Source organism: Malus sylvestris, chromosome 6 (assembly GCF_916048215.2).
Source record: "Malus sylvestris chromosome 6, drMalSylv7.2, whole genome shotgun sequence".
NCBI lineage: Eukaryota > Viridiplantae > Streptophyta > Magnoliopsida > Rosales > Rosaceae > Malus > Malus sylvestris.
This window is the reverse complement of record NC_062265.1, coordinates 4,172,518-4,244,606: the sequence shown is the minus strand read 5'-3', so window position 1 is coordinate 4,244,606 and position 72,089 is coordinate 4,172,518. Positions and strand designations below refer to the sequence as shown.

Genomic DNA, 72,089 nt, shown 5'->3' with positions numbered 1-72,089 from the left:
AGCAGCTAACATGAGGTTATTAGTTGCTAATAACTCATGTAAATTTAATAGTATATTTATACATTTACACATAATTGTGGCAAATTGAAATAATGAGTCAAAAACATTGAATAACAGGTTGTTGATTCTTTTGTGCAACCTTTATCGTTTTTCGTAAATTTTCATCTTTCTCTCCTTTATCTTTTTTCTCCATCTCTTTTACTCGACCTTATGATGTGCAACAAGTACTTGATAGAAAGTGTCACTTAATAGTACATGACAAAAATTGAAAAAACACGGCATAACTCGATATGTACACACTAAAAGTTCGATGAAATGATAGATTGAAGTTTTTTTTCTCGAGAACTTTAACGAAAAATTTTCGGTACTATTCACTTTAACAAAAACTTATATTTTTTACACTAAAAAAATCAATCATAATACTTTTTAATTTACCTTTTATTTTATCCTTATTATTAAAACCCAAAATTTTCAAATTACTTTCATTAGTTTTCTTTTTATTTCTTACCAAAATTGTGATCCGTTGTTAAAAAGGCTCTGCCGCTGATTGAACTTGACATGGGATTCCTTAGTTCGGAGAATTTAATATTATTTGGGTGGTGTTGGAGCTTGCGTGGTTCCCTCGTTGGGAAAGTAAACGTCCATCTCATTCCACAGGTAATCCAGCAAAGCAAACCCATTCCTTTTTGTAGTGTTTATCGTCCCCTCCCCTCTCACAAATTCTATTTAAAATTAAAATCGATATGGAAAACCCGATTGGCCATTGCAACTGATGAAAGGATCAAATTATTTGATAAGATTTTTTAGTATAACTGAAACACGAAATGATATATTATGTTTTATTATATAAATAAATGATGAGATATGTGTATTAAAAAAATTAATAATTTAAAAAATATTTTTTTTATTATTGATATAAAAACACATTATAAATATCCGTATTCTAACTACATTAAAAAATTTCTCATTCATATATTCACCAAAACAAGACATGAAGAATCCATCATCAAACCTCCCACTAGCCACGTTTCCCCACGACTTCTTGCTCCCTTCCTTTTTATTTGATTAATCTATTCTTCCCACTTTGGGTTTTGTTGTTCTTGTTTTATTCCTCTTTAGAGAACTAATATGTAAAAGAGTTGGCTAGCTATCAAGGCTCCTATTTGATTGGTGCAATTGTTTAGGTTATTTCCCATTTTTTAAGTTTTAAGAATCTTGTGCAAAATTATAAAAAGGCTATTTTTTAAGATTTCTCAAAAAGTATATAATGATGTATTGATGTTAAAAAATTATAACTTAAATTAAAATAAACTTTAAAATTCACTGATGGTAAATTTACTAATGTCATTGATAACAATTAAAATGAGCTACAAATATAACTTTCACTAAATAATCAAAAGTAATTCAATCTTAAACAACCAAACAAGAAAAAAGCTTCAAAAACTCTAATTTAAAGTTCCACTTAAATTTATAGCATTATTATATACTAAAATTAAAAAAAAAATCGTTTACTAGAGTGTTGTTATTGGTACTCTAAATCTATCATCGTGCACTCTAATTTTTGATATTTAGAAAGAATTATTTTTTTTACACTTATACAGCGTGCACAACAAAATTTTAAAATGCAAATAAAAATAAAGTTTTTTTTTAACAAGTAGCATTATTGCATAAAAATATTAGATGAGAAGTACTAAAGGAGACTCTCTTAAGGGTGAGAATCTCCTTTATAAAAAGAAAAAGTGGGACTCTAAGTTCTTTGTCACCTCATGTTTTTAGCACAATCTTCGTGTTAGCATTATAAAATATTGCGCTAAGGAGAGTCCTACTTTAATAGAACTCCTTAGCATTTTTCATAGGGAAGTGTTATTGGCACTTCAAAAATCTCATTCTGCACTCCTCACAAATGTATTTTTTCTTTTCAAATATAGAAAGTTTGAAGTATAAAATGAGATTTTTTGGAGTGCCGATAACAATTCATTTTTCATATTAGATGACAAATTTTTCTAAGGGCTATGGGCCCTTTGTGATTGCACGTTTCACTCACCAAAGCGGTCTATCCACACACTCCTTTTTACTTCTCACACACTATTTATTAATTTCTGTTCATTGATCTTCTTTAATTATTCGATCCGACAATTGAAAATTAAAAAGGTATGTGAGAAGTAAAAAAGAGTGTGTAGATATCACACTTCTTGTTTTTAAGAACTATTTTTGTCCTTGATTGGTGTTATATGTTCTCACCAGTTAACTATAAATTAGTTCATTAAAGCTAGGCTAAATTCCAAAAAAAAAAAAAAAAAAAAAAAGAGAAAAAAAAGGAAGAAGATAGGCTAAATGGCTTTAGAGATGAGTCGAGCCATTTGAGGCTAATGATTATGCAATAGCTGTATTGACGATAATTGTTATTTTAAAATTTTGGTATTCGAATCTTTAGCATGAATTTCCTATCTTCCTGCAGTTCGTGTCTCCAGTATTTGGAGATGGATTGTCTGCTCTTCCCTCCTTATATTCTTTTCGTGCTTTTTTGTTTTGTACGATAATAGTTAAGGCATGTCAACATTTACTTTTTATCTTATTATTTTTATAAAAAAATTAACATAAAATATTAACGTGACTTAACTGTGATCGTACAAAATAGGAATGCATATAAAGAGTATGGGAAGGGAGGGCAAACAATCCATCTCCCATCTCTCTAGTATTTTACCCAGAGAAATTGCAAGATTGTTCCCAATGAATTAAAATACCAAACAAAACCTAACTTCAAGATTTGAAAGCACGTGCAGCTCTGCAACTATTATCATTAAGCAGAGGCGGTTGATAGGCAAAGCGAACAAGTCATGCGCTTGGAGAAATATTTAGGGGGCATCCGGCATTTGTGTCAGGTAGTGCTCTCGTTAATAGAAAATTGACACTTAATCATTTTTTTTTCTTTTTAATTAATTAAATTTAGGTGTTAAATTCTCATAAATAAAAAACATCATCCGACACAAATATCGGGAACACCTAAACATTTCTCTGTGCGTTGAGGCTCACTATAGACTAGACCTCATATTTTCATTGTATTCTTGATTAGAAATCTCTTACTATCATAATTTAATATGATGTACCTTAAATTCATATTGTTGTAAAGAATGTATATTAAGATACGAGTTCGGAAGGCCTCACCTTATCTTCCTCTTAGGCCTTAATTTTGCATTAAAATGACTCTGTCATTAAGTTACATTTTATTTATAATGTCATCAGTATTGAGAGGGTGAAATTAGATGCAAGATCAGAATATAAAAATAAATGTTTTTAATCATTTGAGCTATATAATAAATAATGAAGTACTAACTAATACTACTTTCATTGCAGCTGAAAAAGGAAAACTTGAAAAAAAAAGAAAGAAGAAGGGAATAATTAAAAGACTTCGTATATATAAGATCAACAACCATTCCTTTGCAAGGAAAAAATGGAAAAAATAAAAGTAAGAAAAAGAAATAGGATTAGAGGAGCAAACTTCAAATATCCAAAAGGTGAAGAGGTTAAAGAAATAGTGAACTAGCTGCCGCCTAATGATTTCACAGATGGCCAATTGGAAGAGATTTTTGTTCTTGCCATTTTTGCTAGATTTTTCATCCTTATCCTATTCCTTTTCCTAATTAGTTGCTGCTGCTGAGTAGGACAGGTACTTGAGGGTTTCTGTCTTGGGTGCTCTCTATCAGGCATTTTCGTGCATGCAATGCAAACAGGCCAAACATTATTCCAAGGTCCCATTTCCACTTAATAAATTCTACACTGGATAGAACTGAAAGAAGTCAAAAAGAAGTGGAATGCATATAGATTGAGGTAGATTAACTGAAACAAAAGTGAAATTTTATATATAAGAGAATACTTTGATGCGACCAAAGAATGCTTCAATCGTGAATATTGACCAAAAAATGGATTCCGAGTCTTAGATCTGGTAAATGGGTTGTGTTTGTCATGTTTATATTGTTTTTGTGTCATATATGTTATCATAATTGGCCGTATTGTGTCAAACCTATATCTTAACGGGTCATTTATAGGTGTCTTGATAATGACCCAGTTCATTAATGGGTCGTATCGTTTCGTGTCGGGCTAACAAGTTATGCAAGAAATTGTCATACCTAATGCCTAGACCTAACAAATGGATCATGTTCATGTTGTTTTTGTATCATACGCGTTATCTAATGGATGATTCGATAATGACCCGACTCGTTAACAAGTTACCACAAAACCTGTTATTTTTGTGTCAGATTAACGGGTCATATAAAAAATTATCAAACCTAATTTCAACAAGGTTTTATGGAATATATAGGGTTTAGGATTTGCACAATATAATATTGGGTAAATTTTATAAAAATACCTCAACTATTAGACCAGTAACAATTTCATACCTTATCTTTAAATAATGTCAATGTCATATCTCATCTTTGAATTTGTTACAATTTCATACCCTTCGTTAGTTTTGTTGGGTTTTACGGCTCAAAATTAGGATGATGCAAAAAATTAGGTTTGTGTTACCTATTTGGTTTTGGTGTCCTATTTGAGTTTGGATTTTGACTTCTTAGTTAGTTTCCTTGATGGAGAGATTTTGTTAATTACCTATTTGATTAGAATTTGGATTTATTTCCTATTAGGATTCTTATTGTAACCTAAGTCCTATGCACTATAAATAGGACCTTAGGGTTATTGTATTTTGTGTGCCTCACCATGGCTTAGAGAGTTTTCTCTAATTGGGTTTTGGGGTGGAGGTCACCGTTTGGAGTCATGAGTGTGTGGCAAATTCATGGCTCATTCATTTGGCAAATTTGGTGAGAGTCAATTTATGAGTTTGTGAGTTAGAGAGCAATTTGGGAAAATCTTCTCCGTTTGTTTTGAGTTCTCTACTCGTTTGGTTTAGGGTTTGTAATTTGTGGGATTTGGGTTGTGAGAGTTTAAATACGCTTTTGTAATCTCTGTTTGTATAGTGAAATTCCTCGCAGTGCTTTGCCCATGGACATAGGCTTTACGCCGAACCATGTAAATCTCTTGTGTTAGTTTGAGATTGTTTGTTTTAGCTTTTACCTACGACGTTGATATTGGTACTTTGTTAGAATTCGCTTCCGTTTGCGCATAAAAGTACAAGAAGTTTGTCTGTCACTTCTGCTGTTAAATAGTGACGTGGCTTGAAACGGGACCCACTATTTATTAAAAAATTAATTCAATATTAAAAACTTATAAAAAATTCATTTGATATATATATATATATATATATATATATATATTTTTTTTTTTTTTTTTTTTGCATTGGGACCACCCCTTATCCTCCTCCCCCTTCTTCCCCAATCCCCCTGCTCCTGTCTTTCCCCCAATCCCCTCTTCTTCCTCCTCCTCCCTCCCCCATAAACCCACCTTCAACCACATTCCCCTCCCGTCCCCCTTAAACCCTAACCCTAATATCCTCCCCCCCCTCCCGCCTCCATCGCCGCCGCCGCCAATGACCCGAATCCCTCAAATGCATAGCCTCCTCATTCTCTGAGCGCCACCCCACCAATCAACCCAAATCAGGCGACGTCGTTGAGCTCCCCATTTTCCCCTTGCCCCTTGTCCTTTTCCCGGGCGCCATCCTCCCCCTCCAGATATTCGAGTTCTACTATGATGCACTCCCTCCTCCAGACCGATCTCCGCTTTGGGGTAATATACAACGACGCCATCTCGGGTACTGCAGATGTCGATGACTGGTTCTTCCTCATCTACAAGGGCCAGGATCGGTTCTTCCTAAATCCGCAATTTGTTTCCACAACCACTCACACATCGATAAATCAAAATATTCATAGCAATGAACAAAAACATATGTAATTAAGCTCGCAATCCTCGAATCCGAATCTGAGATCCAATGCAACAAACCAAAGCCAATTGAAAGACACAAAATTTAAATAGTAGGAGAGCAGCGATTTGTTTGGCACCAGAGAAAATCAAAGAAAAAATTGAAAACAGATTCAGAGAATTGAAGAACAAGTAAAGATTGGATATTTGGAGAATTATATGAAAAAAGATGGAAACTTTACTTTGACAGAGAGGGGAGAAGGCGTCGCGGTGGCGGAGCAAGCTATGCGGCGGAGACGACGATGGCTTATAGCAAAAGAGGAGTTATGAATATTAATATGATAAAGAGAATAAGAAGAGGAAGAAGAAGAGCACGACGTTGTTGGACGGGGGGAAAGGATATTAGGATTAGGGTTTAAGGGGGACGGAAGGGGATTAGGGTTGAAGGTGGATTATGGGGAAGGGAGGAGGAGGGAGGAGATGGGATTGGGGGAAGACTGGAGTAGGGGGATTGGGGGAAGAAGGGTGAGGGGGATAAGGGGTGGGTCCCCTATGCCAAAAAAAAGAATTAAATGATATTTTATTTTTAGTTTTTAATATTTAATTTTTTTTAAATTTTTTAATAAAAAATGGGTCCCGTCTCAAGCCACGTCACTATTTAATAACAGAAGTGACAGACAAACTGACGGAAGGTATGAAATTGTAACAAATTCGAAGATGAAGTATGATATTGACATTTAAAAAAAATGAGGTACGAAGTTATGACTAGCCCAATAGTTGAGGTAATTTTATGTATAATATTATATATATTAGTAGAAACTAACTTAGTAATTACCCAACAAGAATTAATTAATGATTTGATCAACATAAAGTTAAAATCAGTATAAACAACCTCTCAGGTCACTCATCCACGATACCAACCTAACACCCATAATCAAGGAGAACAAACCCTTGCAACAAAATTTGATATCGAAGCAAATCAAGTCAACCACCAACTGCTAGTCCTAAACAAACCATTCAAAATTTGATGGAAGAAACTCAATGTTGACATCGAACCAATAGAAAACATTCCCAGAAGAAACACCTTTAGGGAAAAATATACAAAAATAACAAAAATTGGACATTTACAATAAATGGACCAATTTCATGAAAAAACATAGATTTGAAGTATTTTTCTTCGATTTCGTTGAAAAATATTACGAGTCTGATAAGAAATTAGAAGTCATCACCAAAGAAAATTGGCTTAAAGAAGACAAAACCATAGTCTCTTCTAGTCACCCTCCATAAGAAACATTTTTAATTACAATTGCAAACACATAGGTACCAGCCACCCATTTTAAACTTCCCAAAGAAGGTGCATGTGTCAAGTCAGTCATTGAACAAAACAATTTCACAAACTAGACTATACACACCATAGGAAAACAACTAGACAAAATAGAAACCAAAATAGAAACCAAAATAGATAGACTTTCACATTCCAAACCAACAATTAAGGAAAAACCCTTAGTCAACTTCCCAGAAGCCTCATCTAGCACAACAGCCTTGAAAATAATCTCCATAAGTAAAAAAATAGATGAAATGTTGCAAGAGTTAAAACAAGAAAAAACAGTCAATGTTTTACAACACCCAAATGAATCTCAACCAGAAACAACTTCTGTAATATGGGATTTAGAAGGCGACAGTGAAACAAATTCCATCAGAAAAGTAGAAGAAGTTTTTCAAAATCTTGAACTAAAACGAATCACAAACAAAAGAGTAAACCCGACAACTCTTACCAAAAATTGGTATCCAATGTCAACACCTCCAGATATTCAATTTACGGAAAGAAACATCCAAAACCAATTCTCAGTCTCGACTGATAAACTCTATGAATGGAACATAGATAAATTATCAAAACAAGAACTTTTGAACGAATTACAACACATCTCCATGGTTGTCAATAGTTATATTACCAATCATAATCTCTGTCAAACCCAAGTTGTCGACCTTTCGGTCACTGGATTTACAAAAATGCTCCATTCCTAGGGGAAAAAACATCTTATTGAACAATCCAGAAAAGAAATAAAAAATGCAGTAAAAAAAGATGAAGAAGGAACATTTATTTTCGATGAACGTATCGGAGGATGAGTGCTAGATGTGGTCAACACATTACTTTTCACTATCATAGAATATTTCATTGGAACACCTAGTAATGTCACCTCCAAGATTCATGACCAACTTAGTAATTTAAGATGTTCAACCCTAAGCGATTTTAGGTGGTACAAAAATGTTTTCATGTCTAGAGTCATGCTTAGAGAATATAGTAATCAACAATTTTGGAAAGAAAAATTCATTAATGGATTACCAAATCTATTTGCCCATAAAATATAAAAAACGTATTAGTTAATGAAGAAGGTATCATACTATATCATACCTTTACTTATGGAAATATTATTAATATTATTCAAAAAGAAGGATTGAAAATGTGTATTGATATGAAAATTACAAAACAAGTTAACAAAGACAAGTCAATAGCCAAATACGAATTAGGAGCATTTTGTGAACAATACGGATTACCTCCTATTGCTCCATCCAACAAAAAGAAAAAAAATCAGAACCCTACAATAGATACCCAAATAGGTACTCCAATAGGAAACACCCCAAACATATCAAATTCAAAAATCAGAATTTTTAAACATATAAATTTTACGAGAAACCCAAGTTCAGCAAGTTGAAGAGGAAACCCTCAGGAAAACTCCACTCTAAAAATCAAAAAACAAAAAGGGAATTACTACAAGTGTGGCAAATTCGGTCATTATGCAAATAAATGTATGGAATTGCTACAAGTGTGGCAAATTCGGTCATTATGCAAATAAATGTATAGTCAAGAAAACAATCAACCAGTTGAAAATCTCCGAAGAAGAGAAAACATAGTTAATCTAAGTCTTAGAACTCAGAGACACATACCATAGTCAATCCGAAGATGATTTAGGTTTGTCTTCTTCCAGTCAATCCTCAAGTAGTCTCTCATCCCCTGACATGAAGATAGGATGCACATATGCTTGTTGTAACAAAATTTCAGTCCTCAATAAACAAGAAGAACAAGAAGATCTTCTTATTGAATTAATTAGTAAAATCGACGACTCTGAATTAAAATCATTTTATCTCAAGAAATTAAAGAAGCTAGTCTCTCAAGAAGAAGCCAGTACTAGTCAACCCCAAGTAACCCAAAAAATCAGTCTTAATACAACCTTGGAAAGGTTCAGTAAAACTAAGAAGGAAATTACAGTCAAGGATATATAAACAGAAGTCAATAAAATCAAAGAAGAAATTAAGTTTCTAAAATCAGAAAACTCAAAAATTCGTTCACAGCTTAGTAACTTTCAACCACATGAGTTTCTTAGGAAAAACGACATCCAATCCCCATCAGACGAAGAATAAAATAATTCTTCATCCGATCAACAATCAGAACCAGAAGAAAATTCAACGCATAACTTAGTGTTAGGATTATTATAAAAAATTAGAATCCAAAAAATGGTATTCTAAAATAAAAATAATAATTGAAGACTTCTAGTTAAAAACCATTGCCTTGATCGATTCAGGTGTGAACTTGAATTGTATTCAGGAAGGACTAATCCCCACTAAATATTTTCATAAATCAACAGAAATCCTTAGTGCAACAAACCAGTCCCCAATGCAATTAAAATACGAAATCCCAAAAGCACATGTTTGCCAAAATAATGTTTGTTTCAAAACACCATTTGTTTTGATAAGAAACATTTCAGACCCAGTCATTGTAGGGCTTCCCTTCATAGGTCTCTTATATCCTTTTAGGGTTCATCATAACCACATAACCACAACAATGTTAGGTCAAAAAATCACATTTGAATTTTGCACGGAAATAGATAAAAAAATTAAAAAAATTACAAAAAGGTAGTATCTCAAAAACCATCAATCTAGTCACAAAAAAATCACAACAAATTAATTTCTTAAAAGAAGAAATTAATTACAAAGGAATTGAAGAACAATTAACAAACAATTCTTTGTTACAAAACATTGACAACTTTCAAAAGAAACTTGTTAATGAAATTTGTTTTGACATTCTCATTGCTTTTTAGCACAGAAAGCAACACATTGTTAAACTTCCTTACAATAAGGAATTTGATGAAAAGAAAATACCAACAAAAGCTAGGCCAATTCAAATGAGCCAAGAAGTCATGGAATTCTGCTAAACAGAAATTCAAGAACTTCTCAATAAAGGAATAATTAGGAAAAATGAATCACCCTGATCTTGTCCTGTTTTTTATGTCTAGAAAAACGTTGAATTAGAAAGAGGAACTCCTAGGTTAGTCATTAATTACAAACCTCTTAATGAAGTCTTAGAATGGATACGATATCCAATTCCCAACAACAGAGATTTAATTAAGAGACTTAGTCAAGCAGTAATCTTCTCAAAATTTGACATGAAGTCTGGATTTTGGCAGATTCAAATTCATGAGGAGGATAAATACAAAACAACATTTATCACTCCTTTTGGTCATTATGAATGGAATGTAATGCCATTCGGTCTTAAGAATGCACCCAATGATTTTCAAAATATCATGAATGAAATATTTAACCAGTACAGTCACTTCTCAATTGCTTATATTGACGATGTTCTGATTTATTCTAAATCGATAGATGAGCATTGGAAACACTTAAATATGTTTGCTAGGATAATTAAGTCAAATGGATTAGTTGTCCCAGCAACCAAACTTCAATTTTTCCAAACCAAAATTAGGGTTTTAGGATACAATATCCACCAGTCAACCATTCAGCCAATAGATAGAGTAATTCAGTTTGCAGATAAATTCCTAGATGAAATTACTGACAAAACCCAATTACAGAGATTTCTAGGATCTTTAAGTTATGTTGCAGAATTTTATCCACATCTTAGGCAACAATGCAAACATTTGTTTGATCGTCTAAAAGAAAATCCCTTATCATGGTCTAATATTCATACTTCCATAGTCAAACAGATCAAGTCACATGTTAAGACATTATCCTGTCTTGGCATTCCAACTCCTAATTCATTCAAGATCGTTGAAACTGATGCCTCTAGAATTGGTTACGTGAGTATTCTCAAATTGTCAATTTCTTCTAGATCTCCTAAACAAATTGTTTATTTTCATTCAAGAGTATGAAATCTACCACAAAGTAATTATTGTACTATTAAGAAAAAAAATATTATTTATAGTATTATGTATTAGTAAATTTTCAGATGATTTATTAAATCAAAAGTTTTTAGTCAGAGTCGATTATAAATCCGCAAAACATGTTTTACAAAAAGATATTCAAAACATAGCATCAAAACAGATTTTTGCACGATGACAAGCTATATTAAGTATTTTTTATTTTGAAATTAAATGCATCAAAGGTAGTCAAAATTGCATCTCTGATTTCCTAATCAGAGAATTTTTGTAGAGGAAAAATGACAGGTAGAAGACATGATCAGATGAGGCTTCTCTGATCAAAGCCAAGTAAGTGGTGATTGAGTTATCATCTTTATAATCACTACATTGCATCAAAACATATTTTTGTACGATGGCAAGCTATATTAAGTATTTTTTTATTTTGAAATCGAATACATCAAAGGTAGTTAAAATTGCATTCCTGATTTCCTAACCAGAGAATTTCTGAAGGGGAAGAATGACAGCAAGAAGACCTGATCAGAGCCAAGTAAGTGGTGATTGAGTTATCATCTTTATAATCACTACATTCTGTTCATCCTTCAGTTTTCATTTATAGTTGGTCTAATTTGTTGACCTTCTAAGTAGGATTGTTTACTCTCAACCCAAACAGTAAGGCGTGTTTCAAATAATAAGTCCAAAGGATTGGCATGAGCGGATCGCATGAGCGAAGAGAGAGTTTAGCAGAAGGTAAAGCCAATAAGATTTCTCTATATTGAAAACCTGCATTTTGAGCATTATGAGTTGATTGTTTAGATCTAATTCAATGGCCAGCACTAGCTCTAGATCCAGTTTAAGTAGAATTCCAGACATAGTAAATGAAGAACAAAAATTAGAATTTCAAACAGATGATAGTGTCGACTTTGGAGATTGGAATATCCCCAAGGTTTCTAGTAAAAACATTTACAAAAAGAAATGGTCAGTAATCTCTTTTAGAAGTGAAAATCACGTCAAAACAGTTGAAAAATCTTATGCTCTTAGTAAAAAACATGAAACTTGTCAGTTGTTCACACCAAAACAAATTAAAACCCATAGAAAAGATGGTTACAATTACATTCACATAGGTCTAGTCTAAATAGCAGTCGAGCACTTAACAAGAAGAGACTTCAATACCTCTATTTTGTTATGCCTCTGAGATGCAACATTCATTGACTTCGGTGATAGCATTCTTGGGATGATTGAGTCAAGTCTTTACAACGGACCAATTCATTTTGATTGTTTCCCAGATCTCATGATAAAGTCTTTCAGATCCCTACATGCTAAAATCATTCACATTACGCATCAAAACTTTAGGGTACCAAGTTCTTGAAGGAGTCCAACCATTAATTTTTAGAGTTTACTGCAAAGTTACAGGAATAAACATGAATTTCCAAGCCTGAGTTAAAAGTCCTAGAGACCACACACCCTTGATACAAACCCATCAAGAAAATGCCAACATCACCAAGAACTATCAAATGGTCAGATATCAGTCTACCTTAAGATTGGTGATTGATCAATGAAAGCAAACCATGAAGCATACAAAATAGCTTAGTCAACCTAGACAACATAGAATAATATTTTGACGGAACAATTAAAATCAACTTCAACCGTTTAGCCAGAAAATCTAGTGTCCACTTACACGAGTTGGCCCAGTCACACAAATCTTTAGAGCCAGATTGAAACACTTTTTCTGGATCCACATCAACCGATATGGTGGGTCGAGATCGAGATTTAATCAATTCCTCGGTCAATAAGAAATTAAAATCAGTAGAAACTAGCTCAGTAGTTACTTAACAAGAATGAATTAATGATTTGATCAACATGAAGTTAAAATCAGTAGAAACAACCTCTTAGGTCACTCATCCACGATACCAACCTAACACCCAAAATCAAGGAGAACAAACCTCTCCAACAAAATTTGATTTCGAAGCAAATCAAGTCAACCACCAACTGCTAGTCCTAAACAAACCATTCAAAATTCGATGGAAGAAACTCAATGCTGACATCGAAGCAATAGAAAACATTCCCAAAAGAAACACCTTTAGGGAAAAATATACAAAAGAACAAAAATTGGACATTACAGTAAATGGACCAATTTCATGAAAAAAACATAGATTTGAAGTATTTTTCTTCAATTTTGTTAAAAAATATTATGAGTCTGAAAAGAAATTAGAAGTTATCACCAATGAAAATTGGCTTAAAGAAGACAAAACCATAGTCTCTTCTAGTCACCCTCCACAAGAAACAATTTTAATTATAGTTGCAAACACACGTGTACCAGCCACCCCTTTCAAACTTCCCAAAGAAGATGCAGGAGTCAAGCCAATCATTGAACAAAATAATTTCACAAACCAGAGTCTACACACCATAGGAAAACAACTAGATAAAATAGAAACCAAAATAGATAGACTTTCACATTTCAAACCAACAATTAAGGAAAAACCCTTAGTCAACTTCCCAGAAGCCTCATCTAGTACAACAGCCTTGAAAACAATCTCCATAAGTCAAAAAATAGATCAAATGTTACAAGAGTTAAAACAAGAAAAAACAGTCAATGTTTTACAATACTCAGATGAATCTCAACTAGAAACAACTTTTGTAATATGGGATTCAGAAGGTGAGAGTGAAACAAATTCTATTAGAAAAGTAGAAGAAACTTTTCAAAATCTTGAACTAAAACGCATCACAAACAAAAGATTCAACCCGACAACTCTTACCAAAAATTGGTATCCAAGGCCAACACCTCAAGATATTCAATTTGAGGAAAGAAACATCCAAAACCAATTCGCAGTCTCGACTGATAAACTCTATGAATGGAACATAGATGGATTATCAGAACAAGAACTTTTGAACAAATTACAACACATCTTCATGGTTGCTAATAGTTATATTACCAATCATAACCTCTGTCAAACCCAAGTTGTCGACCTTTTGGTCACTGGATTTACAAGAATGCTTGATTCCTGGTTGGAAAAACATCTTATTGAACAATCCAGAAATGAAATAAAAAAATGCAGTCAAAAGAGATGAAGAAGGAACTCCTATTTTCGATGAACGTATTCGAAGAGGAGTCCCAGATGCGGTCAACACATTACTTTTCACTATCATAGAACATTTCATTAGGACACCTAGTAATGTCACATCGAAGATTCATGACCAACTCATTAACTTAAGATGTCTAACCCTAAACGATTTTAGGTGGTACAAAGATGATTTCGTGGCTACAGTCATACTTAGAGAAGATAGTAATCAACCATTTTGGAAGGAAAATTTCATTAATGGATTACCAAATCTATTTGCCCATAAAATCAGAAACGTTTTAGTTAATGAAGAAGGTATCATACCATATCATACCCTTAAATATGGAAATATTATTAATACTATCCAGAAAGAAGGATTGAAAATGTGTATTGATATGAAAATTACAAAACAAGTCAATAGCCAAATACAAATTAGGAACATTTTGTGAACAATACGGATTACCTCTTATTGCTCCATCCAACAAAAAGAAAAAATCAAAACCCTACAATAGATACCGAAATAGGCACTCCAGTAGGAGACACCCCAAACATAACAAATTCAAAAATAAGAATTTTGAAACAAATAAATTTTACAAGAAACCCAAGTTCAACAAGTGGAAGAGGAAACCCTCAGGAAAACTCCACTCCAAAAATCAAGAACAAAAAGAGAATTGCTACCAGTGTGGCAAATTCGGTCATTATGCAAACAAATGTAGAGTCAAGAAAACAATCAATCAGTTGAAAATCTCTGAGGAAGTGAAGACTCAGCTAATCCAAGTTTTAGAATTAAGAGACACAGACCATAGTCAATCTGAAGACGATTTAGATTTTAATTCATCCTCTTCCAGTAATTTCTCAAGTAGTCTTTCATCCCCAACATTAAGATAGGATGCACAGATGCTTGTTGTAAAAAGATTTCAGTTTTCAATAAACAAGAAGATCTTCTTATCGAGTTAATCAACAAAGTATATGACATTGAATTAAAGTCATTTTATTTAAAGAAACTTAAGAAGTTAGTCTCATCTGAAGAAGCCAGTACTAGTCAACCTTAGGTAGCCCCAAAAAATTGTCTTAGCACAACCCTGGAAAGCTTTAATAAGGCTAAAAAAAGAAATTACGGTCAAAGACCTACAAAGGGAAGTCAACAAAATTAAGGAAGAAATTAAGTCCTTAAAATCATAAAACATAGAAATCCGCTCACACCTCAGTAGTATCTAAATACAAGCATTTCTTAGCAATAATGATGAAGAACACAATAGTTCTTCCTCCGACCAAGAATCAGAATCCAAGTCCATAGAAAATCCAACAGAAAACCTAGTTTTAGGTTACTACAAAAAATTCGGATCCAGAAATGGTTTTCTAAAATAAAAATAATAATTGAAGACTTCCAGTTAGAAACAATTGCCTTAATTGACTTAGGTGCGGACTAGAATTGTATTTAAGAAGGTTTAATTCCCACTAAGTATTTTCATAAATCAACAAAAATCCTTAGTGCAACAAACCAGTCCCTAATGCAATTAAAATATGAAATTCCAAAAATTCATCTTTGTCAAAACAATGTTTGTTTTAAAACCCCATTCGTTTGAATAAAAAACATTTCAGACCCAGTCATTCTAGGGCTTCCCTTCATAGCTCTCATGTATCCTTTTAAGGTACACCATAACCATATAACTACCAGATTATTAGGACAAAAAATCACATTTGAATTTTGCACGGAAACAGATCTAAAAAAATTAAGACAATTACAAAAAGATAGTATCTCAAAAACCATCAGTCTAGTCACCAAAAAGTCACAACAAATTAATTTCTTAAAAGAAGAAATTAATTACAAAAGAATTGAAGAACAATTAACAAACAAATCTTTGTTACAAAACATTGACAACTTTCAAAAGAAACTTGTTAATGAAATTTGTTCTAACATTCCCACTGCTTTCTGGCACAGAAAGCAACACATTGTTAAACTTCCTTACAATAAGGAATTTGATGAAAAGAAAATACCAACAAAAGTCAGGCCAATTCAGAAAAGCCAAGAAGTCATGGAATTCGGCAAAACAAAAATTCAAGAACTTCTCAATAAAGGAATAATCAGGAAAAGTAAATCACCATGGTCTTATCCTGCTTTTTATGTCCAAAAAACACTAAATTAGAAAGAGGAACTCCTAGGTTAGTCATTAATTACAAACTTCTTAATGAAGTCTTGGAATGGATACGATATCCAATTCCTAACAAAAGAGATTTAATTAAAAGACTCAGTCAAGCTGTAAACTTCTCAAAGTTCGACATGAAGTCTGGATTTTGGCAGATTCAAATTCATGAGGATGATAAATACAAAACTGCATTTTTCACTCCCTTCAGTCATTATGAATGGAATGTAATGCCACTCGGCCTTAAAAACACACCTACCGAATTTCAGAACATCATGAATGAAATATTTAATCAATACAATCATTTCTCAATTGTTTATATTGACGATGTTATCATTTATTTCAAATCGATATATGAGCATTCAAAACACAAATATGTTTGCTAGGATAATTAAGTCAAATGGATTAGTTGTCTTAGCAACCAAAATTAAGTTATTCCAGACCAAAATTAGGTTTTTAGGATACAATATCCACAAGTCAACCATTCAGCCAATAGATAGAATAATTCAGTTTGCAGATAAATTCCTCGATGAAATTACTGATAAAACCCAATTACAGAGATTTCTAGGATCTTTAAATTATGTTGCAGAATTTTATCCACATCTTAGGCAACAATGCAAACTTTTGTTTGATTGTCTAAAAGAAAATCCCTTATCATGGTCTAATACTCATACTTCCATAGTCAAACAGATCAAGTCACATGTTAAGACGTTACCCTGTCTTGGCATTCCAATTCTTAATTCATTCAAGATCGTTGAAATTGATGCCTCTAAAATTGGATATGAGAGTATTCTCAAATAGTCAATTTCTTCCGGATCTCCTGAACAAATTGTTCGTTTCCATTCAGGAGTATGAAATCTAGCACAAAGTAATTATAGTACTATTAAGAAAGAAATGTTATCTATAGTATTATGTATTAGTAAATTTCAAGATAATTTATTAAATCAAAAGTTTTTAGTCAGAGTTGATTGTAAATTTGCAGAACATGTTTTACAAAAGGATGTTCAAAACATTGCATCATAACAGATTTTTGCATGATTTTTATTTTGAAATTGAAAACATCAAAGGTAGTCAAAATTGCATCCCAGATTTCCTAACCAGAGAATTTCTGCAGGGGAAGAATGACAACAAGAAGACATGATCATCGGAGGCTTCCAGCCACTCTACCACCACCACCAGTAAAACAAGACTCAAGCCTAGATTCTTCATCGACCTTAACCATTACGAACCGTTTCACTCCCTTAGGTTCCATAACAAGAAACCTTAGGCCAAATTACCAGTCACCACATCCCAATTACCAAACGACATTAGTCAGTCAATATGATCCTTATTCAACCATGACATACCAATCATCATCATCCCAACTAGTCAGTTATAATAAACATCACTGTATGTCAAGAAAACTCTTAGTGAATATCTTTTTAGCATCATTTTCAATCTCAATCAGGAACAAGCACCAAATAAATTAGCCAAAACCATCTTTCCACCTAATTTCCATTATAACCCTACAACACCACACAAAATACTGAAATATTATCAAGCCATTCTCAGCGAAACAGAGTCCATCTCTATCAAACCACTTTACAACAAAACCATGAAACAAATTTCTATACCATTCTCTTTACATTAGCCGGTTCTTAACCGAAACAGATTGGGGAATCTCCTTATACAAAACCAAACCTCTTCACACCCAATATATCCAGTTACCTAATATTCACTATAATTAATTTGATTACATTGATGCATAGACTAACATTTTCCTCCATTAGACAGAAGACTTTAGTCATTCATGGTTCATTAATTTTGACAAGAGTTTTAGGTTGAACTTTCCTGCATGGTTCCCAAAATGGTGGTCAATCCATGGCCCAACAGTCAATCTCCTATCAGAAGAACTTATGCACGTACTCTCCGCCAGTTTTCAACAAAAATTTGACAAAAGCAGATTCAACTACAGAATTACACTTCTCCTAATATCCATGGCCAAATACAAAATCCTGTGGATCTTGAAGTGGAATAATGAATTTGAAATCGGTGAAGTCAACAGAGTCAGATCAATCAAGTTGTAGGTTAAATTCAACCATCAGAAGGTCATCAATTTGGTTCTCTTTGAATTCCCATTACTTCATCTCTAGTCATCCCAGCGCAAACAGTTATGCCAGCTATTCCAACTCAATCATTATCGGACATTAGTCCATCCTCATCCCTAAAAGCAATAGTCAAGTCTCCCAAATCGTTAGGCTCAAAGAAGAATAAAGCCACTCAGCTCCAAGATTTAGCACAACAATTACTTACAGAAGCAGTAATGCTCCGCACTGAAGAAGAAGAAGAAGAAGCTTCAAACTCCGAATCTTCAGATGCGTCCTCACATCAATCAGCCAATTCGATAAGTCAAAAAACACAGTCAGCCAAGTGGGTCGACTACCAGGATTCGCAAGACCCTTTTGCATAAGGCCATGTGAACACAGTTAATTACCATGTGAAAATTTAGTCCTATTTCCAAGTCACCATGTGAAATGTTCAGACAATATTTGTATCAATAATTTCGACAAAGCATGGAATCATTCAGTCATTTGCACATACCACAGTAAAAGCATCAATTATTCCAACAAGTTCACTATTCATCAACAATAAAAGCAAATCATTATCCATCCCGTACTTCAACAGTAAAGCAATCAATCATCCAAGTCTCTTTTCCAAGTCTTTATGGAGAGGACTCAGAGAAAGAAAACATCAAGTTAATTTCTATATCTTTTCTTAGTCAAAATTTCTTTGGGTTCACATTGTATTCAAAGAAAAGCATATTGTAATCAACTTAAATTCTCAAATGTCAAGGATGCTTGCGTGCACCAATATCCTTTTCACTAGTCAATTTATTATTTGTTAACTCAATCGTCAGTAAATTAATTGTAAGTCCCAATGTAAGTTTTGCAATAAAACTTATTTTCAAATTATAATTGCATCATTATTTTCATCATCAATATTTTCATAACTACTTATTTTGAATGACATAAAATTCTTACTCACAATCAATTCATCGTGTTGATGCACAAAATCAGTGAGGACTTTGGTACAACAGAAAGTGTTAAGTTTGTGACCTTCACTAGATTGCTCCGGTCATTAGTGTGGATAAGTATGTAAATGGATAGAGATAGGGAAGCAAACACAAGATGTACGTGGTTCACCCAGATTGGCTACGTCCACAAAGTAGATGAGTTCTCATTAATTGTGAAAGGTTTACACAAGTACATAGGTTCAAACTCTCCTTTAGTGAGTACAAGTGAATGATTTAGTACAAATGACATTAGGAAATATTGTGAGAGAATGATCTTTATTTATAGAATAAAGTTTCTAGTTTCATTCTGACATTGACATGTGTCGTGTTGTGATTGGCTTCTGATGTTGACACGTGTCGTGTTATGATTGGCTTCTGATGTCGACACGTGTCGCGTTATGATTGGCCTTCTGGTTGGAGGGAAACTCTTCTGGGTCCTTGACGGTATAACGTTGACCGGTGCTCAGTAGTTTTGGGATTGGTTAAGTATGGTACAAACAGTGTTCTCCTAAGTTCCCGAGTAAGGGAAGCTCCTTAGTTGGGGACTTGCAAGATCGAAGCTATTGAGTAATCATGAAACTTCTAAGTACCGAAGTGTGGTCTCATTTTCACTTGCCTTATCTGTCTCATATGTAGATGTGACATCTTCTCTGGAAGAACTTTTCCTCCATCTAGGGGTGGTATCTTTAACCGATGAAGATGCACAAGGTAATGTATCAATTTCACTTAAAGCTTACTTGTAGTTTCAGGCTTGGCCAAGTGCTATACAAACTCTATTGTAGGAGTCCCCCAAGTCGCCGAGCTAGGAGATTTACCAAAGGAGGTAACAGACAAGGTAAGTAATCAGATTTCCAAGCAAGCAACCTAGATCGGAGGTTTGACTTCGGCTTCCAGTTGATTGTTCTCCTTCTCCTTGTGTCGTAAACAGCAACAAGGATAAGGAGAAGCAATTGGAGAAGAGATGATATGAGATACTTTTGCTTTTGAAGAAGTAACTTTCCACAAACTTATTCTTGAACTGGGCTAAAGGGTTTTCTGGTTTCCTTTAGAGTATAAGGCCAACTCAAGAATTTGAGGGTCAAAACAAGTCCATCAAATCTAGAGCACGTTCTACCCTGATGATATGGGATACTTTTGCTGTTGACAAAGTAGTGGATGTATCGGCACGTGTTCTGTTACGCTTGTCTCCACATGCTTCCTTATATCCTTCTCACTTGCCCTATCTGTTCCTCAGGTAGATGTGGTATCTTCTCTAGAAGCATAAGATGTTGAAGATGAGTACTCGAGAGCAATGCCAGGTAAGTAATCAAGCAAGGGGTTCCAGGCAGTCAGTTCCTGATTGGAAGCTTGATTCCAAGTGCTGACTGATTGCTCTCTTTTTCCTTGTCTTGCAGGTAAGAACAAGGCCAAAGGAAAAGACAAGGAAAAAGCATGATATGGGATACTCTTGCTTTTAACCCTGATGATATGAAATACTCTTGCTCTAGTGTGGCTTGTTTGCAGACGTATTATCGGGAGGAAAAGAAGCTGAGTATTTCGAGAGACTCTGCTGAGAGTGCCCTCTAGAATGTGAAGAAAAGTTGAGCATTTTTTTTATTTGCAGGTCTGCCTGGCTATGGAGGATGGAGGTCAACATATATAGGAGTCTCCCTAACAACAAGTAGTAGTGTTATTCCTTTACCCTTCTTGGTCATAGCAATGTAGTGGGAGCTGCAAGCTTCACGTGTTTTAACTTTGTCAGAGCACTTTGAAAAAGTGGTCTGTGGTATCTGGAAAGCTGATGTTACGTGTGAAGATTGCAGACAAGCTTTATCCAAGGAAATCTGGCTCTCGAAGTTCGAAGAACGGTGCCTTTTTGGTTTTTGAATAAGCAATCCTGTCAGGGATCTGGCTCTCGAGATACAGAGAATGGTGCCTCTTCGATTTTTGAGAAAGCAATCCTGTTGGGAGTCTGACTCTTGAGATTCGGAGAGCAGTGTCTCTTCGATTTTTGAGAAAGTAATCCTGTTGGGAGTCTAGCTTTCGAGATTCGAAGGGCGGTGCCTCTTTGTTTTTTGAGCACATAATCCTGTTGGGAGTCTGGCTCTCGAGATTCAGAAAGCAGTGCCTTTTGATTTTTGAGAAAGCAATTATGTTGGGAGTCTGTCTTGAGATTCAGAGAGCAGCGTCTCTTCAATTTTTGAGAAAGTAATCATGTTGGGACTGGCTCTCAAGATTCGGAAAGCAGTGTCTCTTCGATTTTTTAGAACGTAATCTTGTTTGGAGTCTGGCTCTCGAGATTCGGAGGGCGGTGCCTCTTCAATTTTTGAGCACGTAATCCTGTTGGGAGTCTGGTTTTCGAGATTCGGATAGCAGTGTCTCTTCGATTTTTGAGCAAGCAATCTTGTTGGCAGTGTTTTCTCGAATGTGAGTAAAGGTTGGGCATTTTTACCAGTCTACCTTGCCACGGAGCACGAAGGTTGACACACATTGGGACTTTCTAGTTATTAAGCAGTGGTGCTGTTCCTTTACCCTTGTGGGTAATAGTAGGGTAGCTGGACCTTCAAAATTTATGTGTCTAAACTTTGTCAGAGATTTTTGACAAAGTTATATGTGGTACCCAAGAAGCTGATGTTGCGTGTGGAAAGTGGTGCCTCTTCAATTTTTGAACAAACGGCCCTGTTGCCCTTTCTTTTACAAGGGCACCAATTGTGTGCAAGAAGTACATTCAGAGAGTTATTGCTTGTAGGAATTTTCCCCTTACTTCAGAGATTTATTGCACCTCATTTCTCCTTTATCATTTCTGAGAATGTCTAGCCCATCTGACCGTCGTTTTGACTTGAACTTTGGTGAAGAGGCAGCCATGCCTTCTCAAGACAACATATGGTGCCCATCCTTCTTATCCCCTACTGGTCCTCTTACCATTGGGGACTCTGTGATGAAGAATGATATGACCGCTGCGGTGGTGGCCAGGAACCTTCTCACTCCCAAAGATAACAGACTACTTTCCAAACGGTCTGATGAGTTAGATGTTAAGGATTCTCTGGCTCTCAGTGTTTAGTGTGCAGGTTATGTATTTAATATGGCCCAACGCTTATTTGCTCAAACCCGCCAAGTTAAATCATTGGCGGCTGAAGTGATAAGTCTCAAACAGGAAATCAGAGGGCTCAAGCATGAGATTAAACAGTTGCACAGGCTCGCACATGACTATGCTACAAACATGAAGAGGAAGCTCGACCAGCTACAGGAATTTGATGGTCAGATTTTACTTGATCATTAGAGATTTATGGGTTTGTTCCAAAGGCATTTATTGCCTTCGTCTTCTGGGGCTGTACTGCGTAATGAAGCTCCAAATGATCGACCTTCGGTGCCTCCTCATTCTGGGGAACTGCCTAGTACTGAGGCTTCGAATAATCACCCTCTGGTGCCTCCACTTTTTGGGGCTCTGCCGACTGCTGAGACTTCTCCTGAGCAACCTTTGTGAAGGCTCCCTCTTGTTTGTTTATTTTGATTCATGTATATGTACATATTTGTAACTTATTTGAGATATCAATAAACAAGCTTTGCTTCATTTCAACGTATTGTGTTAAATACACCAAGGTTTTCTTCACTAAGTTCTTTGAATTTTTCCTTTTATTGAAGCTTGTATGTTGAAGCTTTGTGAGTGAAACATGTAGGTTTAGGTAGTGCTCCCTTAATTTTCCGAGTGAGAAAAACTTCTCATTTGGAAACTTGAAAAATCCAAGTCACTGAGTGGTCGTGAGACTTCCGAGTATCAAGGTGCAGTAACATATGGTAGGAGTCCCCCAAGTTTCCGGTCGAGGGAGTTGACGAATGAGGCATTTCCTTTCTAAGTGGTAGCCCAAAAATCCTTCTTCATAAATATTTGTTATGAAAGTTGTTAGGCCTAAAGAAGAGGAGGCCTAGACAATTTTTTTTTTTCGAAATTTTTTTTTTCGAATTTTTTTTTTTTTGAATTTTGGAATTTTGGAATTTTTGAATTTTGGAATTTTGAAAAAAAAAAAAATATATATATATATATATATATTTATGTGTGTGTATATATATATATATATATATATATATTTTAAAGCTTTGTATGTGAAGCTTTGGTGTTGAAGCTTTGGAGGTGAAGCTTTGAGGTTGAAGCTTTGTTGGGTACCATGAATTGATTTTGCTTCACACTATCTTGATTAAGATAGTGTGAAGCTTTTGTAGGTGAAGCTTTTGTGTTGAAACTTTTGTGGGTGAAGCTTTTGTTGGTGAAGCTTTTCTTGGTAAAGCTTTTGTGGGTGAAGCTTTTGTGGTGGGGGAAGCTTTTGTGGTGGGGGAAGCTTTTGTGGGTGAATCTTTTGTGGTGGGGGAAGCTTTTGTGGGAAAGCTTTTGTTGGTGAAGCTTTTGTGGTGGGGGAAGCTTTTATGGGTGAAGCTTTTGTTGGTGAAGCTTTTAAGCTTTTGTGGTAGGTGAAGCTTTTGTTGGTGATGCTTTTATGGGTGAAGCTTTTGTAGGTGAAGCTTTTATGGGTGAAGCTTTTGTAGGTGAAGCTTTTATGGGTGAAGCTTTTGTAGGTGAAGCTTTAGAGTTGAAGCTTTGTAGGTGAAGCTTTGGATTTGAAGCTTTTGTTGGGTACCATGAATTGATTTTGCTTCACACTATCTTGATCAAGATAGTGTGAAGCTTTTGTAGGTGAAGCTTTTGTGGGTAAAGCTTTGGAGTTGAAGCTTTTGTTGGGTACCATGAATTGATTTTGCTTCACACTATCTTGATCAAGATAGTGTGAAGCTTTTGAGAATTTGTAGTTGTCCTCCATTGATGAAGCTTTTGTTAGCACCATAAATTGGTTTTGCTTCACATTGTCTTGATCAAGAGTGTGTGAAGCTTTTGAGAATTATCGTTAAACTCCTTTGATGAAGCTCTTGTTGGCACCATAAATTGGTTTTGCTTCACACTGTCTTGATCAAGACTGTGTGAAGCTTTTGAGAATTGTGGTTGCCCTCCATTGATGAAGCTTTTGTTGGCACCATAAATTGATTTTGCATTACACTGTCTTGATCAAGAATGTGTGAAACTTTCTACGAGTTATAGTGTTTGCATTGTTACAGAGGGGAAATGTTTGAAGCAGATGCAAGAGGGCTGAATAGCTTGATCTTCGTATCCCATGCACTGAAGTTGTTGTTGGCTTGCAATAAGACTTTATTGGTGACTATAACTCTTGTTGGGCATAAGTGCTCCCCTAGTTGAGTTGTCAAGCTTGAGGGTTTTTGATTATTTGTGAATGGAGTTCACATGTACAAGTTGTACCACTCATCTTCTGGTAGGTGGAATGAATGGTGAGTTGCTTTCATCACTTGGTTGGTGGTACGAAAGTGAGTTCCTTTATCACATTTCATCACCTGGTTGGTGGCACGATAATGAGTTTCTTCTTCACCTGGTTGGTGGCATGAATGGCAAGTTGCCAAATGATATTAGAGTACGGGTTATACATTTCATCACCTGGTTGGTGGCATGAATGAGAGTACGGGTTGTACATTTCATCACCTGGTTGGTGGCATGAGTGGCAAGTTGCCAAATGATATTAGAGTACTGGTTGTACATTTCATCACCTAGTTGGTGGCATAAAGGAGAGTACGGGTTGTACATTTCATCACCTAGTTTGTGGCATGAAGATTAGTTCCTTCTTCACCTGGTTGGTGGCATGAATGGCAAGTTGCCAAATGATATTAAAGTACGGGTTGTACATTTCATCACCTAGTTGGTAACATGAAGGAGAGTACGGGTTGTACATTTCATCACCTGGTTGATGGCACGAAGATGAGTTCCTTCTTCACCTGGTTGGTGGCATGAGTGGCAAGTTGCCAAATGATATTAGAGTACAGGTTGTACATTTCATCACCTGGTTGGTGGCATGAAAGAGAGTGCGGGTTGTACATTTCATCACTTGGTTGATGGCACGAAAATGAGTTCCTTCTTCACCTGGTTGGTGGCATGAGTGGCAAGTTGCCAAATGATATTAGAGTACGGGTTGTACATTTCATCACCTGGTTGGTGGCATGAAGGAGAGTACGGGTTGTACATTTCATCACCTGTTTGGTGGCATGAAAATGAGTTCCTTCTTCACATTTCATCACCTGGTTGGTGGCATGAAGATGAGTTCCTTCTTCACATTTCATCACCTGGTTGGTGAGAATAAGGGCAAGGTGTCGAGGCACTTTGTAGCAAGTGTCGAAGACACAAAGTATGTTGAACCCTTTCGAAGCACAGTTGGCTTATGTATGGATGTGTTAAAATGTATGATGTTTATGTATGAATGTGTTGGAATGTATAATGTTTATGTATGAATGTGTTGGAATGTTTAATGTTTATGTATGAATGTGTTGGAATGTATAATGTTTATGTTGATTAATATGAGTGATGTTTATGAATGTTTTGTTATGCATGAAGGGATCCATGCTTTTGATATGTGAACCATGTTGGTTGTAACACTTAGTATCACATACTTTGTGTCAAAGTACGCATGTTGAAGCTCTGAGTTGGAGTATAAGGGTAGGTCAGCGTAGACCAAGTGTTCTAGTGCTAGGAACGTAAAAGACTCAGAAGAAGTTATCTGAATTCCCTCTTCTTTAAATATTTGCCGAATGGCTTGTGTGATAAAAGATCTCAAGCGGTTGAGAGTCAAAACATTTGTAATGTGTATGCCTTCTTATAATAACATTTCTTTCAGTACCTAGTCCTCTATTTTGAAAGAGTGAGGCTTAGCCCTATAGTCATAATAGTCGACGGTACGTTCACCCCTGGTTGTCTTGATACGAACTTTTATCCCTCTTGTTGTAATGGGCTTGCTGAGAGTAAAAATCCTTCCTCTTACCAAGAGACAGATACGTTTGGTGACTTAGCGAGTAGCTAAATGAGGTAGGAGATGATGCAATGGGTGTCTATATGGCCAATATCTCCTCACTTGGTAGAACTTGACTTCCACTTCCCATTTGTTGATAGGGGTTAACCATATGGGGGTTCCCTTGGTATGTCCTTGCTTCGGCGGAGGTGTGGTTGTAAGCCTGTACCATCACTTCAGAGTAAGTCTTCCAAGTGTTGGCATTGATCATGTACTTAAAAAAAATCACGTAGGCCTTAAGGCGGTCTTGTCATCTGCCTCAACGCAGGGAGAATACTTATGGCTGAAGCGACCGGCATACTCTCGTAGTGACTCGTCCGGCTTCTGGCGAATAGTGTACAAGTCATCTGCAGAATGCAAGTGATCAGTCTGGAAGATGTTTTGAGAGAGAAACAATTTCCTCAATTCCTCAAATGAGTCTACTGTCTCAGGTGGAAGACGGCAATACCAGTTTAGAGCTTTGCCAGAGAGGGTGGAAGGGAAGAGAAAACATCGCTCTTCGTCGGTGTGCATCTGATATGCCATGGTGAACTCAAAGAGGTTAAGGTGTTCAATTGGGTCATCCATTCCAGTATAGAGTTGTAAACCAAGCTTTTGTTTTGTTGTCTTCGTTTGAAGGGGGTGTCGATGATCCTTCTTATGAGAGGGCCAGGCCTGGGTTGGTTCCAGTCAGGTATCTCGGCCTGACGTTCGACCTTCAACTTGTTTACTTCCTCAATGAGCTGTAGGATAAGGGGGTCCTGAGTGGAGTCATGTACCACTGGAATTTTCTTTTGTAAGTCTTCATCGCCTCTTGGAAGTAGGAAAGTTTGAGCAAGGACGTGTGGTTTTTTCTTGGACGTGTCGTACTTACTTCTAGGATGAGTCTGTCGGAATACCTCAGAGTCCCCTGTACCTTCATGTTCCTCTGGAACCTGTCGTTTCTTCCCTAGATTGGCAGCTGGCCTGGATCATAGGAGGGGACCGAGTCTTTCAAAAACCCTTGGGTCATTGATCTTCGAGCATATGTGGAGGGGATTCTCTCGACGTTGCTTTAGAAAGTCTCGGCAGTCACGATAAACGGCTTTCGATCCTTCCAACCTTTCTGCAAGGAGGTGTCTTCCTCCACTTCTTCTACTTCGGGTCAAACATCTGGGTTGAGAGAAGCTTCATTTTGATCAATGTTTTAATGATTAGCTCGCTCCTCATCAAGGATACTGATGTCGAAGGGAGGTGACCATCCATGTTGCGGGGCATCCAAATGATGGTTGATGTCCATAGGGGCAACGAGCTCGCATGTTTGAGTACGCCTAGTTTCGTGGAGGGTCTTAAAGAGCTTCTCATACTGCTCCTGGAAGACCTTATTTTTCTTTGCTATCTTGTTGTTCTGAGCTTTTAGCTCATCGACTTTAGCTTGAAGAGCAACCCTTTTTCCTTCATTCTTTCATTCCTTCACACTAGGTGTAAGAGAGGTGTCATTTTGTGTGTTATAGCTTCATTCGCTCCCCATGTGGGAGAAGGATGCCTGGTAAAAAAAGAGTGTACGAATGGTGGAAACCAGCTTGGCAAAGCTGAAGAGAGTGGGAATAAGTGTCGTTCCCACAGACGGCGCCAAATGTTGATGCATAAAATCAATGGGGACATTGGTACAATAGAAAGTGTTAAGTTTGTGACCTTCGCTAGATTGCTCCAGTCATTAGTGTGGATAAGTATGTAAATGGATAGAGGTAGGGAAGCAAACACAAGATGTACGTGGTTCACCTAGATTGGCTACGTCCACGGAGTAGAGGAGTTCTTATTAATTGTGAAGGGTTTACACAAGTACATAGGTTCAAGCTCTCATTTAGTGAGTACAAGTGAATGATTTAGTACAAATGACATTAGGAAATATTGTGAGAGAATGATCTCTATTTATAGAAGAGAGTTTTTAGTTTCATTCTGACATTGACACGTGTCGTGTTATGATTGGCTTCTGATGTTGACACGTGTCGCGCTATGATTGGCTTCTGATGTCGACACGTGTCACGCTGTGATTGGCCTCCTAGTGGGAGGGAAACTCTTTTGGATCCTTGACATTTCGGGATTGGTCAAGTATGGTACAAACACATCGAATATCTTAAATTCAAGGTAAACACATATGACTCATTCATTTAGTTTTTGGTAAATTACATAGTAACCCCTCAGGTTTAAGGTCTATTACAACCCCATACAACATATTTAAAACATTTCACTTTCATACCTCACTTACTATTTTATTTCAATATAGTACCTCTGTTACATTTTCCATCCATTGATCTGTTAAGTGCTGACGTGGCTGCCACCTGTGTGCCACGTGGCAAAAAAAATTGAATCTTCTTAAAAAAAAAACCTATATTTTTCCCGATTAAGGCATATAGAAACCCTTCTCTCTCTTCCTCAGTCGTTCTTTCTCTTTCGAATACTCAGAGAAGTCCAATTTCTAGGGTTTTTTTGTTGCTTTCCTTCTCTGTCTCCTACCCATTGGGATCACGATCAATCTCCCTTAGACGTACTCAAATCATACGACATGTCGCTAAGGTCGAGCACGAGGACCGAGGTTCGTCTGAACAGCTACAAGGTGGCGGTAGACGCCGATGAGGGTCGTCGCAGAAGAGAGGACAACATGGTGGAGATCCGGAAGAACAAAGGAGCAGAGAGCTTGCTGAAGAAGCGTCGCGAAGGCTTTCAAGCCCAACAATTCGCGCCATATCTCCAGCCATCAAATCTCAAGAAGAAGGTAATAATTTTGCGAGGGTTTTTGTCGCTGTTCTCTTTAATTGTGGGTTTGAATGGATCCGATATTGGACATTTAGGGTTTGATTTGATGTTTTGAGCAATAGGTTAAGGTAAAATTCATCTTATTGGTACTTATGTGGGTTTGTATATGATTGCAGTTAGAGAGTCTACCTGCCATTGCGAACTCATCTGCAACCCATCTTCCTCGACCTTCATCCACTCCGTCTCCTCCCTCTAAGCTTTGCAACTCCTACAAGATCCGGTCGGGTTGAAAACCGGGTCAGATTGCTGGTAGCAATAGGAGCAGGGGTCGCACTGGAGCCAGTTGAGGCGGGAATCGCACAACGAGCCGGTGAGGTGGGAACCGCAGAAAAAAAAACAGGCGAGGGTCGCTGACTGTGAAGGGAGGCCGGCGATGGTCCATTTAGGAATTTGTGGGTGTGGATTGAGGGTTTTGGGGGGGGGGGGGGTGGGAAAAGTGGGTTTTGGGGTGCGCAGAGAAAAGTTGGGGGGTTTGGATCATTGGATTTGATCGGCAACGGAGGGAGAAGACGGGAAGCAACAGAGAAATGCATATGGGGGTTGCGGGTTTCTAGGTTTGTTATGGGGTAGGGGGTTTCTGGGTTTGCTTAGGGGGTGCGGGGTTGCGAGTTTCAGTTTTTTTTTTTTTAGAAAATTAAGGTTTAAAAAAAAAAAATTTACCACGTGGCGCATATTTGGCAGCCACATGGCATAAATGTGGCAGCCACATCAACACTTAACAGATCAATGGATGGAAAATGTAACAGAGGTATTATTTTGAAATAAAATAGTACTTGACGTATGAAAGTGAAATGTTTTAAAGATGTTGTATGAGATTGTAATAGACCTTAAACTTGAGGGGTTACTATGTAATTTACCCTTTAGTTTTTCTTATTCATTTATAATAGTTGGTTTCATGGTTTGTTCAATCCTGGCTATCCAGCACATCACATCAAATCTTTAGTCTCACTAGTTCCGCCCCATTTGGTGTGTGTGTGTGTGTGCGTGTGTGCCCCATTTGGTTTGTGTGTGTGTGCGTGTGTGTGTGTGCATGTGCGTGCGTGCGTGTGTATGTGTGTGTGTGTACATGCGTGCATGCTTGCGTGCGTGTGTGTGTGTGTGCATGCATGTACGTGTGTGTGTGCAGTGCCGGTCCTGGGAGTAGCATGATTAGGCGGGCGCTTAGGGCCCCCACTTCGGGGGGGGGCCCCAAATATATATATATATATATATATATATATATATATATAAGTGTTATTGACACTTTAAAAATCTCGTCATACACTTTTTACAAGTATATTTTTTTTTCCAAATATAGAAAATTTGGAACGTACTCCACTAGAATTTTGGAATGCCAATAACAATTATATATATATATATATATATATATATTGTAGTTTGAGTAAAATATCTAAATATGAAATTATAAAAAATAAAAAAAATTTGGAACTTGCTGTGCAACTTTTGGCCTCGGAAAGGGCCGGAAGGCCTAAAATATTTCTTAAGTACGTGTATATATATATAATAATATATATATATTTTTAGAGTTTGAATTTAATAAAATATTTAAGTATAAAATCATATAATAGTCTTGAAAGTTGAAACTTGGTGTACAAAGTGTCTTGGGTGGGGTGCAGAGCTTCAACAACAATTCAACCATTTTCTTTGCAGAGCTTCAGTTCTTTCCCACTTGCGGAGGATAGGTAACCTCACTGATCAATGCTTCTCTTCTCTTATGCCTTTTTTTTTCTATAATTTAATTTGTAAGTGTTTGTAAATATAATTAGGATTTTCGATTTTTCTAGGGTTTAAGATTTTTATTTTAATGCTTATTGTTTATGCGAAATCAGAGTATTCACTTGTCAAGTGTCTATATTGTAGTTATAAAATTCGAATTTGTGGATGCACGTAACAAAGTGGTTAAATCCCTTCAAGATGATAATTGGATTATGGATGCACTTAACAAGGTTGGTTACTTTTGCTTCCTAACTAGTTTTGGTTCAAGATAATTCAAAGTTTCGATATTGAATTTTACTGTATTTTTTATGCACCTCGTTTTGTGTTGTGTCATTTGTATCAAACTTTTGTGTTGGGTAGTGGGTGAAATTTGAATTTTAGTTTGTTTCTCTGTCAATTTGTTGTTTACAAAATATTGAGTTGATTATTGATTGTGGGGTTGTGATTTCCTAATTGAAAAAGAGTTGATTATCATGCCTCCTATTAGAAATAGTAAGCCCACTAACAGAAACATAAAGTATCTCTCGGGGTCTCAAAAAAGAAGAAATAAGGAAAAGGAAGAAGCATTAATAAAGTCTCAGGATGGATCTCTTAGTAAGTTTTTCAAGAAACAAGATGACAGTTCAGTGAATGAGGAACAAGGGAATCATGACAATAATGGGGAAAAAAGATGAATTCATGATTAAGACTAATAACGAAGAGCAAGATGAGCAATGTGAGCCTATATCTGAGGATGGTACGTAGTAAATAGTAAGAAGATGAACCTTTGATTGAGACTGACATTGAAGAACATGATCAAGCTAATGAGAATGGTAAAGATAATGAAATTGTCTTTCCTTTGAATATTGATGATCCAGGGAATTGGGATAAGATTGATCAAAATCTTAGGGGCATGTTAGTGGAAAGAGGTCCAAAAAGAGTTGATGATGTTGCATTTCCAAAAGATAATTCAGATAGGTATTTTTCTTCTGTACATTACATTAGAAAATTGCCTAATGGGGAGACGCAAGATAGGAAGTGGCTAGTGTACTCATGTTCTTTGGATACAGTATTTTGTTTTTGTTGCAAGTTATTCAAGCAAATTGGAATCAAGACTTACTTGGATAATGAGGGTTTTAAAGATTGGAAGAATATTAGTCACAGACTTACAACTCATGAAATTAGCAAGGAACACATTCACTACATGAATGAATGGATTTAATTGGAAAGAAGATTGCAAAAATGTAAAACAATTGATGCAAGTGTGCAGCAACAAATCAGCAAAAAGAAAGAACATTGGAGACAAGTGTTATGGAGGATAATTGCTGTTGTGAAAAGACTTGCAAAAGTTACTTTGGCATTTTGTGGAGACAATGAGAAGCTGTATGAAGAGAATAATGGAATTTTTTTAAATGTGATTGAAATGATTGTTGAATTTGATCCTACAATGAGCACATTCGGCGTATTGATACACATGAGACTCATTACCATTATCTTGGTCACAAGACTCAAAATGAATTGATACAACTGTTGGCAAGTGAGGTCAAAAGTGAAATCATAGCAAGAATCAAAGAAGTAAAATATTTTTCAGTGACACTTGATTGCACTCTAGATGCCAGTCACAAAGATCAAATGTCTCTTATAATAAGGTGTGTGGATGTTACAAAAACTCCAATAAAGGTTGAAGAATTCTTGGAATTTCTAAATGTACATGACTCAACAGGGCGTGCACTATTTGATGTGCTTTTAGGTGCATTGAGCACTCTTGAACTTGATGTTGATGAAATAAGGGGACAAAGTTATGACAATGGTTCAAATATGAAAGGCAAAAATAAAGGCGTGCAAAGCAGAGTACTTGAAACAAATCCTAGAGCATTCTACACTCCATGTGGCTGTCATAGCCTTAATCTTGCACTTTGTGATATGGTCAACTGTTGTCCTAAAGCTATGTCTTTTTTTGGAGTGGTACAACGTATATATACATTATTCTCATCCTCAACAAAGCGATGGAAAGTTTTTACAGATCATGTGCAAGGAAGTCACACCCTCAAACCATTGTCACAAACTCGTTGGGAAAGTCATATTGAAAGTGTTAAACCCATAAGAGAAAGTGCTCAACAGATAAGAGATGCTTTGATTCACTTGGCAAATACTAGTGAAGATCATAAGTCAAAGAGTGAAGCCAAATCCCTAGCAATCCATGAGCTGGAGAATTTTGAGTTCTTGTTAGGTATGATTATTTGGCATGAATTGTTGTTTGCTATTAATACTGTTAGCAAAACTCTTCAAAAATAAGACATGCATATTGATGTTGCTATTGATCAATTGAAAGGGCTTATATCTGTTCTTGATCGGTATAGAGAAACTGGATTTGAAGAGGCAATGAATGAAGTTAAGAAAATAGCAAATGAGATGGAGATTGAGATTGTTTTTAGTGAGAAACGCATCATTCAAAGAAAGAAACAGTTTAATGAGAGTGCCAGTGAAGTGGCAACACAATCAGCAATTGAAGCTTTTAGAGTTAATTACTTCATTTATATAGTTGATCAAGCTCGAACTTCACTTTATATCAGGTTTGAACAATTTCAGAAATACGAAGAAACTTTTGGGCTTTTGTTGAATTTGAAGAAGTTAAAAGATGTAAACAATGATAGCTTGAAAAGTTTTTGTATCAATCTTGAAGGATTTCTGAAACATGGTGAGCATTCTGATATTGATGGAAAGGACTTATTTATAAAGCTAAGAATCTTGAGAGAAACTTTGCCGAAGGAAATAAATCGGGCAATGGAAGTGCTGAAATATATAAGACAAATGGATGGTTGTTTCCCGAATGCATGGGTTGCTTATCGTATTTTGTTAACCATACGAGTTACAGTTGCCTCTGCAGAAAGAAGTTTCTCAAAATTAAAGTTGATCAAATCGTATCTTCGATCAACTATTTCACAAGAAAGATTGAATGGGTTAGCTATTTTGTCAATTGAAAAAGAATTGGTTGAAAAGTTAGATTACGTAAACTTAATTAGTACATTTGCGTCTAAAAACCCGAGACGTGTAATATTTAAGTAATGTTTGCATATCTTTCTTCTTTGGATATGAATTTTAATGATTTTTTATGTAGAAATGAAATTTTTCATGTATTTAGCGAAACCTTTTCTTATACATATAAATGTACAACAAGTCGGGTGTCAAAGAACTTTAGAGCCCCCATTTGAAGGCTCGCCTAGGGCCTCCAATTTCTCAGGGCCGGGCCTCTGTGTGTGTGCATGTGAGTGCGTGTGCGTGTGCGTGTGTGTGTGCGTGTAGGAGGCCTTTGAGGGAAATGATCCTCATTCTAAAAAAATGGAGATTAGTTGCGAGTCATACCACATCGAACTTCAATGATTCGAACCATCTATTTTTCAAGTTACACATCATAGATCATCCTTACAAAATATTAGCCATATCTGAAATTTTTGAGACATCTACTTGAGTTCAAAGAAATTGATGAACACTTTGTTCTATAAAAAACAATGAAAGTTCACCATGATAGTTAAATAAGCAAATGGTTTCGGATTGAATTGAATTTTTGCAAGGATGATTTATAAATCGAGACTTACATAATAAACCGTTTAGATCGTTGAAATTCGATACATTTAAAAGAAAATAGAGATTCCTTTCCTTAAATGGCCTAATATATATGTTGTCAGGATCCATAATAAATCAACCAAATGATATATGCGTACACATAATTACCTTAGCTTTTTTGTAAACAGCCAAAAGGGCAAAAAAACTTTGGAATTTCCAAAATCCACAAAAGGAGTTTAAAGAAAAACAAGTTTGATGACATAAAAGGTCAAGGCGTGCATTTGAAGACTAACAACTACACGCCCACTGAGCAAATCTAGCTAGACACCACATTGTTATTGATTTATCTTGTGTGATGTGTAATTATGAAGGTGAAACTACTATTCATACTATGGACCGTCCATACGCAAAATGTGCGTGGATGACTCACATTTAGGGGTTGTTGAGAGACCTTAATTCCTTGTCAGTGATGGCTTCGATTAAGGTAATCGCTGGAAAAATCTATCATGTCGACTTTGATCCCTTCCTAATGATTTTTTGGGCATTGTGAGGAGCAAGAAAAGAAAAGTTGTGGTCGGATAGTACGGATTTACCAGACATGTGTGCTGCTAACGCTATACATCGACGGCACAAATTTGTTTCTTCTAATTCTGTGCAACATGGGGATAGAACTCAGTTGTTGGCCCTTCCCAAATGGTTATCCCCACCTACAGGCTATATCAAGATGAACATTGGTGGCTCTTGAAACCGTGATAGGAGGGTGGCTGGTTTTGGAATCATTGTTCGGGGTAATACCGACAACTTTGTGGCAGCGAAGTGTGGCTGCTTGGAGGATGCCTTCTCCCCCCTTCAGGTAGAAGCTATGGTAGTCAGAGAAGGTTTAATTTAGGCGGTTACAGGGGTTTTCAAACAATTCATTATGAGAGTGATTCACTTCAGATTGTGAAAGCGTCAAAGGATTCCTCTACTAATTTGTCTTTAGTTGGACAAATAGCAGAAGATATCAAGGTGTTATTTCACTGAGCAAATATTTACTGATACCCACCGACAAGCTAACGTTGTTGACCATAGGCTTGCAAGAATTGGTCTCTCATGTAGTTAAGTTTGTGAATGGTATGATTCTCCTCCAAGTTTAATCATTGATTTACTTTTTGAGGAGAGCTTTGTGCCTTAAATGGCTTATGTAGCGAACCTTTTGTAATAACTTTATAAAATTGAATCTACTATCGTTTCCTTCAAAAAAAAAAAAATTCTCAATACATGGTGTGTTCGCAATAAATAATGAGTATGAATCTATGATTTATTTAGTAGGATTTTTCAACGTTAACTACACATTTTTAAAATGCAAATACGTCTGTATGTAAATACTAAGATACAATGGATATTGCGGAGACTATTTGGAAGTTTTAACTAACTAATAATTACCTCAATTTCAAGCCTCGAGGAATGGAGGTTGGGATGGTCTTTTATTGTGAAGAAAGTGGGTTGGTAGTAAAAGTTGGGAGCGAGCAAGATGATTCGACTTGGATGTATGGCTCCAGTAGGTATCCCCAGATGTTTGTGTTGAACTACATGATGATGTGCTGCTCGATTCCATCTCTAAGCAGAGCTGAATGAAGCGCACCACTTCTTACTTCACTACAGAAAAAACGAAAACAGGAAATCATTTTATATAAACAATTATCTTTGTTATCTAATTAAAAACATGATTGTGGAGCCAAAAATAGTCAAGAAAATTATGGAGGCGACACGTAGACTTTTGGGGTTAAAAAGACAAAATTACTCCTGAGGCACATCGGGACTCTCATGCGCATGCAATGGACAACAACGACTCAATCGAGGTCAAAGGTGATCAAAATAGTATTCTTTTAAAACCCTCTCATCACTCCTCACCAAATCTTTACCCACAAGGTAACTCCCAATTATTCTTTTCAAATTGGGAATAATTGCCAAATTAATTGATTAATTACCTAATTGATTGCAAGATATTATTTGGCATAATTTCTTTCAATTAGAGCCAACTTCTACCATAAGTCACCGGTCCCTATTTCTCCAAATAGGGCTAGCCACACCCCTATATATAGCCCTTCATTTCTCCAAAAACCTAGGTTGATTCTTCTGCTAAAATTCTCTAAACACTTTCTCTCTCAAATTCTAACTTTGGCATTGGAGATTCTTCGGCCAAAGGCCTCCCCATTCATCGTGGGCGCATGAGGCTCTTGGCCTTGATCCTGTTAATTGTTTTGTAGGTGCATTTTCATCCAAGAAGAAAAAGGTGGAAATTTCCATCCACAAATTGGTGCTTTCATTGAGAGTCTTGATTCACACGCTCGTAGAAGACTTTTGCATTCAAGGTTTCTAATTTTTTGTTCATTCATAGATTTTTCATACATTCTTATTTCTAGAATTTTTTTTATACAAAAATCCTTTGAATAAACGTAAAAGAAAAGTACAATGATAAGAGATTTGGAAACCACGACAAATGGAAATTCCAATGTTCAAGAATTTGGACCACAACGATCCACGAGACTCAACGTGACGATGAGTGGAGTGGCACTACCCTCACGGGGTACCACCGTAACAGCCACCACGGAAGCAACCACCGTGGCCACCATTGGTAAACTTACAACCCACGGTGAGCAGCAAGCCTAGGCACCAAGGGCAGCCTAAGCTGCTACCCCAGCAACGCAAGCCCAAGTTTAAAGCAGGCCTAAGGCATACCAGCCCAAGTCGCACCGAAGGTAGCCCAGCCCAGCACCACTTCAAACCACAAAGGCCCAAGCCCAAAGAGAGCCAGCCCGAGCCATGACCTGACGCGAGTACTGTGCACATCAAAGCTAAGCCTAGACTCAACTCTTATGCATGCCGCACGTGGAGTAGCCCACTTCCATGGTGTCCCAAGCAACCCAAACCGGTCCAAGACAGGTTCAGTCGTCCTGTCTTTAAATTTTTAGGCCGACAATTGAACCGGGGGCATTTTCACCAGATTTCTCTGCGGATTTGACATTTCTCAACTCAAATCTCGCACTTGGAGTCTACCACACTTCCATTACTCAAGGAGACGCATTCCTGATCGGATCATATTTATATATATTTTTACTTCGAATTCACTCGTCTTTTCTTAGTTAGTTCCTTATATTTTTGAGCTATTTACGTTATTTTTGTGTTTATAGGATTTGTTATGCAAAGAAAATAAAAATAGAACAAGTGAAATTTTATGTAATAAATTCGTCAAAACTGTCTGTGTAGATCAGCTTTTAAATTAAATTAAAAAAAAATAATAATAATGATAAGTCATGATGATGTTTGAAACATCATCATGATTCATGTTGTGAAGGGAGAAGAAAATGCACGGCAAGAATAATGGAAAAGAAATAAATTGGAATGATGGAGGAATAAAAGAAACATAAAGAAAGGAAAGTGGAGTGAATGGAATAGGGTTGGTGAAGCTAATGGACGGAATGAATGGCAAGCAGAAAAAGAAAAATAAAAGAATAGGAGGTGGGAGATAGACTTGCGGGGAGAAGCAGAAAGAGGAGGGGGAACAGCTGCCTTGCGGCAGCAGAAACCGAGGAGGATATAGAATAAGAAAAATAAAGGGAGAGGAATAAGAGAGGGCACGGACAGAGGAATAAGGGAGGTCAGAGGTCAGAGGTCAGAGGAGGAGGAGGCGCAGGAAATTGAGGGCTGCCTTTGGCAGCGTGAGAGAGAGGAGAGACGCGCTGACTGGACAGAAGGAAAGGCAGCTCGCAGAGGCAGGACAGAGGGGAGAGAAGGCAAAGGCAAGGAGAAACTGACGGGAGCAACACAGAGAGCAAAGTTTCACTCCATTTTTCTTGGTTTTATCTTCTCAAACCCATGTTTTATTTTTGGTTTAATTTAAAAATAATGTGTAACTAAATTTATTTTGGCTAGAGGTTAATTCAAAGCTATGAATATATTTGTAATATGAATTGATTACCTTCAGTTGTGATTTCTGAGTTGTGATTTAATTTGCTTAACTGCTTGATTGATAACTTATTTTTGTATGTCGATTAAGAATGCATACTTAATTTACATGCATGAATTTGATGCTAGAATATAAGTGAATTTCACCTAATCGTTATGAACTTATATTCACAAGTAGTGAAGGTTGTTATCCACAATCGTGTTAAGTGAGTTCTAGGCTGGATTAACATGCGTATTCCATAGTTATGAATGCCTAGTCAATGTTTATGATTTCCGTTGAACTTAATGATCTTTGTTGAATGTCTCTATCATGCGTATTCCATAGTTAGGGACTTTGATGAGGAATAATTTGGTTGTAATGCGTATTCCATTCAATCCAATGAATCTAGGGAAATCTAAAGAGTTAATTTAAGCGGACCTAATTAACTTGGAACATAATCATTCACAATTTATTGAAAGAACAACTGAAAATCAATTTAGGTTGCATATGTGTCATGTGTGGAGAAGAACCCTCTAGCTAGTCCGTCACCTGTCCTTTCACCTTAATTTCATGCTTTTGTCAATTCTGTAATTTATTTAAGTTTAATTTACTTCTCGTCAAAACCAAACCCCCCCATTATTAAATTATATTATTTAGTTAGTTTTCATTGTTGTTAGTCTTTTAATTCAATTTCCGTCCATTTCAGTTCTTAGTGTCTAATTTGATTGTTTTCATTATTTTGAGTCGTTCTAAGTGTGTTTCAAGTTATTAGAGTTTTTAGCCTAGTTTCGTGTCCTTGAGTCTTGTTTAATATTTTTAAATTAATTTAGAATAAATTAGCAATCCCTCCTAATCCCCGGCCTAGAACGATACCCTACTTACATCTATACTACAATTGTCAAAAAGAGAGTTTAATTTGTGTGTCAAGTAATTTTCACATCAATTCCGTCCAAGCTCTTCCAACCCGAATGGTGAACAACACTTGTCTCGACAAGTCATAAAGTTGATGAACGCCCTCACACAGCAGACGACCTTAGTGAATCAGTTCTTGCAGCACACTGAGATGCAACGTGCCCTTGGCGAGGTATCCCGAAGTAGGACAAGGGTAGATGAAGATCCTCTTCAACAGCGTCCCAACAAACAGTCACTCGACTAGCTACGAACATAGCGTTCAGGCAGTGTACACTCCCGACCAGGTCCCCGAGATAGTGTATACTCTCGTCTTAGCGTGCGGAGGAGCGTGCATTCCTGGTTAGGCCCATGAACGAGCATACACTCACGGTTGGGACCACACTTCGATAATCAACATAAGCAACCTTCCAGATGAAGTGTTCATTCGCACCTAGGCATGTAAGAAGCATCATTCACCTTACATCAGAGTAGGCAGCACCACAGATGGAGAAAAGTAGTCACTTATTCCAGCTCAAATTTAACCAGCAGCCCGCGAGGAATCCACTCACCTGCTAAGGATGTGTCACATGCACCGCAACCGTGGCATAGACGAGCCGAGCACATAAAAGAGCAGCCTAGACCAGCATGTCAAGACCTAGAGCAGCCAAGAGCTCCGGTACCTCCAATAAAGGTAAATTCATGAAGAAGTAACGAGGCTCTTGACCGTGTGATTGCATGATTTCTAACTCAACGAGGTCACCAATGAAGCACTACGACGGGACATGACCAACATGAGCAGGTCACCCTTCATGGACGAGATCGAGTAGGCAGAGCCTCCATGTCTTTCAAATGAGATGAAGATCTGGAGAGACACTTGAAGCATTACCGAAGCACGATGGTCATTTATCGAAACAACGATGCCCTTGTGTGTAAGATATTGACCACCACTTTGTAAGATGAGGTGCAAGATTGATTCCACACCCTACTGCCATGATCCATCCGAAGTTTTGATGAGCTTTCCTTAGTTTTCACCAAAGAATACTCATCTTACCATTCGATCAAGAAGAAGTCCAACCATTTGTTCAATGTGAAGAAGAATCCAAAGAAGTCGTTTCACGACTATGTGAAGAGGTTCAAATCAGAGAATGCGAAGATAGTAAGATGCGATGACTCGATAGTAAGTGCAGTTTTCGAAAAATGACTCATAGCAAATCACTCGTTGTTTGGAGAATTGATTATGAAAGAACTAACTATGACAAATTCTTTTGCTATGGCAGAAAAGTATGTACTTTGGGACGAGGCTCGACGAGCAGACAAGGCACCAGAGCAGCCTCGAAAAAAGTCCACATTAGCTCAAAAGAAGGAGGACAAAAAATAGTACAACAACAAAAGCAAGCAGGGGGCCAAACGTAGAGACTGATCCCCGACAAAATGAGGCTCAACGTCCAAAAACTACTCAAAGTTCTCGATCCCAATCCACCAAATCCTTTGTGGCATTAAAAATGAACCATGGTTCAAGCTGCCGAAACAATCAAAGGGAGATACTTCCAAGATAGACCACACCAAGTATTGTGTATTTGACCACGGTCCTGGTCACACAACCGACGACTGTTATACTTGGAAAAATTACCTACAAAAACTTGTAAAGGAAGACAAGGTCGACATATAGTTGGACATGCCAGCTACACGGCCTAGAAGGAATATAGATGCCGACAAAGAGCCGCCCAACAAGACGATTCAAATTAATGTCAACACCCAACCTGAGAGCCACTAATAATTATAAGAAGATAAAGATCCAACAAGCTCTACTGGTCTCGTAGGTCCAGGCAGTCAACACCCAACCTAGACCCATTGTTGGCTTCATCAAGCAGGATGCCAAAGGTGTCGACTTCCCGCACGACGACACACTGGTGGTATGTGTCCAACTAGTCCATGTTATAATTGACAGGATGATGGTTGATAACAAAAGTGCAGTCAACCTACTTCAGTACTCAGTAATTCAAAAGATGGGCATGGAAAACATAATCATTCGTTGAGCGGAGGTACTCACCGAATTCAACGAACACACCTCGACTGTCATCGGCTACATCACACTTAACGTGAAAACACCGCCAGTTGTCTCAAAGCAGACACTCACAATAGTAAGCAACCCGTTTTCCTACAATGGGATTCTAGGGCGGCCTTGGCTGATAAAGCTAGATGCCGTCACTTCCGTTAAGTATCAAAAAATCTGATTCTGCATCCCAAGAGGAGGATTCGGAGAAATCAAGTTTGACCAGGCCGCATCTTGACGATGCACTATGCAAGTATTGAATGAATAAAAAAAGAAGACTTTTACCCCTGTAGAGGCTATCAAGGTCCAAATGGACAACGAAACTACCAAATAGCAATTAAAGCAAGCAAATTAAGAAAATGGTGTCAAAACCCACGCAGCAGCAAACGAAACGGGGGGGGGGAAACCCAAAAAAGATGTCGAGCACATCATTCTTGATCCCTAGTAGTTGGAGTAGACTGCTAGAAATGGCTCATGTCTGAGCCCGAAATAAAATGAGGAACTGGTTACTTTTCTTAGGGAAAATCGTGACGTCTTCGCGTGGTCACCTTCCGATATGCTTGGCATCGACCCCAAGATAGCTTTTCATAAGCTGTATGTCAACCCCGCTGCCAAACTGGTGATCTAAAAAAGAAGACATTTTTCACCCAAGCGAGTGGTAACCATCGAGGTAGAAATTGACAAGTTATTGGAGGCCGGGTTCATAGAAAAAGTGGTGCACTTAGCATGGCTTGCCAACGTCATACTAGTAATGAAGAAAGAGAAGGGAAAATGAAGGGTTTGTATAGACTACACCGACCTCAATAAAGCATACCTGAAGGATCCTTATCCAGTTCCCCGAATCAATCGACTAGTAGATTTAACTTTTAGGAACCAACTGCTCAGTTTCTTGGATGTATACTCTGACTACAACTAAATAGCCATGTACGAGCTTGACAAGGAGAAAACCGCGTTCATGATCAAGCAAGGCACCTGCTGCTACAAGGTCATGCCCTTTGGCCTCAAGAATGCTGGAGCTACTTACCAAAGATTGGTAAATATGATATTCAAGAAACAAATTGGAGTAACCATGGAGGTCTACATCAATGGCATCATGGTGAAGGGTAAGCAGCGGTCAGACCACATCAGCAACTTGGTGGAAACTTTTGACATCCTTAGAAAGTATAAGATCTTAATCCTGCTAAATGCACATGTAAAGTATCTTCAGGCAGATTCTTAGGGTACTTAGTAACCTAACGAGGAATCAAGGCACATCCCAAGAAAATCCGAACAATCCTAGAGATGAAATCTCCAACTACCTTAAAGGTGATCTAAAGAATGACCAAACAAACAGCCGCCCTCAATTGCTTTTTCTCGCAGTCCACCGATCGATGTAAGCCTTTTTTTCAAAGCTATCAAGAAAGCACAATGAGACAAATGGGATGATGAGTGTGGAAAAGCTTTCCAAGACCTGAAGAAGTATCTCACATCACCTTCCTTACTATCCAAGCCAGAAGCAGTAAAAGACTTATACATTTACTTGGCAGTCTCGTAAGTAGCAGTGAGCTCTGCCCTCATACGAGAAGAGCTGAAAGCCAAATTGTTGGTAATATACACTTTTAAAGTTCTTCTCAATGCAGAAACTAGATACCCGAAGATCGAGAAATTAATTTTGGCGCTAGTTGTTGCGGCTCGGAAACTTAGACCATATTTTCAAGCTCACACAGTCATCGCCATGACTCAGTATTCTCTACGATCAATCCTACATGATTTGGACACTTATCAATGAGTGATGAAATAGGTGTTGAACTTGGCCAATACGGTTTAGTTTTCCGGCCCCACATGGGCCTTGGCATACTTCATAGCAAAATTTACGCCTAGCCTAGGTGATGTAACAGAGTGGCCCAACGACGACCTTGAGTTAATCGAGCACACCTTAGTTGCGCATGCTCTACCTGATGTAGACTTCTAGCATTTGCATGTTGATGGTGTATCCAACTACAAAGGCCCAAGAACAGGCGTGGTCTTGGTTCATACTCCAAATGGTTCGATGCTCGAGCAAGTGAACACTCTATGCTTTAAAGCATCCAACAACGAAGTAAAGTATGAAGCCCTACTAGTAGACCTTCGAATGGCAAAAGATTTGGCAGTGAAAAAGCTCGCAATGCATTGTGATTCCCAGCTAATCACTAGCCAGACTACTAGGGAGTACACGGTAAAACATCCAAAGATGATGCAATACCTAGAGAAGGTACGAAAGCAACTAAAGGCATTTCAAACTTACACTCTCGCTCAAGTTTCACGGGCAGACAACACCAATACAGATGCGCTAGCTGGCTTAGGCTCTGCCCTCGACCACCAACTCAAACGCTCTATATCGGTGGAGTATCTAGACAAGCCAAGCATAGAAGCGGAGCCAATGGCCGAGGTGTCACAGGTAGGTACAATTCTGAATTAGCAAGATTCCATTATAGACTACCTGGTTAATGGTACACTCTACACAGAAAGATTGGAGTCTTGAAAGCTCCAAATAACGACGATACGTTACTACATGTGGAACGACATTCTCGTCCAAAGATCCTACACTGGACTACATCTCCACTGCCTATCACTTTTCGACGATTTAAAAGGTTCTAAGTTCAACCTATGAAGGTGTTTGTGGAAATCACTTTGAAAGTCCATCATTGGCACAAAAGGCTCTTAACACAGGCTACTATTGGCCTACCATGCATCAAGACGTAAATGAGTTAGTATAAAAGTACGACCGCTACCAACTCTACAAGCCGATACAAGCACTGCCTGCTAGCGAACTACACCCACAAACAATGACCCGCAATTTGTAAGCAATGATTTGGTGAAGTTCTTCCAAAATATGGCATCAAGCAGCACATGTCCACGCCGACGTGTCCTCAAAGCGATGGGCAGGTTGAAGCATCCAACAAGATGATTCTTGACCGGCTTAAGAAATCCGTCTCTGACAAGAAGGAAAAGTGGCTAAACGAACTCCTCAGATGCTTATGGGCATATCGCACAACCAAATGATGAGCAACCGGTGAGACTCCGTTCTCTTTGGCATTTGGTTCAGACATAATCATACCTCCCAATGTCATCGTGCCGAGTATCAACACTCTACTGCCAAGCATCGAGCAGAACAATAAAGACATGGCCACAAACTTAGATCTAGCAGAGGAGAAATGCGAGTATTTGATCACCCGCGTCACAGCCTACTAGCAGCAGCAAAGTAGACAATAAGGGTAGTTACACCCTCGCCATCATGAACGACAAAGAGATCGAAAAGCAGTGGAAAGCCTACAATATAAAGAAGTACCAAGTGTGACCTCACGTTACATCATAGCCCGAAGACTCAAGCAACTCAACGGACACCACCTCGCAAGCCGAGAATTATCCAGTTATTATGCAATATTTACTTTACAACTAAGTTTTCGTTCGTTTCACTCGTTTTTCAATGAGGAATTTAGAATTAATTTACAACTTGGCTCGACTATATGTTTACAACAACTAATCATTCCCACACTTTAAAAGAAGACCGCGCCTTTCTTAGGGACTCATCGTAGGAATTGCACCCCCCGATGGACCAACCATGCTCTCCAATGCGAGAAGGTTAACCAATTCCCCAACACCCACATGGGTTTGCTCTCGAAGGCGGGAAGATAAACTTTACACTCTGAATATCTAGACATGGATGAGTCGGGCTGCCCTGGTATAATTAGGTGCACGATAGCTTGCACCGAGATTCCTAAAAGTAGCCACAATGCTTTTTTTCAAGGCTTAGCTAACTGAAGGATTTTAGGTCTCTTGGCCTAATACACAGGGAGTCGGGCCTTAGAGATAGAGGAGGTACATTACACAGTACGCCCTATGAACGGTTGCCCTAGAACCCTAAAGCTGCTACCGAGTGCACTAAGGTAGCCTACAGTTTCCAAAAGACTGTCTACTGTTTGCCCTTCGAGTAGCAAGCCGCATTAAAGTTATACAACTGCATGTTTCTGTGAAAGGTTAAACAACACTCATATACGAAGCTTCATCCACTGCCGACATGTTACGTAGCTGATAAGCTTCATTTCTGCCAAAGCGCAGAATGATCTACACCAATTCCTAAAGTATTGTGATACTTACTACACAACCCACAAAATTGGTTAAATATAGTATGTTATGATGCAAGCCACACAACTCAAAGGATTGAAGAAAGCCAAGGTTAATAGCCAAGTGATCACGTGAACTCGTCTGCTTCTGTAAGTAAGGCGTCTGATTGCAAACCCTATGGCTAACAACTTTGCAAAAGTTCTACACTAACACCTACGGCTGCATAGGCTACGCAAGCATGTCTGCTTATAGAAAAATAGCATGTCTGTCGTTGGTCTAAAAAGTCTAAGGTTAGGTGAGAACAAAATAAGTGAAGATGAAGAAAAACGAAGGAAGCAAGTTTATTAAATTTTTTAGCAAAATTTATAAACAACTAGCAAAGACTGAATGAGTTCAAGAAAAGAAAACAGCAACAAAGAAAATAAAGAAAATCCTAAAGGCTATTTAGAAGACTACTATTTAATAGCTTGGACATCTCACGACTACTCAGTCGCCACACCTTCAGCAATGGCGATACTCTCAGTAACGGCATCATCCGGCGCTTCACCCCCAGCTACCCCAGCTTGGGCACTAACTTCTCCGACTACTTCACTAATGGAAGCCTCAAAAGTAAAGGCAAGCAAGTCTTCCGAAAAAAAAGAGAAGGTCTCAAAATCTTTCCTAGCAAACTCAAAGTCAGACGGCCTACCGAAGAAATGATCTACATAACCCAGCTTGTTGAAATCGGCTAAACTCTGAGCAAGCAAAGCCTTAAGCCCAACCTTCTCACCATTCAATTTCTTGTTCTCCTCAAGCAAACCAACACGAACGTGTTGCAGCTCATCTACTTCCTTCTTCAGACTTTCGATGATCTTCAAAGTACCTTGGAGTTCCAACACTTGGGATTCAAGCCTATCAATGACTTTCTTGAATTGGATCACTTGATTATAAGCAGCAATTAGCCTTTCATCCTTTACGTGAGCAACGGAGCGAAGCTCAAAGATGACATGCTTAAGGTCTTAAATCTGAGGTATGTAACATCCAATCTCATTTTGTACACTTTCATACTTAACTTGGATTACGTCAAGCCTAGTCTTCAAATCCACAATCTCTTGGCGAGTGGTCTTAAGCTACAGAGAAGTGAGGGCAGAGATATTAGACCCTTTCAAAGTAACAAGATCAGATTCCAACCTCTTGATCTTCTAAGCCGAGGAATAAGCTTTGGCTACCATAGTTTTTGCCACCCCCTTGGCAGCCTTGGTATCTTCTTGGTCAATGAGTATAGACTCGGTTGCCAGAATCATCGTTTTCTGCATCATAGCAAGCAGAGCAGCCTTCCTATACTCGATCGTATGCTTCACAAAGAAACTTGGGTAGACAACCCCTTTAACACCATCAACAAACTTGGCATGCGAATCCATGTCTTCAAGCAAATCTGGTTTCAAGAGCGCACAAATCTCAACAGCTTTCTCTGAAACGGGCTTGGTGGATTTCTCACAACTGCTTACACAAGAAATCTCCATTTTCTCAGCAAGCGAATCAGTCTCAGTAATGAGGGGAGTGGATTTTAGCGCTACTTTAGCAGCAGAGTCCACCTTATCGTTCTTCATAGTAGCAAGTTTCTCCAAAGGTGAACCAGACTTAGCCCTCGATAGATGGCGTAACTTCTACGCTGAGCAATCCTATCAGCAGTTGAACTAGCCACCTTTGGAACGGCAGGCGTCACTAGCGCAAATCTAGCAACTTCATCTTTCTCGCCCTTAGAGAAAGTCAAGTCAATCATAAGCCTAGGGGCAGCCGGCAAACCCTCGCGAGCAGCGGAAGAATTCTTTGGCTTTTTCTCAGCCGGCATCTTTTGAGTAGGCGGGGAATATCTCTTTTTCCCACCTTCACTTATAGCAGGCTTCATAATGACGATCGGACGAGCTAATGCCTCCCCATTGATCCGCTTTATCTCTTCTCTCGAGGGTAACCCACCTTTCTCCCGACGAAGAGGATTAAGCAGCCAACACCACTCATGGTACTCAGAAGAGATACATGGTGCAACATACACCTTCTTCGTATCCAAAGAAGTCTATTTCCGAATCAAGAAAGAAGATCAAGTTCAAACTGGGAAACAATTCTACAAGCCTAAGCAGCTTGGGATTCCTACACCTACTATTTTTTTTCTGCATGCAGCACAGTAGGTGTGGGGGCATTTGTGGAGCCTACAATAATCCCAAAAATTCTAGAGGCGACACGTAGACTTTTATTCAAGAAAGACAAGATTGCCCTCAATAAATGGGCAGGCTTCTCAGATGCTCCCACGTGCAGCTCACATCCCTGGAGGACTTAGCAGCTAAACACAACTACCTAGAGCTCACCTGCCCTTGGCAAGGAATTAAAGATACGGATTAATTACCCAAATCCTATCTTTAATACATTCCTAATTGAAGATTGACTCCAATCAAGTAAGTAATCCTAATTTAAATAAATTAGGGATAATTACACCATTATATGAAGATATTATTTCCTATTTAATATCTTGGGAATATTTATAGAATATCTCTCCATTAAACACTATATGGCCGACCCTAAACCTATAAATACCTCATATTCTACCAAATTTTGAGAGCTTTTGCAACCCTAAAAAGCCTTAAACATTTTACTCTCTCAGAGAAACTAACTTAGGCATCGGAGATCCGTTGACCCAACCCCCCTCCCCACCTTGTGGGCGCGTGAGGCTTAGGTCTTTGATCAAAGGTGTTGATTGTTTTGCAAGTGTCAAGACTCAAGACGGCGGAAATTTGCATCGGCAAGAGCCAATTTCCACCATAAGTGGCCGGTCCTTATTTCTCCAAATAGGGCCGGCCACACCCCTATATATAGCCCTTCATTTCTCCAAAAACCTAGGTTGATTATTCTCCTAAAATTCTCTAAACACTTTCTCTCTCAAATTCTAATTTTGGCATCGGAGATTCTTCGGCCAATGCCCCCTATTCATCATGGGCAAGTGAGGCTCTTGGCCTTGATCCTAGGTGTTAATTGTTTTGCATGTGCATTTTCGTCCAAGAAGAAGAAGGCCGAAATTTGCATCCACAATGATGCTGCAGGTAGCTTTTCTCAGATAAAAATATTTAAATCAAGAGTTCTAAAATTGGATTTGAATAAGCTCTTGTATAATTAATTGGTATCATATCATATTCCAAATTTTCTATCCATCTTAGTTTCTAACTAATGGAAGTTTTTCTGTAAATACACATGTAGAAAGGTGCACTATATTTTGATGATCAAGCTGCATTATTATCTTTATGATTAACAAAAATGTAAAAATTAATTCTTCATATATTGCCAACTGTGCAAGCAATTGCAATTATATAAAATCCTTAATACAATTCAAAGTTTGGTGATCATTTCTTGGCTAATTAAATAGCTTGGTGAACTAAGTCAGGGAGTAAACTGACTGCATGCCAGAGCTGCCACTCGATCCAAGAGTGACCCTATGAAGTAAGTCTCCTTAAGACCATCTCCAATGGTGACAAAAAATCTAAAAATATTTAGCCCAGAAAATTCAGGTTTTAGCCCAGAAACAGTTTTTCTACTCCAACCATTCTTGCCATTTCGCTAGCAAATTGTGCACGTATCGGATCTTGGGACTTCCCTTTTCTCTTTGCTTCATCTTGCTTATCTCTACACGGGGGCCTTGAAAAAGAAAAAGTTGGGCTCATTTGGTTGACACCTTCATTGTCGACAAAATTCACACCTTCATTGACATCATTTGGGGGTGGGGCTTCATTATGAAATAATCTTCCACATTGTTGATTCGCATCGGTTCCCCACCTCGGACAATCCTTGAGGATGTTCCAAGCATGATGCAACTTAGTTCTTGTCTTGTAAATTGCCAATGCTTTGTCACCCTATGCAACAAATACATAAAAACAATTAGTTGCAAAATACTATTATGTACATGAGAACTAAAATATCAACAAAGAAACTAACAATTTCTGAGGCGCCCCTTCCACTAGGCATGTCAACCTTGGCTCTCTCCAAGCTTCCCTTCCACAAAGTGCATGCTTTGTTGACAATCTTCCACCAATCATAAACACCACCAACTTCCATTCGACCGGCATTGGAGTTTTCATGGAACTTATCAACGATTTTACCCCACAAAACCTTTCTATTTTGATTGGTGCCGACGGCACCATCTTCGCTAACAAAAATCCATGCCAAACATAAAGCAATATCTTCGTCAAAGGTCCAATTACGACCTATAACATGCTCTTTTGCCATCTTGAAAATTTTGGAAATGAGAAGAAATGTTATAAAGACAAATTGGAAGAATTGTAGGAGAAAAGTGAGTTTTGTGTGGATATTTGAACAAATACATAGGTATTTATAGAGTTTTTGGTTTAATTTTAAGTTAAATATTTTTTTTTAAATTATTCTAGCCGTTGGATTTAAATTTGGACCGTTAGATCTTTTTTTTTACCGTTAAATTTGATTATATTCGATATAAGCCATTGGATTCAATAAATACATAAATATGAAACTAAAAAAAATAATTTGAACCTGGACTGTTGGATTAACCAACGGCCCATTTAAATGTAGCCGTTGGATTATAAAAAGTAACCGTTGGGCTACTTATTGCACTGACAGGCGGGGGAACACCCCCACGTGGGGTTGTTGCTTTTCTGAAAATGCCTAGCGCGTGCAGTGCGTAGGCGAGTAGGGAAAGGGAACTGGGCTTCACAGCCCCGGTTTCAGTCTCAGTTAGTGGGGCCCATTTTGCTTTGTGACCTAAAACTGGGCCGGTATTTGACCTTGGGATTTTGGGGGAGGGGGGGAGGGGAAGGGAAAATTTTAGGCTATAAGTCACCATTGGAGATGGTCTAATGTCAAATCCATTGGCAGGCATTGCCTCTTCATTGTTGCACCACTCGACCCATTGTTGCTCCCCAATTTTCCTAATTTTTGTTTTCTTTCCGAATACTTCATCTAAATTCATACCCACAAATTTGAAATTAAAAAGATTTGAAACCCAAATAAAATATATAGAACACCTGAAACCCAAATATAAACTGTAATTAAGGAGTGCAGAAAAGTTGATTAAGCTTACAATAAAATCCAAATGATCCAACCTAGACACCAGAGGCATGGATCAATTACGAGACTATTATTCTATCCTCCATCTTGTTGTTGAAGGTTGAAGCTAGCTAGTTTTGCAGCGAGGACGACCTAGAGAAATAAAATAAAAGAATACTTTCGATGCGGTCCCTAGTTCTTAATACTCTTTGACTAAAGCCTTAATGGTATTCAAAAGTTGATCAAAGTCCCTTGAATCTCTCATTATAATATTATTAAAAACGGCTACAATAAAAAAAATTCAAACATTTTGATTGAATATATGGATGAAAATATATAACAATAAGAAATAATAAATGGCAAAAGAATGCATCCATAGTGTTAAAAAAATTGGTACATTTCACATATAACAAAGTGATACATTAATAAAGAAAAATGGGTACATTATAAATAAATTAGGGTATAATAAAAGATTAAAAAAATATGAGTAAAAATGAAATTTTAAAAAATATGGGTGCAAAAAGAAATTAATACATGGGTACAAATTAAAACTAAAAAGAAAATACTAGAAATTTAAAAAAAGGTTGCAAGTTAAAAGTGGGTACAAACTAAAAATATAACTATATGATACAAAGTTTAGTCATAAAACATAAATATACCATATGCAATTTTTTTATAATTGATTACTTATATAATGTCACGTGACGGTAAACACATGGGCACAAATACAAATAAAACTTTAAAAAATATGGGCACAAAAAGAAATTAATATATTAGTACAAATTAAAACTGAAAAGAAAATTGGTACAGATTAAAAAAGATCTGCAAATTAAAAATGGGTACAAACTAAAAATAAAAATTTATGATAAAAATTTAGCCATAAATATAAATATACTAATTGTAACATTTTTAACACTAAATGAATATATTTAGAAATAAAAAATATTTTATTATTGAAATAATTAATGATGCTATTAATACCCAAGGATCTTGATCAAAAATTAAAATGGTATAAGATTTTAATCAATAAAGTAATAAAGGGATGAATGAAAACCTAATTTCTCTTAAAATAAAATACAAAAAACAAATAAAAGACCTGGTATAAGGTTTTTATCAGACTGCTTCGCTGCAAGCCTTTCACGCAGAGCCGTCATGCATTCCCTGCTGTTTTTGGTTGACCGATTAAGGACACGTCACAAGCCATCCTGCAGTTTGTTGCCTCACGTGGTGACGGTTTGGAAAAGCTCTTGTGGTTGCAAACTGGTAAGAATACCCTGAACTGTAGCTTCATCACATATGCAATGTTTTGAGTTAAAAAAATGTCCCAAATACAATTAGGATGAGTAAATGAATAACTAGAAACATCGAAAATAGTTTTGTTTATTACTGAAGTAGTAGAATATGTACAAGACGGATTTATATTGATTTTACATTAAGAACCTATTTATGTACAATAAAAGAAACGGACATCTAAATCTTAGTTATATACAATAAGATAATATGTACAACAAAAAATGATTCACATGCTCTCTTTTTCATGACTGAATTTTCTACTTCACTGTTCTTGGGCTCGTCGCTTGTTTTAGTGGGTTTTGAAAAAAGCAATTTTTTCTTTATCTTCATGATATACAACTGTTTTCTCTTCTAAATTTTTCTCTGCAAAGTTTCCAGTTGATTGCTACAATTTTTGAAAAAGGAAGCTGTTAGCGTGGATTGTTAAATTTAAGTCAAAACGTTAAGACATATAAGAAAACAAATGGGAAAGTAGATATGTGTCAAATATATCTCAGAGGTGCAATATGTTATATTCTTTCTGATGTGTAATGCAATATATAGGGGAACAAAAAATCTATGCATGGTGTGGCATGCAATTATCTCACTTATCCTATATTTGTTGTTGGTCACTTTGGTCTCCCTATGTCACTGTGTAATATAATTTCGGCACCCTAAAAGCGAGCCATATGATGCTCAAAAATCTACTTATAAATGTTTTTTATTTTTACCTTTTTATTTGTGGCTAAAATTGATAAACAAGAGATTAAGTTCCCTTCTAATAAGCTACTTTTTGTTTTTTGTTTTTTTTTTTTTGGTGAACACTAATAAGCTACTTTGTGAATCAAAGAAACTATATATATTTGGATGATCAAAGACTAAATGGAATATTTTGTTTGAAGATCACTTTGAAGTGAAATGAATAATATGAAAATGGAAGATCCTGTACTCTCTCTTTCGGGAAAAGAAGATGTGATATCTGCGGTTGCACTTTCCTCTGGTGCTTGTGCAATGGAAGTTGCAGTATCTCTTTTGTAGATGCGGAATATATAGCAAAGTAGAGGATTAGTAAATATTGAATAATACAAAAGTATTAGTGTAAACAGTAAATGGTTATATGCATCTTAACCTTTTAAATTTATTTTTTGTGTTTGCTTAAGAGGACCGAAAAGATGTTTTTCACCATGTCTGGCTCTCTTTCTTAAATCGGAAGCGTGATCTTTTGAAGGGGAGCTGCTTGACACGGTAAGTTGTGTGGCTGAAGCTTCTTTAGAGAGAGGTGCAGTTGTAGGAACAATTGCATCATTCTTTTCATGTTCAACCACTGTTTGATCACATATGTTTGAACTTGATTCAAGAAGCGGGACTTCGTCATCAAAGATCAACTGGATAAGAAGTTCATTTCTGCTAAAATCACCTTTCGTGGTGCCAAACCGAAGTTGGAAATTTTTACACTGGCCTCGCGTTTGAAGGATTGCATATGGAAGTTCTTGTTGGCTAGTGAAACTTTTTTCAACCACAAATCGTAGCAGGATACTCCAAACATTTGCCTTCTTGTTTCTAATTATCATCGCATTATTCATCACTTGTGTCTTCAAGAACCAAACGTCTTTTGAACCTACATACAATGGTTTATAATGAGACATAGTTGTGTTTTAACATTATAAAAAAGTAGATGAAAGTGATTATGAGTTTTTGCATTACCAAGGAAGAGGAGTTCGATTCTTTGTGGGATGGTTCGGACAAATCAGTTTATCACTATGGGAAGCGGTTCTCAGTTGTTTGTGGCAAGATGGACTTGCTTTGTACCACTAGTCGTTCCCTATATCAAAACGTATAATGGTTGCTCTGCATACAGCGGAAACATCCTACAATATATTTTTGAAGGAATTAGGCAATATTATGAAAAATCACAGTTTAGACTATATTCTTATGTCATATAATTTTCTTTGAAGTTGATAAGTTATAGGTCATTTAAGAGAAAGATACTTGTTATGTAGTAGAAGTCATTTTAAATGCATATAGGAAGAAAGTTGTTGGATGTGGTTCCAAAACAAATGTATTTGCGTATTAAGGAAAGAAGGATAAAAAATCATATGCTATGACTTCATCCTTGACTGCGATGTTTGTTTCGGAATTTATTATTCATTTATTTTACGTATTTAAGAAGATAATTTTAGAGCGTTTTGGTTATTTTAAATTTCATTTTGGCGTTTGGATGTGAATTTAGAATAGATGGATAGAACTTGATTTCAGGCGCGTGCAAATGACGCGTAATCTCGAATTAGAACGAAGAAGTTACGATCGTGGAAAGTGAGGGACAATTTTCTATACTGACTCGAGTAGCGGCAGCTCTTACATTGGGTAAGGTTAGAAGGTTGAATGAGAGAAAAATAAAACATTGGAGGCTGTATTTTCGTGAGAGTAGGTGCTGCGCTATGCAAGTTTTTCTTCTTAGCCTATTTTTCCAAATTCGAATTCAACCGAAATTGGCTGAATTCGGAGGGTCGAGACATGATACAGACATATTCACTCGTCTGTTGCATATAAATATAAAGCTCCCAACACAATTGGAAACTTACTTAGAGAGCACAAGAGAGAGTGGCTGTGATTGGCTTTTCCTACACCTCGTTTTTGCCCAACCACTGCGTCCTCATCTGAATGCGAATCCACTCCCTCTCTCTCTCAGCCACACCTACTCTCACCCTCTCTCTCTCTTCCGGTTCACACCCCACCAAGTAACAGAGCTGGTGGTGTGTGTATGTGGGTCTGATATCCCCCCAAGATTCATTTCCTTCCCTTATTATTCACAGATTCTCGTCCTCGTACAATTTCAACATTCATAAAACTCCTTTTTCTGAATTTCTGGTAATCTTTCTTTACCCGCTTTGGTTTTTCATGTTTTGGGTTTTTGGGTTTCACGGATTCTATTTAATGGATCTAATGGTTCTTGGGTTTTTGCAGATTGGACCATCTTGGACTCTTGAGAGCTCTTCCTTTGACTTTGGGTGCCGCCAATTATTTGTCAAGTAAGATTCTTCCCCTTTTTTCTGCTTCAAAGTGTTAATTCTGTCCAATGCGATTGCCTTTGAATGCTTATCATGCTACTCATATTGAGATTGTGATTGAGATTGAACAAGCCGCCAAATTGGAGCATTTTGATCATCTATAATATAGATTCCATTTCAGCCACTCTTGTTCATCAAGTCTGGTTCTCTTGGTCACCGGGTGACCAAGGATTATAATCATCCACTATCGGATTTCACATCAAGGGTTGAGATTAAAACATTAAAAACATCAAATCCAAAGGTGAGTGACCGTGCATTCCTCGGTCACAGGGTGTCCAAGAGAACTCTTTTTATCTTATCCGGGAACTGTAAAATGTAAAAATATTTCAGTATCGTTTGGTGTGCTGCAAATGCTTGAAGATGAAGGGGTAAAAGCACAACCCTTTCATCTCCTTTGTATTAACTTTTGGAGTATTCAATTATAATGCATATTACTTTTTAATGACTAATTTGAACTTTTGTAAACTGGATCTTTGAAGAGAAAAGACTCCTCCTTGCTTTAAGGTCACGTATCATCAAGTGTTGAATATTTTGTTTCAATACTGGCTGTGAAAGTAGAAATGAGCTTTTTACGGGAAAGTAGAAATGTACGACGGGGTGCACAATCTAGCTATTTGTTTTTGTGCTGTTTAGTCTTAATCCGTTCACCAAATGTTTACATAAGCGATTTCAAGAAGAAAAAAAAAACAACTGTTTAGATATATGGCAAATTTATCTGGTGATATTGGTTTTCAGTGATTGATGATTACGTGAACCTTGTAGTTTTGCCTAGAGTTTCATCTCTTGATTTTTGTAGTTGAAATCGCTGTGATTGATGATTACTTAATTCTTCGTATTATATCGACTGTGTGTTTCGTCAGAGAACTGATGATTGATTATTGTTTTGGCATTTGAAAACTGAAATTCAATGTTTATTTTGTGATGGAAAGAAATAAAATAAAAAAGAAAGCGTAAAAACAGTTCAGATAGGATGAGGTATAAATAAACACCATTCGAATTCAAGTTATCAGTAGAAAGAACTGGACAAAATGATCGTTAAAGAAGGGATGACTACCTGTTATTCTTTTTGCCAAAATAATATTTATGTTGTCACAGTTCTAAAGACTCAGATGATAAAATTGTATTCTGTTCCTTTACATAATCCATTTGCCACTTTCTGAGAGCCCTCACAGCCCAGGCACAACGACCCAATTATCAGGGGCGCACTCTGCCACTGAGCTAATAGCCCACTGTGCAGGAAATGTTTGAAAGTTATTTTAGGTGACTGGAATTGTTCTAAAACTGGAGAAGAATCTATGGTTGATCTTCGTTTTCTAAATGTCACAAACTAATAGAAGTTTGTGTAGCACTACCTAACCCAAGTTATGATACCTAAGGCCTCTAGTGATGATTTCTAGAACCCCAGTAGTGTGATGTTTGTAGTCTCTTTTCTTTCCCTAAATTTCTCTATGAATATGACATATCAGAGTCTTACAACAATCAAAAGACCTAGTTCAAACAAACAAAATACTTTTCACATATTATTCCACTTGTCATGAATCAATATTATATCTAGAATTTCACACGCACACCCACACAGAGATACACATGGGCAGTCGTGTATGATAAGGTGATGTTTCAAAAAGCTTTCTGTTTTAAGCATTGAAAACTTTTTGGCGTCTGGCTATAGATTGATAACTTTTAGGAGAACCATTGTTCCATCAAACTTATCAGCAAGGTCCTTGTGTAGCATATTCATATACCGAAAGTTAACTTTTTGGGTTTTCTAATTCTGAAAATGCAGATGGGGGAAGTAGTTAAGGACTTAGCAGCTGGGACTGTTGGAGGGGCAGCGCAGTTAGTAGTTGGCCACCCATTTGATACCATAAAGGTTAAACTGCAAAGCCAGCCTACTCCGCTCCCAGGACAACCTCCGAAGTTCTCAGGTGCTTTTGATGCTGTCAAGCAGACATTAGCTGCTGAGGGGGCAGGAGGTCTCTACAAAGGAATGGGAGCTCCACTTGCCACTGTTGCTGCCTTCAATGCTGTCCTCTTCACAGTAAGGGGGCAAATGGAGACATTATTGAGGTCTCAACCTGGTGCCCCACTTACAGTTAGCCAGCAGGTCATTTGTGGGGCAGGGGCTGGAGTAGCTGTGTCCTTTCTGGCATGCCCCACTGAGTTGATCAAGTGCAGGTCAGTGTAATGGCTATTTTCTATTTAAATTTGAACATGATTCCAATTTTCAATACATTGTCGAAACCTGAAGTTTGGTTCATCCTCCTGCCTACATTCTCTATTTGGCGCTTGCTCAATATATCTGTAGCCACTCTATACTAGTTTTGTTCCTTGAAGGAAATGTTAAACACCTTAACCTATTCCTTTCCTTTTATTTTGTTTTTCAATCAAGGTGTAAGGTTTGTATGTACAGATTGATTCGTATCATTAAAATTAGCTTTTTAGTGAAAAAGTTTAAATTTAAATTTCATCACTTTGCCATTTCAAATTTCAATAAGGAAACAAGAAGCCTTACGTACATTCTGTTTGGATTTCATGGTAGAACAGGCTGCAAGCCCAGAGTGCATTGGGGGACGCTGGCTCAGTGAGTGGCGCAGTGAAGTATGGAGGGCCGTTGGATGTGGCCAAGCAGGTACTTAGGTCGGAAGGTGGTGCGAGGGGTCTGTTCAAGGGCTTGGTTCCTACTATGGCACGAGAAATACCTGGAAATGCTGCAATGTTTGGTGTCTACGAAGCCCTCAAGCAGTTCTTTGCTGGAAGCCAGGACACTTCCGGTTTGGGAAGAGGATCTCTGATTGTAGCTGGAGGATTGGGGGGAGCAGCCTTCTGGGCTTCCGTCTACCCAACTGATGTTGTCAAGAGTGTACTTCAGGTAGATGATTTCAAAAATCCCAAGTATTCGGGGTCAGTTGATGCCTTTAAAAAGATTCTTGCCTCAGAGGGAGTCAAAGGCCTCTATAAGGGCTTTGGACCAGCTATGGCTAGAAGTATTCCGGCTAACGCAGCATGCTTCTTGGCATATGAGGTCACAAGGTCAAGTTTGGGATGATAATTTGTTTTCGGGCTATTTGGTCGCTGTGGAATCAGTAAACTTTGATTAGTTGTCTTCGTTTTCTGATTCAGAAGCAGTTTTTCTATACATTGAACCTGTGGTTGGGTACTAGTATCCTCCATAATTTGTAATAACAGTTCTGTTGCTGGAGGAGACATTCTTTTACCAATCTCATGTTACATGCACTGGTATTCTCTTCTTTTCTTTCCCTAGAAAGTGGATTCTCTTGCAGATTTCTTGCGTCCGACGTCGGAATTCGTCGAATCCAAATTGGTTATCCAAATGCTGAAATGCAGCCTCATTTTAATGTTAGTTTGAAGATCCAAGTTTTAGGTTCAACACTCCAGATTTCTCCTATATATTCAATCTTTCAAAATCTTATTCTACCCGATTGCAAAAGTTCCAAGCCCACCTACATCATTTGCTGGAGAAGGTCATCGCAAAATTTTCTGGCGGCCGAAATTCCCCTTGAATATTTTTCCAGTCAAAGGAATTTTTTCCGGCTGGAATATTTTGTCCGATGAGAAAAATTCTTTTTCCAGCCATCGGAGCATTTTATTATAGAAAATTACATGTGAGACTATATTCAACAGATAAATTACATGTTGTTGCTTTAGGCAGTGCAAATTGTTGATTTCACATGTATATGCAATAAAATTAGAGAATTTTTAACGTTTTACAAGATTTTTTAGAAGTCATTGGCGGACAGTGACCTGAAAGTGAACTGAATAAATATTAATAAAGATAGTGCATACCAAAAGTGGTTGTTTAGTCTAGTTCAACAAGTTGTTTTTTACTTTGAAGTTTTGAGTTCAAATCTCATTGAAGACATTTTAAAATCATTTTTTATGTAATTATTATGAAAATTAAGAAAATACCATGGAGTTCATACAAAATAAATTATAATCAATTAGGAATGAAAAGATAGTTTGGCTGTGATTGGTGAGATTGGAACATTTGACTTCTGATGATTGACAAATTGTCTCCATGGAATGAGAGGAAGGAAAGGGATCCTCTCCTTCCTCCTAATCCACCAAATCAGAAAATTTGTGTCATTAAAATTTGATCTAACGGTTATGATGAGTAGATTTTATATTATATATTTAACCCTATTCTTAGTATATTTTGGTTAATATTTTGGGAGAATTTTGATACTTTGAATTGTATTTTCAAAATAGGATTTTTGACTTCCTGTGGAGCAAAACATGGTCAAACAGACGAATTTTGGAGTAATTCTAGTTGGAGGACGTTCGTGAGTCGGTTAGCTTGATCGTATCAAAATATCAGATTTTTCTACCTGATGATTTTTTGGCAATAAAATAAGGAGCAATGTGCAGTGTTGGAATAGTGATGTTTTGGGCTTGACTTGTGTTTTTGGAGCCCAAGATGACCTCGGATGGTTTCATGGCTTTCTAGAGGTGTGTTTGGAACGTTCTGATATTTAAAACAAGCTATCTTGGGCTGGACTTGGAGGAGATTTGAGGCTAAAACGTGGCTGGACAGTTTCTGTGCAGATTCTCCTAGCTTAATTAGGACTCTATTTTCTAAATTATTTTATTTTATTATTTAGTTTCCTAATTGGAGAAAAACACTAGGGTTTGTGCGATAGCTAGAGGGGATTTTAAGGCTTTTGTTGTTCTTAGTTTTCTTGCTACGCTTTCTTTTATGCAACTTTGGAGGCAGAGAGTAATTGCAAAGGTTCTTGGAGATTTTCTACTTTAAGGTGTTTTCATTCCTTTTATTCTTAATAATATTTTCTATGATTTTAATTATGAATATGTGTAACTAATTCCTTATGCTAGGGCGAAGCCTTGAGCTTTAGCATGAATATGTGATTTTTATTTAATTGTTTATGATTGATTGCATGCACACTTTGAATTATTAATCACCGTGATTAAAACTATCTAATTGTCTTAATGCCTGATCATCATTATGATCTTTAGAAAAGTAATTTGATGCAATTTTTGTCGGAAGGATCCCTGAAATTGACACTAGTTTCTTGTGGTTAATAATTGTAATTTCACTTAAGATGAACACCACGACTTAAGGGTTGCATGGTTTTTCAAAGGGTTTTCATAAAACTTAATGAGTCTCTCATGTTCATATTTGATCCAAACGTCCGGACGGATTGCATGTTAGATATACGTTCTATGTTGAAGGTTCCAAGTAGGATATATATTAGGAAAACCTAACCTTCAAAGTGGCATGTGTAGATCATAAGTTATTGGTAAAAATGCATAAGATTGCTAGGTGATGGTGGAACCCTAGTGCTTTTATAAATTGGTATTTTAAAAACTGTTTCTTTTTTCTTTCAGCTTTAATATTGCAGATTGTTTTATTTTTATTAATTAAATTCGTTTTATTAAATTAGGTCATAAAAAACAATCATCTCAAATTTTTGTTTTACAATAATTAATTGGAATTCGGTTTTCTTTGAATTGTTTAATAATCCCTGTGGAGAATGACCTTGCGAGAACCATTTATACTACAATATCCTTGTCATTGTTGAAAGTATTATAGGAGTTTTTTTTTAACCCATTTGCGTGTGTGGTAAATTCCCTATCAATACAAACAGAGGGTCACTTTAAAAGTTATAATAATTGCAATCGTTCGATCAAATTTTAATAGCACGAATTCCCTGATTTGGTGGATTAGAAGGAAGAGATCCGGAGAAGAATCCCATTTCGTTTTTTTGGTTCAATTTTTAATTAGGTTCTGTTCCGTAATCGGTTCATTTTTTATTTTATAAAATAAGAGAGACAATTTGTGATAAATTACGGTTAATCATTCTTTTTTTTCGTCTAAAGTGACTATGAAAAATTTCACATTGCTTATGACCATTATAAATATAGTCAAGCAAACTCACCAATTTAAAAAGTGATCTAGAGGGGCAATACATGATAAATTTTACTGAGGCAATACTGAAATTTCTAAAGCAAATTAACAGAGGGAATACATTCGAATTGAAAGCGTTAAAAAGTGAAGTATGGTGGTAAATTTGTAATATCATTTAGCTAGGTTATACTTTTAGTACAGGAGGTGATCACGTAACTTTTTACACAACAGATAAACATAGTACAAAATTAAAGGCAATTGGAGAGATACAACAATTTTATCTTTTCTGGAGATTAACTAAGTATAAAAGGAAGATACAAAACTGGAAGAATCCATCTAGTTACAAATGTTTTATTTTTTCTAAAATTAACGAAGGATAAAAGGAAATTAGAGAATTGAATGGGTTCATCCGAATACAATAATTTTATCTTTTCTGAAAAGAAACAAAAGGATAAAAGAAAAATACGAAATTCAAAGAATCCATCCAGGTATATTAACCTAATATTTTTCTGGAAGTCATTGTCTAGGGTTTCCATACAATGAAATACAACAACAACAACAAAGCCTTTTCCCACTAAGTGGGGTCAGCTATATGAATCCTAGAACGCCATTGCGCTCATTTGTGTCATGTCCTCCGTTAGATCCAAGTACTCAAGTCTTTTCTTAGGGTCTCTTCCAAAGTTTTCCTAGGTCTTCCTCTACTCCTTCGGCCCCGAACCTCTGTCCCGTAGTCACATTTTCGAACCGGAGCGTCAGTAGGCCTTCTTTGCACATGTCCAAACCACCGGGACCGATTTTCTCTCATATTTCCTTCAATTTTGGCTACTCCTACTTTACCTCGGATATCCTAATTCCCAATCTTATCCTTTCTCGTGTGCCCATACATCCCACGAAGCATCCTCATCTCCGCTACACCCATTTTGTGTACGTTGATGCTTCACCGCCCAACATTCTGTGCCATACAACATCGCTGGCCTTATTGCCGTCCTATAAAATTTTCCCTTGAGCTTCAGTGGCCTACGACGGTCACACAACACGCCGGATGCACTCTTACACTTCATCCATCCAGCTTGTATTCTATGGTTGAGATCTCCATCTAATTCTCCGTTCTCTTGCAAGATAGATCCTAGGTAGCGAAAACGGTCACTTTTTGTGATCTTCGCTAGATTGCTCCGGTCATTAGTGTGGATAAGTATATAAATGGATAGAGATAGGAAAGCAAACACAAGATGTACGTGGTTCACCCAGATTGGCTACGTCAACGGAATAAAGGAGTTCTCATTAATTATGAAGGGTTTACACAAGTACATAGGTTCAAGCTCTCCTTTAGTGAGTACAAGTGAATGATTTAGTACAAATGACATTAGGAAAAATTGTGGGAGAATGATCTCGTAGCCACGAAACTTCTAAGTACCGGAGTGTGGTATCGTCTTGACTTGCCTTATCTGTCTCATAGATAGATGTGGCATCTTCTCTGGAAGTACTCTTCCTCCATCCAAGGTTGGTATCTGTAACTGGTGGAGATGCACAAGGTAATGTATCAATTTCACTTGAAGCTTACTTGTAGTTTCATGCTTGGTCAAGCGAGATACAAACCATGTAGTAGGAGTCCCCCAAGTCGCCGAGCTGGGGGATCTGCTGAAAGAGGTGACAGACAAGGTAAGCAATCAGAGCTCCGGCTGATTGTTCACATTCTCCCTATCTTGCAGGCAGCATGAAGGATAAAGAGAAGAAAAATGAGGAGATATGATATGGGATACTTTTGCTTTTGAAGAAGTAACTTTCCACATGCTTATTCTTGAACTGGGCTGGAGGGTTTTCTGGTTTCCTCCAGAGTATAAGGCCGACTGAAGAATTTGAGGGTCAAAACAAGTCCATCAAATCTAGAGTACGTTCGACCCTGCTGATATGGGATACTTTTGCTTTTGATAGAGTAGTGGATGTATCAGCACGTGTGCTGTTACGCTTGTCTCCACATGCTTCCTTGTATCCTTCTCACTTGCCCTATCTGTTCCTCAGGCAGATGCGGTATCTTCCCTGGAAGCATAAGATGTTGAAGATGAGTACTCGAGAGCAATGCCAGGTAAGTAATCAGGTAAGGGGTTCCAGGCAGTCAGTTCCTGGCTGGAAGCTTGATTCCAAGTGCTGACTGATTGCTCTCTTTCTCCTTGTCTTGTAGGTAAGAACAAGGCCAAAGGAAAAGACAGGGAAAAAGCATGATATGGGATACTCTTGCTTTTAACCCTAATGATATGAGATATTCTTGCTCTAGTATAGCTTGTTTACAGAGGTATTATCGGGGGGGGGGGGAAAAAAGCTGAATATTTCAAAAAGCTTTGTTGGGAGTGCCCTCTCAGATAAGAGAAAGGGTTGAGCATTTTTGCAGGTCTGCCTGTTCGTTAGGGATGGAAGTCGACATATATAGGAGTCTCCCTAACATCAAGTAATAATGTTATTCCTTTACCCTGCTTGGTTATAGCACGGTAGTGGGAGCTGCCAGCTTCACATGTTTTAACTCTGTCAGAGCACTTTGAAAAAGTGGTTTGTGGTATCTGGAAAGCTGATGTTGCGTGTGAAGATTACAGACCTGTCGGGGGTCTGGCTCTCGAGATTCGGAGAACGATGCCTCTTCGATTTTTGAGAAAGCAATCTTGCTGGGGGTTTGGCTCTCGAGATTCGGAGAGCGGTGTCTCTTCGATTTTTGAGAAAGTAATCATGTTGGGAGTCTGGCTCTCGAGATTCGGAGGGCGGTGCCTCTTCGATTTTGGAGCAAGCAATCTTGTTGGGAGTGTTTTCTCGAATGAGAGTAAAGGTTGGGCATGTTTGCTAGTCTACCTTGCCACGAAGCACAGAGGTTGACACACAGGGACTTTCCAATTATCCAGCAGTGGTACTGTTCCTTTACCCTCTCTTCGATTTTTGAGAAATTAATCATGTTGGGAGTCTGGCTCTCGAGATTCGGAGGGCGGTGCCTCTTCGATTTTGGAGCAAGCAATCTTGTTAGGAGTGTTTTCTCGAATGTGAGTAAAGGTTGGGCATGTTTGCTAGTCTACCTTGCCACGAAGCACAGAGGTTGACACATCGGGACTTTCCAATTATCCAGCAGTGGTACTGTTCCTTTACCCTTGTGGGTAATAATATGGTAGCTAGACCTTCAAAATTTATGTGTCTAAACTTTGTTAGTGTTGTTTCTTTGCAATTCTTTTACCCTTCTTGGTCAGAGCGATGTAGTGGGAGCTGCAAGCTTCACGTATCTCAACTTTGTCAGAGAACTTTGGCAAAGTTTTCTGTGGTACCCATGAGCTACTGTTGCGTGTGGGAAGTGGGTGATTGAACAGTACGATTCATGTGCTTTCTACTTCGCCAGAAATCTTCGACAGAATGCCCATAATTTCCGCAAAGCTGAGTGTGCGTGTGACAGGTGCTGACAAGGCTGGAAAAGTAGGTGCCTCTTCGATTTCTGAAATCGGCCCTCGTGGTCTCTGAGCAGCCCAGCTTTTGAGAAAGCAAGCCTCTTCGATTTCTGAGATCGGCCTTTGTGGTCTTTGAGCAGCCCAGCTTTTGAGAATCTCTGAGCAGCCCAGCTTTTGAGAAAGCAAACGCCTCTTCGATTTCTGAGCAGGCGCCTCTTCGATTTCTGAAGCTTCGTCGAGTGCAGATTTTTATAGGGGCTGACATTAAGTTCCAAAGCACACTTGAATATCCACCAGTAGAAGCTCCATTCTTGCACTTCTAAGATCTTGATTTGTCCGACCTCTTCTCTCTGCAACACCTTTGAAAATGTCTGGCCCCTCCGACCGTCGTTTTGACTTGAACCTTGTTGAAGAGGCAGCCCCGCCTTCTCCAGACAACATATGGCGCCTATCCTTCGTCTCCCCTACTGGTCCTCTTACCGTTGGGGATTCCGTGATGAAGAATGATATGACCGCTGCGGTAGTGGCCAGGAACCTTCTCACTCCCAAAGATAACAGACTACTTTCCAAACGGTCTGATGAGTTGTCTGTTAAGGATTCTCTGGCTCTCAGTGTTCAGTGTGCAGGTTCTGTGTCTAATATGGCCCAACGCCTATTTGCTCGAACCCGCCAAGTTGAATCATTGGCGGCTGAAGTGATGAGTCTCAAACAGGAGATTAGAGGGCTCAAGCATGAGAATAAACAGTTGCACCGGCTCGCACATGACTATGCTACAAACATGAAGAGGAAGCTTGACCAGATGAAGGAATCTGATGGTCAGGTTTTACTTGATCATCAGAGATTTGTGGGTTTGTTCCAAAGGCATTTATTGCCTTCGTCTTCTGGGGCTGTACCGCGTAATGAAGCTCCAAATGATCAATCTCTGATGCCTCCTCCTTCTAGGGTTTTGTCCAATACTGAGGTTCCGAATGATCCCCCTCCGGTGCCTTCTCTTTCTGGGGCTCTACCGACTGCTGAGACTTCTCCTAAGCAACCTTTGTGAAGGCTCCCTCTTGTTTGTTTATTTTGACTCAAGTATATGTACATATTTGTAACTTATCGGGGATATCAATAAATAAGCTTTCCTTCATTTCAACGTATTGTGTTAAATACACCAAAGCCTTCTTCGCTAAGTTCTTTGAATTTTCTTTTGTTGAAGCTTGTATGTTGAAGCTTTGTGAGTGGAGCATATAGGTTGAGGTAGTGTTCCCTTAATTTCCCGAGTGAGGAAAACTTCTCGGTTGGAGACTTGGAAAATCCAAGTCACTGAGTGGGATCGGCTATATGAATCTTAGAACGCCATTGTGTTCTGTCCTGTGTCATGTCCTCCGTTAGATCCAAGTACTCTAAGTCTTTTCTTAGGGTCTCTTCCAAAGTTTTCCTAGGTCTTCCTCTGCCCCTTCGGCCCTGAACCTCTGTCCCATAGTCGCATCTTCTAATCGGAGCGTCAGTATGCCTTCTTTGCACATGTCCAAACCACCGTAACCGATTTTCTCTCATCTTTCCTTCAATTTCGGCTACTCCTACTTTACCCCGGATATCCTCATTCTTAATCTTATCCTTTCTCGTGTGCCCACACATCCAACGAAGCATCCTCATCTCCGCTACACCCATTTTGTGTACGTGTTGATGCTTCACCGCCCAACATTCTGTGCCATACAGCATCGCCGGCCTTATTGCCGTCCTATAAAATTTTCCCTTGAGCTTCGGTGGCATACGGCGGTCATACAACACGCCGGATGCACTCTTCCACTTCATCCATCCAGCTTGTATTCTATGGTTGAGATCTCCATCTAATTCTCCGTTCTTTTGCAAGATAGATCCTAGGTAACGAAAACGGTCGCTCTTTGATATTTCTTGATCTCCAATCCTCACCCCTAACTCGTTTTGGCCTCCATTTGCACTAAACTTGCACTCCATATATTCTGTCTTTGATCGGCTTAGGCGAAGACCTTTAGATTCCAACACTTCTCTCTAAAGGTTAAGCTTTGCATTTACCCCTTCCTGAGTTTCATCTATCAACACTATATCGTCTGCGAAAAGCATACACCAAGGAATATCACTTTGAATATGTCCTGTTAACTCATCCATTACCAACACAAAAAGGTAAGGACTTAAGGATGAGCCTTGATGTAATCCTACAGTTATGGGAAAGCTTTCGGTTTGTCCTTCATGAGTTCTTACGGCAGTCTTTGCTCCTTCATACATATCCTGTATAGCTTGGATATATGCTACTCGTACTCCTTTCTTCTCTAAAATCCTCCAAAGAATGTTTTTGGGACCCTATCATACGCTTTTTCCAAATATATTTTTTGTATAAATGGCTGTTATCCTAATAGCAAATACAAAACATCTATCAGAGAAAAATATTGTTGAGGCTTTTCAACATGAAGACATGGTTGGTGTGCCTGCTTTTTGTTAGCATGCTGGTGTTTAACCATCAAGTACTGCCTGCGAGGATCCCTGAACTATCATTCATCCTAATGACGATGCTATTCCACCTCCTACTCCGGCTAACCCTTACAACCATGGCTGCAACCCGATAAATAGGTGTCGCGGTCCACCGGCTGGGGCTAATCATCTTCAGGATAAAGCTCGCAACAAGAACTGAAAATTTACAGAGGGCCTTATATTCAGAAGAAACGCCTCACTGAGTGTGGGAAACATTAACCCACCAAGAAAAATATAGTACAATATATATATATTTAAGTCTTTATATTTCAGTAATGAATAAGTAAGGCTTCTGTAGATGAGATATCGTTATTAGATTGATTGTGTTGTCAATGCTTGATTTATGATGAATGAGTGATATTTAACTTTGCTATTTGGGTTCTATTTTTTGGATTATTTAGTTTTGATGAACACCTGTATGTTTGAAGAAGACGAGAGTCAATTTATTTGTTAGGGTATTACGCAAATATATTCATGAAGAATTTAGTCCCAAAAATTCTTTTACATTTTAGATCTAAAATTTAGAATAGAATATGACCAATCACAAAGCAATGAGTAGGCTTTAAGAAGTTCATTGAAAATCGTGTTAAAGAAAGAAAATTGTTAATGATGTTGTAGGCCTAATTAACTGAGCGATCTCAGGAATAGAGAGAGAGGGTTGGTGGCAACAAGAGAGAAAGAGAGAGAGATTTAATTTTGAGGTGTGTGTTGTATCATCCCCTTATGCCTTTATTTATAATAGTATGAAGGGTAGAATCCTTAACCTTATATGATTACATCTCTTAATAGATAATCAACTCCTAATAGGTAACTACAAGATACTCCTAGATATACTAAGATTTACACAATCACATTCCTAATCCAATAGGACTGCAACACTCCCCATTGAGTGTGTAAATACTCAAATAAAACGTCGCATCAGATCTTTAGCAGATGAGGTATAACAGTTGGTCGTTGGCATAAAGGTTGAACACGAGTCTCAAACACAAGTAAGTAAGTGTGCATTGGTAATAAAACTCACAAAACCTTGCTATGGTAAAACCCAAGGCATGGGGTAAACCTATAGACTAAGGAGAAATGTGAGAAGTATGCATAATGTCTAAAACAAACGTCAAACAAGAAGAAAGTAGTGAACTCAACAGAGTATGATCATCCCTTGATGGGTGCCTCATCAAAACCTCGTTAGATAGCAAAAACCCAGTGGGAAAAATGCTCCTAATCGTAGGAAAACAAAATACATTAAGATCAAATGAGTATGCTTCAGAATGCTCCCCCTAAGTTAGACATAACTTACGAATAAGACTACAAGCGATTCAATTCAGATAATTTACGCATACCGATTCCTTGGATGAGCTTTTGAAAAGTAGAATTGGGCAGTGACTTCGTGAAGAGGTTGGCCAGGTTGTCTTGGGAACAGATTTACTTAACTTCAATGTTCTGATGTTGTTGTTGCTGGTGAGAGTAAAAAAACTTTAGCGCTATGTGCTTGGTGTTGTCTCCCTTGATGTATCGCTTCTTTAAATGCTTGATACATGCTACATTATCTTCAAAGATTGTTGTAAGAAGGTCAACGACGAAAGTAAGACCATTAGTGCTTCAAATATGTTCCATAATTGCTCTTAACCAAAAGCACTCTCGAGAAGCTTCATGTAAGGCGAGAATCTCAGCATGGTTCAAAGAAGTCGCAACTAGCATTTGCTTGGTATACCTTTGAGATATAACGATGTCTCCAATAGTAAAGACATAATCCGTTTGAGAACGTGCCCTATGTGGGTTAGACAAATAGCCAGTATTTGCATAACCAACGAGGCAAGAATTAACCCAAGGACTGAGGGGGGTAGCGGCTCATCTCGAGGATTCGTTGGTGTAAAACAAGCCCAAATCCATTGTACCCTTAAGGTAGTGGAAAACATCTTTAACACCATTCCAATGTCTGCGTGTAGGCGCATTGCTGTATCTAGCCAAAAGATTAACAATGAAGGAGATGTTGGGTCTAGTGCATTGAGCCAAGTACAATAAAGCACTAATTGCACTTAGGTATGGAACTTCAGGCTCCAAAATATCTTCCTTATCATCCTTGGGATGAAAGGGATCTCGTTTAGCATCTAGTGTTTGAACGACCATAAGAGTACTCGAAGACTTCGCTTTATCTTCATTAAGATGTCGCAACACCTTCTGGGTGTAGTTCAATTAATCTACTAGGATTCCATCCGAACAATGCTCGATTTTCAAGCCGAGACAATATCGAGTTTTTAGAAGATCTTTCATCTCAAATTCCGATTTCAAGTGCGTGGCAATTTCCTCAAGCTCTGCTGAAGCTTCGATAAGGTTTATGTCATTGACATAAACTACATCCATCATAAATCCAGAATGTGACTTCTTACTGAACACGCATGAGCATAGTTTGTTGTTCACATAACTCTAACTTGTCAAATATTCACTCAGACAGTTATACCACATTCGCCCGGATTGTTTCAATCCGTAGAGTGATATTCTCAATCTAATGGAGAGCGTGTTCCGTGGTTTAGAACTATTTGAATCAGTCAATGGAAGTCTTTTTAGAACTTTCATGTACATTTCTGTATCTAGATCCCCATAAAGATACACAGTTACCACATCCATAAGTTGCATATTCAGTTTTTCGAAAACTACCACATTAATAAGGTAGCAGTACGTTATGACGTCCATTACGGGGGAATACGTCTCCTCGTAATCAATCCCAAGACGTTGAGCAATGCTCTGAAGATCTAGAATGCGTCGCACTTCAGTTTCAGACTAAGGCGTGCGGAGATCTAAATGAAACATAGTGGGAGTAATCCACAACAATTCGCGGCGTTTTACAGGAACGTCAGTGATCTTATCTCCCCCTAACGACGGGAAGACCGTCTCATCGAAGTGACAATCCGCAAAATGTGCCGTAAAGAGATCTCCTGTCAAGTGTTCTAAATAGCATATAATTGATTGTGAATCGTAATCGACATAGATTTCCATTTTTCTATGATGACCCATTTTGGTATGTTGTGGCGGCGCTATTAAAACATAAATTGCACACCTAAACATACATAAATGCGAGACATCAGGCTTGTATCCAGTAACCAATTGTAATGGTGAATGAGGTTGGGTAGCGGTGGGCCTTAAGCAGACCAACATAGCTGTGTGCAATATTGCATGGCCCCGGGCAAATATCGGCAAATTGTTTCTTATAACCAAAGTCCGAGCTATTATTTGAATGCACTTTATGAAAGCTTCTGCCAGGCCATTTTGGGTGTGAACACAGTACAAGATGTTCAACTTCTATCCCAACAGACATGCAATAATCGTCAAAGGTCTATGACATAAACTTTCCAGCATTATCTAGTCAAATCGACTTGATCAGATAATTAGGGTAGTGAGCCCTAAGCTTAATAATTTGTGCTAGGAGTTTCGCAAATGCAACATTACGTGTGGACAATAAGAAAACATGTGACCATTGTGTCAATGCATCAACTAACACCATAGAGTATCTAAATGGTCTACATGTTAGTTGAATAGGTCCATAAATATCCCCTTGAATCCTTTGAAGAAATTTAGGGGGGTCGTGAATAATCTTTGTAATTGAGGGTTGAATGTTCAACTTCCCCAAGGAACATGCTTTGCAAAGCGGATGGCCGAGGTAAGATTTCAAGTGATGCCCATGAGATACTTTGAGGATACGGCACATCATATCTCGTCTGAGATGTCCCATTCGATCATGCCAAAGTAGGAGAGTGTCCTGGAACCCAAAACTAGGGCCGGCCACATGGTGTGTCTCTATGGCTCGAATGGTTGTCATGTACAACCCACTCGAGAGACGTTTTAGCTTCTCGTGAATACACTTCTAGCTATATTCGTAAGAAGTGATACAAAGAAATTCAAAATCATGCACTTCAATGGTTTCAACATGATATTGATATCTCGAATATCTAAAAAACTCAGCAACGTTCTTTCGGAACGTGGATAATATAGTACCTCTTTAATGGTTAATTCATTACCAATGGACAACATTATACAGGCATTTCCGTATCCTTCTACCAGGTTGGATGGGCCTGAGAGGTTGTCAAAGGTGCATTCTTAGGTATGAAGTTAGTAAAATAGTGTTTCTCACGCAGTATGGTGTGCGTAGTTACACTATCAGTTAAACAACTAACTTCCCCACTAGTCATACCTAGAAATAAATTAATTGAATCGGTCACATTCATTAATATAATTTCATTCATTCAATTAATCAATTCGAGAAATAATATCCAAAAAATAATTGTCCATAAGTTCAAAACAAACCAAAACCAAACAAATAATTCCAAAGGCTTAGAAAAATTGTCCGAAAACTAGGCCATAGACCTAGAAAATAAGGAAGGGGTTCGGCCACTCCTAGTGGCACACCCTAAAAACATGTCCAAATTTATTCTAAAAATCTGAAACCTTCATGGTTGTAGTAGCTGCTTTAGGGATTTCTACATGTGCAAAGTTAGACTCACAACGAGAATGATACTTGGCAATAGTCTCAGGGTTAGCTTGGCATATGCGTGACCAATGATCTCTTGATCCACATCGGTAACACATGTCCATTTAAGTAGCATCCGATTGAATGATAACTTTTCCCTTATTCTTGAAGTTTGGGGCCTTTGGGGCAAGGGGTTGGCGCTTCTGCAAATGATCGAGGATGAGTTGAACTGATTATGCAAATGGTTGAAGATAGGATGAACTGATTATGCAAAAATGGTCGAAGACGTGTTGAACTAATTATGCAAAAATGGTTGAGAGTGAATTAAACTGATTTTGCAAAAATTGCCAAGGACGAATTGAACTGACTTTGCAAAAATGATTAAGGATTCTAGAAATGGTCGATGATGGGCTGAACTTATTCTGCAAAAAAAATGGGTTGAACTAATTCTACAAATGGTCGATGACAGGTTGAATTGATTCTAGAAAAAAAGACGAGTTAAATTGGTTCTACATAAATAGTCGAGGACGGGTTGAATTGATTATGAAAAAGTAGTAGAAGACGGGTTGAACTGGTTCTGCAAATGGTCGAGGGCGAGTTGAACTGATTTTGCAAAAATGGTCGTAGACAGGTTAAATTGATTCTGCAAAAATGGTCAAGGACAGGTTAAGCTGATACTGCAAAAATGGTCAATGACGGGTCAATTGATTATGGGAAAATGGTTGAGGACAAGTTGAACTGATTTTGCAAAAATAGTCGAAGACATGGTTGAACTGATTCTGCAAAGGTCAAGACTGATTGAACTGATTGTAGTAATGAATGATACAAGCTTATTCTACATATAGTTTCAAAATTGATTCTGTAGAAATAGTCGAGGATGGGTTGAGTTTATAGCACATATTAATTTTGTTGGAGTTGTGAGGGTTGGGTTTTATTAAAAGCCTAAAATCCTAGGGGTATGGTGGGTATTTTAAACATTGTTTTCATGTTTTTGGGCTCATTAGTTGTTTTTATACTTTTGTCTCTCCTTGACATGTTTAAAAATTAATGGAGTTCTTTGAAATATAGTAAAAGTTTTTTTCTCTATATATAAAGCTTTTTTTTTTAAAGTGTAAATAGACACTTATTTACAAGATATATAATAAATTTACATAAATTCACCTAGGCCGCCTAACCGCCCGCCTAGGCGCTAGTCCCCTGTCCGTCCTTTACAATTGAGTTAAAGTTGAGGAATCATCGCTCCAATTGTGTTAAAATTCAAGGATCATTTCTTCAATTTGGTTTAAGTTGTGGGATCATTTTTACAATTTTTTCATTTAGTTTCTCATATTTGCCCTTTGATTTTGACTAAATGTGCGTGGCACGTGACTCATTTTAATGAAAGTTTTGATA

At 37.7% G+C, this 72,089-nt stretch overlaps 3 protein-coding genes across 3 annotated transcripts; all 3 read left to right on the top strand.

Moving 5' to 3' along the window:
• The first annotated feature begins 32,850 nt into the window (after positions 1-32,850).
• LOC126626829 (uncharacterized) lies at positions 32,851-33,618 on the top strand. The gene has a single exon (XM_050296234.1). The coding sequence runs from the start codon at positions 32,851-32,853 to the stop codon at positions 33,616-33,618; it is 768 nt and encodes a 255-aa protein (XP_050152191.1).
• An 18,698-nt stretch (positions 33,619-52,316) lies between these two features.
• LOC126626828 (mitochondrial carnitine/acylcarnitine carrier-like protein) lies at positions 52,317-57,497 on the top strand. The gene is made up of 6 exons (XM_050296233.1): positions 52,317-52,406; positions 52,546-52,628; positions 54,348-54,412; positions 54,782-54,819; positions 56,235-56,626; positions 56,996-57,497. Exons 1-6 carry the CDS (start codon positions 52,317-52,319, stop codon positions 57,495-57,497), a joined length of 1,170 nt encoding a protein of 389 aa, XP_050152190.1.
• Positions 53,940-57,669, top strand: LOC126626117 (mitochondrial carnitine/acylcarnitine carrier-like protein). The gene is made up of 4 exons (XM_050295333.1): positions 53,940-54,251; positions 54,348-54,412; positions 56,235-56,626; positions 56,996-57,669. Exons 3-4 carry the CDS (start codon positions 56,235-56,237, stop codon positions 57,495-57,497), a joined length of 894 nt encoding a protein of 297 aa, XP_050151290.1. The 5' UTR covers positions 53,940-54,251; positions 54,348-54,412; the 3' UTR covers positions 57,498-57,669.
• The last annotated feature ends 14,420 nt before the right edge of the window (positions 57,670-72,089 follow it).

Coding starts and splice junctions, on each gene's coding strand:
- LOC126626829 (XM_050296234.1), top strand. CDS start 32,851: ATGCATATTGATGTTGCTATTGATCAATTGAAAGGGCTTATATCTGTT.
- LOC126626828 (XM_050296233.1), top strand. CDS start 52,317: ATGGAAGATCCTGTACTCTCTCTTTCGGGAAAAGAAGATGTGATATCT. Junction 54,820..56,234: donor AAATGCTTGAAGATGAAGGG/GTAAAAGCACAA, acceptor CTGAAAATGCAG/ATGGGGGAAGTAGTTAAGGA. Junction 56,627..56,995: donor ACTGAGTTGATCAAGTGCAG/GTCAGTGTAATG, acceptor ATGGTAGAACAG/GCTGCAAGCCCAGAGTGCAT.
- LOC126626117 (XM_050295333.1), top strand. CDS start 56,235: ATGGGGGAAGTAGTTAAGGACTTAGCAGCTGGGACTGTTGGAGGGGCA. Junction 56,627..56,995: donor ACTGAGTTGATCAAGTGCAG/GTCAGTGTAATG, acceptor ATGGTAGAACAG/GCTGCAAGCCCAGAGTGCAT.